At 30.6% G+C, this 54,380-nt stretch overlaps 5 protein-coding genes and 1 pseudogene across 9 annotated transcripts; 4 read left to right on the plus strand and 2 right to left on the minus strand.

The window, feature by feature from the left end:
* Positions 1-7,645: 7,645 nt before the first annotated feature.
* On the plus strand, positions 7,646-12,249 carry LOC107415806 (isocitrate dehydrogenase [NADP]). Of its 2 annotated transcripts, none has more exons than XM_016024204.4 (16): positions 7,646-7,879; positions 8,609-8,652; positions 8,755-8,864; positions 8,986-9,023; positions 9,172-9,249; positions 9,329-9,382; positions 9,458-9,559; positions 9,771-9,862; positions 9,965-10,068; positions 10,161-10,229; positions 10,315-10,430; positions 10,563-10,597; positions 11,110-11,252; positions 11,349-11,471; positions 11,557-11,670; positions 11,966-12,249. In XM_016024204.4, exons 1-15 carry the CDS (start codon positions 7,831-7,833, stop codon positions 11,636-11,638), a joined length of 1,239 nt encoding a protein of 412 aa, XP_015879690.3. In that variant the 5' UTR covers positions 7,646-7,830; the 3' UTR covers positions 11,639-11,670; positions 11,966-12,249. The 2 variants fall into 2 exon arrangements, with proteins under 2 accessions (XP_015879690.3, XP_015879688.3); XM_016024202.4 differs by having other exon boundaries at positions 7,647-7,879; positions 11,557-11,646.
* Positions 12,250-13,407: 1,158 nt separating this feature from the next.
* LOC107415816 (uncharacterized) lies at positions 13,408-21,181 on the minus strand. Of its 2 annotated transcripts, none has more exons than XR_007240091.2 (17): positions 20,630-21,181; positions 20,452-20,535; positions 19,265-19,405; positions 19,069-19,139; positions 18,348-18,441; positions 18,050-18,127; positions 17,483-17,549; positions 16,496-16,581; positions 16,305-16,355; positions 15,717-15,764; positions 15,404-15,524; positions 15,099-15,279; positions 14,502-14,639; positions 14,371-14,421; positions 14,082-14,153; positions 13,917-13,998; positions 13,408-13,696 (listed from the first exon to the last, which is right to left on the minus strand). XR_007240091.2 is itself a non-coding variant. In XM_048471268.2 (17 exons), exons 1-17 carry the CDS (start codon positions 20,786-20,788, stop codon positions 13,684-13,686), a joined length of 1,599 nt encoding a protein of 532 aa, XP_048327225.2. In that variant the 5' UTR covers positions 20,789-21,172; the 3' UTR covers positions 13,408-13,683. The 2 variants fall into 2 exon arrangements, 1 of the variants encoding a protein (XP_048327225.2); XM_048471268.2 differs by having other exon boundaries at positions 14,309-14,421; positions 20,630-21,172.
* A 3,102-nt stretch (positions 21,182-24,283) lies between these two features.
* LOC107415793 (glutamate decarboxylase) lies at positions 24,284-31,631 on the plus strand. Its single transcript, XM_016024186.4, has 7 exons — positions 24,284-24,531; positions 24,653-24,857; positions 29,012-29,212; positions 30,084-30,298; positions 30,419-30,672; positions 30,774-30,826; positions 30,925-31,631. Exons 1-7 carry the CDS (start codon positions 24,446-24,448, stop codon positions 31,417-31,419), a joined length of 1,509 nt encoding a protein of 502 aa, XP_015879672.3. The 5' UTR covers positions 24,284-24,445; the 3' UTR covers positions 31,420-31,631.
* A 5,263-nt stretch (positions 31,632-36,894) lies between these two features.
* LOC107415779 (universal stress protein PHOS32) lies at positions 36,895-38,539 on the minus strand. Its single transcript, XM_016024171.4, has 4 exons — positions 38,167-38,539; positions 37,872-37,981; positions 37,650-37,768; positions 36,895-37,219 (listed from the first exon to the last, which is right to left on the minus strand). The coding sequence occupies exons 1-4, from the start codon at positions 38,339-38,341 to the stop codon at positions 37,111-37,113; spliced, it is 513 nt and encodes a 170-aa protein (XP_015879657.1). The 5' UTR covers positions 38,342-38,539; the 3' UTR covers positions 36,895-37,110.
* Positions 38,540-43,447: 4,908 nt separating this feature from the next.
* Positions 43,448-45,190, plus strand: LOC107415743 (protein LEAD-SENSITIVE 1-like; annotated as a pseudogene).
* A 2,799-nt stretch (positions 45,191-47,989) lies between these two features.
* Positions 47,990-52,325, plus strand: LOC107415788 (protein LEAD-SENSITIVE 1-like). 3 transcript variants are annotated; one of them, XM_016024178.4, is made up of 4 exons: positions 47,993-48,443; positions 49,000-49,050; positions 49,736-49,927; positions 51,312-52,325. In XM_016024178.4, the coding sequence occupies exons 1-4, from the start codon at positions 48,329-48,331 to the stop codon at positions 52,199-52,201; spliced, it is 1,248 nt and encodes a 415-aa protein (XP_015879664.3). In that variant the 5' UTR covers positions 47,993-48,328; the 3' UTR covers positions 52,202-52,325. The 3 variants fall into 3 exon arrangements, with proteins under 3 accessions (XP_060672119.1, XP_015879664.3, XP_048327109.2); XM_048471152.2 differs by having other exon boundaries at positions 47,999-48,443; positions 48,983-49,050; XM_060816136.1 differs by lacking the exon at positions 49,000-49,050 and having other exon boundaries at positions 47,990-48,443.
* Positions 52,326-54,380: the final 2,055 nt, after the last annotated feature.

Here is a 54,380-nt window from a genome sequence, read left to right on the forward strand (position 1 = left end):
GTAATTTCCTTCAAAAATTTTATTATTTATATTATAATTTTATACATGTATATATTTCCATGTGAATTCGTTCGCATTTGGTCAAATTTTTCATAACATCGATTAATATTTTCAAAATTTTTATAAAATTTTAAAAATATCCAAATTTAACTTTCATTAAAGTTTAAAAATATTATTAAATAAATATAAAAATCCAAATTAAGCCTAAATAAGTTGGATCTATATGAAGGAATATCATGGTCGTTTTATGGCATAAAAAAGTTATATTGCGCTTGCAAAATTAATAAAGAATGAATAAAGTGCAAGTAATAATCATTTGGTAATTTAAATCTGAACGTATCTGAACATCACATATGGATGGAGTAGACATATCAGTATTCATATGGAGTAGCATTCTTTTTTTTTAATTCCATATGATATCCTATGAAAATATATATTTTATACAAATAAAAAATTTATAGAATATATATTTGACAATTCTCAACAGGACACCCCGTATGTAATTTTAAAGATATACGACTCATTCATTCATATTTTTTTAAAAATTAATAACTATTTGAAAATATATACATATTTTTAATAGGATATATATAAGTTTACGTTAAAATTTTATTAGAATGTTCTAATGAAAACGGGATTGATTATATGTTACATTTAATGAAAAATGGATTTTGGGTACATGACTGACACCAACTTGATACTTATGTCCACTAATTTTACAAATAAAAATGGAAAAATAAGGTTTAGATTCACTTATTTTATGGGTTATATGATTTCAGTTTCAAGATTGTTTTTTAAGATTATTGAAGCTAAATTCAAATTAGCTGGAACTAATAATAAGTTCCTATGCTCATTTTTTGTGGGTAAGTATTGGTGTCTCATTTGTATTAAGTTGTGTGATTTTATAATGTTTATTGTAATATTCGTGAAATTTACCATAATACTATAATAACACTTCCTTTTATGACAATGTTATGGGCATATTCATTAATTTATTTTTAAATTTTTATAGCTAAATTAATAAAGAATTAATTAAATAAAAATATCCTTAACTATATTATTCAAATTAAACTTCTTCTTTTTTATATAAATTTCCATAATCTTTTATAAGATTATATTGATATTCAATAATTGCCATTGATATTTCTATATTTAGTATGTCCAGCATTTTTATTGATTTTGAAACTTGTATGTTATTTAAAATATCTTCTATAAATAAAGGGTGAAAAATGGGAGCCATTTTCTTTAATTTAGTGTTTTTCTTTTTAATCTTACTAATTTTTTCATAAATATGAATGATGATTAAATAAAGGATAATTGAGTAGAAAGGCCACAATTAATCCTCATTATATCAGTCCATGGCTTGATACATAATTGGAAAGTTATTAATTAATTGACAAGGTACAATGAAGGTTACTTTTATGGGAAGCTTTTTAAAAAAATAAAGAAATAACAAAAAAAGGTGAAAATCTCATCCTTGAATTTATAAAGAATTTGAAAGTCACAAATGATCTGTCATGTTAATAAATTTAGTAGTACAAGTGGAATACGACATTTAAGGACGTATCAAATTTGTTTATTAACTTCATCGATGGTCATCTTTACAGTAATTTAACTTCCTTTTTTAGCAAAATGATAAGCATATTAGTGGCATTGGGACATTGATGTGATCGGGTTGTGTTGGTGAATCGGAGTCAAGCTAGTAGATTTATTTCAGCCAAATTTTCTGCTAAATGTTTTTTTTTTTTTTTTTTACCTGTTTTTTTGCACCGCAATCTTGTGCTTGTGCGAGAGTCCTCCAATTTAAGCACCCCTATGCACAGGATGGAAAAACCAAAATGCTATAATTTTGCTCTACTAAAATATTAGGGATTTTTTTTTTTTTTTGGTTAAAATCTATAATACTAGGGATGTTAATCATTAACGATAGATAGAATGAAAATTTTGTAAAGCCGACCAAATTCTTTTAATGGTTCCAAAGTGGAAAAATAGTAAATATATATTTACACAAATTCTTTTTATTTTTTTTAATGAAAATTATGTTATAAAAAATTGTTTTTCATTATTTTTAAGGTTTTTCCAAAGTCAAAGCCGGTTGGTTATGGTGTTAAATTAAGCCACGTCAATTACTTTTTTTTTCTTTTTTTTTTTTTCAGACGTATGTTATATTATACAGATCGCATCCTTGATCACTCTATATATTGGCTTTAACAGTTTATTATATCTATGATATTTGAATAATATCAAAAAGAAAAAGGCACTTATCAAACTAATTATGCGTACATTAGTGATCGAGAAATAACTTATGTAACAAGTTAACAACGTTCAAGTATGTTTACCCCCCCCCAAAAAAAAAAAAAAAAAAAAGCTCATCATAGTAAGGGCATGCAGTGAATCAACTATAGAAGCATTCCTATAATATTAAAGAGATTATAGATAAAGACATTTAATTTGCAGTAAATTTTTCATTTTATCAAATTCAATGTAGTTAAAATTCAACTTTAGTTTAATTTATTTTTCAGATAAATACTTTTCCAAAGTGCACATGCGATAGATCTAACGTGTGACTTGATATTAAATTTATTACACCATCTCTACTAAGTTGTCACCTATAAACCAACCTTTTTGTCTCTACTTCTTCTTTATAAGACTTTGTCGTCTCTGCTTGTTGTATAAAATAAATTAGTCAAGGAAACAAAAACTTGGAGAAAAATATATACAGCATTATCAATTATTATTTTTTAAATAAATAAATATATACATCAATAATTAATTGAGATTTAAACATAGTTATCGAAGATTATTTACTTATTTATTTTTGAATATCTATTCAATGAACATTTATGCCATAAACTGCAACAAAATTTTGGTGTACTCTCAAATTTTCATACTCTCAATATACAGTTTGTAGGGACCACCTCATGTGGAATTCAAAGGTTTGTTTAATGCAAATACCCATACTCCAAGAATACCTAGTGTACATAAATAACAATTTTAAAAATTATTGAAAATGCTCTTACATTTTATTGATTTAATATACGTATAATGTCTTTTTAAAAAAAAAAAACAAAAAATGCATAATGTCTCTTCAAATTTCAAAAGGCTTTTTTTGGCTTAATTTAATTAAATTTGTGTAACATTATGGGAGCTAAACTAAAGTTTTGTTTACTAATATTTTGATATTTTGAGCATATTCGTTACGATTTACTGAAAAAATGACAAATGATCGTGACGATCATGTCAACCAAGCAATATTGGATTGTATTCGTCAAAATGTGAGAAGTCCAAATTAACATCATGATTCATGATCACCATTATACAACAAGTATATAATCTTACTCCACGGATTAAAGGTTTTGTGATATTCAAGTTTTTTGAATTATACATTTTTGTATTAGACCACAAATTAATCCAAGAGGGTATATTTTTCGTAAAAAAACACATGGGTAACACTTTCAGCTGCATTAAATTGCCTGACTATTAAATGCAATAGTCGCTTTTTGGGTAAGATTCATTAGGTGGCTAAAGCCAAAGAGAAAACAAACTTTAATGCGCTCTTCCAATGTGAACTAATTTAATTTACAGCCCACGGATTTGACCAATGGATTCATCCTCGAATCCCTGCCAATTCAAAACCCACTAATCGGTTTTTCTTTTTTACGATGAAAAATATTTTATTCCTCTTCATGTAGTCAGAAAATTTAAAACAATATAAACACCTGTAAATCAACCAAAGTTACAAATAAAAATATTTGCATGTTCTCTCTTTACATACATGGGTTTGGCTTTAGGTTTTTTAACCATATGCTCTATATCCTCAGACCCGGTTCAATACTCCATTATGTAAAGTATCTTTAAAAAACTTTTTAAATGAGTTATACTTTTTATTTTAAAAAAATAATATTTAAAAAAAATTATAGATTTTTTATTTTAATTTTTTTATATAAAGAATTGATTTGATTTTTCAAATGTAGAAAGGTAAAATTATTTTTTTTTGAATATTACATAAAATTTAATTGAATATAGTACATATTCATATATCACTATTATAATATTTAAAAAATAAATAACTTATATAAAAATGAAGGATTATAAGTAAAATAAAAAATAGAAATATTACAAGGTAAAATAATAAATATTTATAGAGAAAATAAAAACAAAAAAGCATAAATAAAAAATATTATTGAAAAAAATTTAAGATCCAACTCTTTATCTTTAAAAATGTTCTATATTATATAAAAAATATTTTTATTTTTTGAAAAATCCTTTAGAAACGCTTTAATACTTCAATCGAGAATAATCTACAAGTATATAATATATTTTATTATAGTGAGCCTCCGTCTCCCATGATATTGTGGACAATTAATATCGGATAAAATATTACTAAGTGCACATATCTTATATTATATTGTTTGATATTAATGCCTCATATTATTTTAGGGATAAACGTCTACTATAAAATATTGTTAAAAAAAGGCTACTGGATGTGGACGATAAAACAATTCACAAGTTAATTTTTTAAAGGATAGATTTGTAAATTTCTTTTGACTTTGATGGTTCATTGTCACTCACAGTATAGTTATATGTATGCTTCAAATCTATAGCTTTTGAAGGAAAATTTGGTGTTCAATTTTATGTCTACTTTTTTTTTTTTTTTTCCAAAGAAAAAACAATACAAAACAAATTAATTAAGTCTAGTTTGAATAGTAGTGTAGTTCGATGAGAGTTAAACTCTATCATTCAGAAGTTGGTCTGTCTAAAAGAGTTGTTGGGCCAATATGCTTACCTATCTTTCCGAATACATGTCTTCTCATAAACCCGAAGAGAGAGTTCCCTTTTGCACTTGTTTCTCCCACAATCATAATAATAAATCATCCAATTATATTAATATTAGATATTATTTGACATAAATCCACCTTTATTGATTGAGTAAAATGGATCACTATATAGATAGGACGTATTTTATTTTTTATATTTTTTTGGCTTTTTGAATTAAAAAGTTTAGAAAGTGTTTCCTCATTGACCTTAGTGCAGTAGAAAGGGATAAGAATAAAACTTTAGTGATTTTTTGCTTCTGAATTTTTTCAGTTTGAAGAAAATCCTTTTGAGTCTTTAACTTTGAGAAATGAGAAAGTTGTATTTTCTAGATTAAAAACAATGTAAAGAAGAGAATTTTTGTTAGAAAAAGAAATTGTCCCTTCGACATCATCAAAACATATTAATATTTTTTAAAGTTTCTAATTTTTTCATATTGTTTTCACAAGTTTAATTGGCTTGAGGCTTTGACAGAATGAAATCCTCTACATGGATCCGCAGACATCAATCATTAAAAATTTAATATTTTTGGTGAAAGAAAGATATTTAATTATGCAGTTTGATTTTGATGATGATAGTTATTATTCCTTTTTTTTTTTTTTTTTTTTTGGTGAATAATGATGTTGGTATTTATGATTATTGGAGATGTTGCAGAAAAGGGAAGGACTTGGTGGGGATATCTTTCTTTTTCCTCAATTGATTCGGTACTTTCGGCATTGTAACATGGATAGAGTTAGGTGAAGATGTTAGGTGAACCATGATATCACTGATGACAAACATAAGAACTTCTGCAAACTTCATGCACGCTTACAACTTTTGTCCACAATTACCCTTCTATTCACCAAAATACCATTTAATTTGCTTAAACTTTTATTTCTCTTCTGGATTTATTACACACATAACCTCCATATATACGCATATTTTTAGCTTAAACAGATAATTTCCATATATATACATGTGTATATATGTATTTAACCGTGTATATATGTATATATATATATATGCATGTCTATGTATACATATTTATTGAACTTTATCGGACACTTTATACTAGGCTTTGCTTATTATCAATGATACAATGTTGAACATTCATATAAGCTGCGGTTAGATAAAATCCAATATGATTTCTATCTACGTATATATAAAAATTATAATCATATTGATTTTATATTATAATGTGTCTTAGTTTTTTTTTTTTTTTTTTTTTTTTCGTTTCTTTTTGTGTAATAAGTCTAGAAGCTTTTAAGTGCATTTGTGTACAACAGAAGAGAGACATATGAATGTACGAACCTATTGAATATGCCTCTGAGGATTAGTTGTCTTGCATTCCGAAAGAGAAATAGAGAAATCGAATCCAAATCCTTTCAAGTTTTTTTTTTATCAAGTTGAGCATCTAGATCATGCCAATTGTAAAAGACGAAAAAGTAAAATAAAATAAAATTATTGAGCCTTGCATGCATATTAATAATATTTTAGGTCCTATATAAAAAGTTTTTCCTTTTTTGGGTGAACAGGCCCTCATAAAAAGTTATATTGCATGTGGACATGCAGGGATATTGTCAAGAAGAACCTAACATGTACTTGATATTCCGTATATTCTCTCCTAGAGGGACAAATATAGCAGCCCACGAATTGTCTAATCCTTTGGAGAGACCCTTTAGAAATAGCAGATATATTTTTTTAAATATTTATTTCATCCCAATAAAATAATGATGTGAAATTTTTAATAAATTTATTATTTATAAAGTTTAATAAACATTAGAGTCTTCCATTAATTGTTTTACTTGCAGCCTTTTAATTAATCTAACCAGCTTTAATCCATTTTTTTTATGAGTTTTTGTCCCTCATATTCAATGCTTTTTACTTCTAAGACTACCAATTTTTAAAAAATGTTAATTTTAGTCTTGTACATTCATATATGAGTTTATTCTACTCTTTTATATTTATTTAAATAATAATGATAGAGTTATTAAAATATTTAACAAACAATATGGTGTGATAATATTTAATTAAATTATTTATTTATTTATTTATATTTAAATTATATAAATATTCAATTAATAAATAATTTTAACGAATATTTCAATAAAAACGGAAAAAGGGTTAACCAATTAAAAAAAAAAAAAGTCAAATAAAGAAGTCAAACAAATTCTTAGCCAGAGAGAAAAAAAAAAAAAAAAAAAAAACTAATCTAATGGCATTGCATTGATGGTGGGCAGAGGAACACACAGTAACAAAGAACAAAAGATGTTTATCTTGGATGGATTTAGAAACAGGATATAACAAATTCAGCCTTCTATTTCTATAAATGCACTTAAGGTGCTTATCTCAAGTATATTATTTATACCATATAGAGTTTGTGTTGTTATTAAAAATATTATTATTGATCCACAAATGGAATAAATAATAAGATTATTTTTTCTAACATATAATTCGTACTTTTAAAAAATTAAATAACATTTTGTCCCTCAAACTATCACAATTTTGCTGTTTGACTCCTACATTTGTCTCTAATTTAAATGACTCCTACATTTGTCTCTAATATATCATTTCCTTAACACATACTGTAAAGGAATTAACATATTATCTTATCCATCTCAATGTTTAAATGAGTCTAAATTGACAATTTCTACATTAATAGGGATAAAAAGTAAAAACCAAGTCCAAAACTATATAGAAATAGAATTTTAATATATTCAGTTATTTTTTATTAAATTGAAAAATATAATTGGCAAATTGGTAAATTGAAGGGCAAAGGTGGGCAAAAGGGAAATGAGGGGTCGACCGGCTGCAACCTGCCACTATAAAGCCAAAGCCAATATAAGAGGAGTCAATACCGAATAGTCAAGAGAAGGAAGAGGCTGTGAGCAACTCAAACTCTTTCTCTATTCGCCCTGGTTTTGTTGTTTTCTTTTTTCGTTGAGGGTTGTAAATCCTCTCAAAAATTCCCAGAACACCCGCTCTTTCAGAAACCAAAAAGAAAAAAAGAAAAAAAAAAAAAACTAACAAACCAAAATGGCGTTCGAGAAGATCAAGGTGGCCAATCCCATCGTCGAGATGGACGGTGAGATTGATTTTCCTTTTTCTCTTCTATCCTCTTTGATCTGAATCTGATCGTCTGCATGTCCTCTCTCTCTTTTTAGTTTCCCATCTTTTACTGATTTTTATTCCAGTTTAATCCATTTGAATCTTTCATGTTCCCTTTAGATAATATTGGAAATGGTTGCAAATGGTCCAGGATTCAGGGTAGTGAAAATATAGAAAAACCCAGTTTTTTATTTTTTTATTTTTTTAAAACATGACTGGAAGTTGTTTCTTTTGCCAAGTGGCTTCTGTTAAAGATCCAGTTTTTTGGCCGAGTTAGATCCAGATTTTAGTATCCAATTGGCCAAATACAAAGAAAACATTTTTCTTTCTTTGCTGAAGATTATTTCTCACTATTGTATGGTAAAAAGGTTATTTTGATATCTCAAGTCTGTTTTTTTACGCACTGCAATTAGCGAACCGAATAAAATATGCATATGGGCTTGTGGTTCGAATGGCGTCTTGCCGAGTTTGCGTTGATTTTTTGTATTAAATTGATGATCGAGCTTCGTAATCTAGATCGATTGACAGGATGGTGTAAACAAAAAGTTTTTGTTTGTGATGGGTAATTGGTACTTGATCCCATTTTGTTATTATCTTATAAGGATGTTGTAGAAGAATTTCAAATGCAGTATAAGGATTTAAAACAATGTTTTGTCCCTGGAATGCAATGTTTCTGGCCTTAATGTTTCTCTTTCTGATAATACAGGAGATGAAATGACTCGGGTTTTCTGGCAATCAATAAAGGATAAGGTACTTCAATATTTTTACTTCCGATGTATGTGACGGGTAGCATGGGTTTTTCTGGTCAAGATTTTGATTAAGAGCTTAAATTTGTGGGTTATGCTTCTGCAGCTTATATTCCCCTTTTTGGATTTGGACATCAAGTACTTTGATCTTGGCCTTCTTAATCGTGATGCCACTGATGACAAAGTTACAGTCGAAAGTGCAGAGGCTACTCTAAAGTATGCTTGTTATATCTCTAATTGAATTCCCAAGTTATTTAGTACTTAGTGACGATTTTACTGGAATTTTTAGCATACCCTTATGTTTATTGCACTCTGACATCTTTGCTTCCTATTTTAGGTACAATGTAGCAATTAAATGTGCTACAATCACCCCAGGTACACATGATTCAATTACAATTGGGGAAGGGAGCATCTGCATTACTAGCTGAACTCCTGAACCATCTGTTCCTTTAGAGGTATTGTAATATTTCAACAAAGACTATGTATTTGACAGAATATGTAATCTGGTTATGTCAATTGACAGATGAGGCTCGTATGAAGGAGTTTAAATTGAAGAGCATGTGGAAGAGTCCAAACGGGACAATTAGGAATATTTTGAATGGTCGGTGGATTTGCACGTGTAATCTGCATTTATTCTACAATTTTAGTTTTCATTACTTATGATGGTACAATTTCTGCAGGTACTGTCTTCAGGGAACCTATCATCTGCAAAAATATCCCCCGTCTCGTCCCAGGTATTGTTTTTAACATTGTTCGTATGTGTCCACAGTTTCAATGGATGGACCTTTTCTGATTCTTGTGGATGTCAGGTTGGACAAAGCCGATATGCATTGGAAGACATGCTTTTGGTGATCAATATCGAGCAACTGACACAGTCCTTAAAGGACCTGGAAAACTGAAGTTGGTGTTTGGTAAACTTCTTCTTTTTTTCTTCTCTCTCTCTCTCTCTCTCTCTCTCTCTCCTCTTTACTCATCTCCTAAGATATTATGACAATTATGCTTGGTTGTGAGTAAAAATGTATAGTAGAACCTAATAGACAATAGTTTTTTTCTTCGTATTATGATCGGTTTTTTATATTGTTAACATTGTTTTGTACAATAAACAATTAAAAACACTTGCAGTGCCAGAAGGAGAAGGTGAGAAGCTAGAGCTAGAGGTATACAACTTTACCGGAGCTGGGGGAGTTGCATTATCCATGTACAACACAGATGAGGTTTGGTTCTGTGAATTCCTATCCAGTTAAGTCAAAGTCATATCATGATTCCAATGAGTCGCTGATGCCTTTTCTTTTCTTTTATTTGTTATGTGTTTGTAGTCCATCCGTGCGTTTGCTGAGGCTTCTATGAACACTGCCTATCAGAAAAAATGGCCTCTTTATCTTAGCACTAAAAATACTATTCTTAAGAAGTATGATGGGAGGTGAGCAGATTAGTTTCAGTAACTGATTAAAATCATTCATTTTTTGTCATTATTCTTAACGTGTGTGAATTCATGTTTTTAACTTAATTTAGATTCAAGGACATTTTCCAAGAAGTTTACGAGGCCAACTGGAAATCAAAGTATGAGGCTGCAGGCATTTGGTGAGGGTCTATGTAACTTTGATATAGCATGGTCTCTATGACGTTAATTGCATTTGTCATTAACTTTCTGCTGTTGAATTGGAAGGTATGAACACCGTCTGATTGATGATATGGTGGCTTATGCGCTCAAAAGTGAAGGAGGTTATGTTTGGGCCTGCAAGAATTATGATGGAGATGTTCAGAGCGACTTCTTGGCTCAAGGTTCTAATAACAACTGTTTAACAGATAGAGATTAAAATTGCAGTTTGTGCTATTATGAATTATTTGGACCTCAAGTAGAAATTTGGTTGCTGACTTAGTTTTGGTCTTTAATTTCTGGTTATGTGATTATAGGGTTTGGATCTCTTGGATTGATGACATCTGTCCTGGTATGTTCTGCATCAATGTTTCACTCTAATCCATCTTCTATCTATTTTTTGACATATCTAAAGGACAATTTTAGAGTGTCTTGCCTTATGGATTTGAATTTCTTCCAAAGTTCTCCTGTTTTCTCTTTGCTCACCATTTAAAATCCGTAAAATGTAATATGTTACTGAAATAAATGTAATCTTGTTATTAATTTACAGTAAAAAGATGCATTTACATGTATTTTAGCTTAGGAAAATAGTTGAATGAATTTAACTTGCATGGTAACTTTAGCCTTTAAACTATTATACTTGTTTTAAAGACAAAAAACATACACAACCAAGGTAAAGGCTGTTCAGTATTTTCCAGTAAAAGCAGCTAGCTGCTATAATGGTTAGAAGAAACAGATCAATGTTGAGAGGGACTGCTGGATGGCATTTTTCGCATCTCTCCCTTCCATCTCTGTTTATCTATTTATTTAGTTTTCTTTAAGTACATCTTCTTTCTCACCGATGGAGTATGGATTGTGATGCAGGTATGCCCTGATGGAAAGACTATAGAAGCTGAAGCTGCCCATGGTACCGTTACCCGCCATTACAGGGTTCACCAAAAGGGAGGTGAAACTAGCACAAACAGCATAGCTTCTATATTTGCTTGGTCACGAGGCCTTGCTCACAGGTGTATATTTAGTTTTTTAGTTGGTTTCTCGTTAAAAACTTGATGATGTTTCAAGTTATGTGGTAAAGTGAGAATTTAATACTTTTTCCATGATAGGGCAAAGTTGGATGACAATGCAAGACTTCTGGATTTCACTCAGAAATTGGAAGCTGCTTGTGTTGGAGCCGTGGAATCTGGGAAGATGACCAAGGATCTTGCTCTACTTATCCACGGATCTAAGTAAGTATCTATATGCCTATACCTGTTTCTAAGAGGGAGCGAAACTTTTCATGATTAATGATTTGTATCCTCTGTTGCACTGTAGGGTTAGCAGGGACCAGTATCTGAATACTGAGGAGTTCATTGACGCTGTGGCAGCAGAACTCAGAGCAAAACTTTCTAGCTGAGCATTATGGTACGTGCACAATTATTTTACATGGTATGGTAACTTGGCTTAGAAATTAGAATGCTATTGTCGTTACAATCAGTTTTATGCACCATTTATATATGTTTATAATATATATATCTCACAAAGTGGAAATATATGAAATTTCATAGTTAAGCATCATAGGCAATCTACTTGCAGCATAGACACACACATAGTTTGATTCTAACATTATTCACTTAAGGGTTCTGTTATGGGCGTTATTTACAAGTTTCTGATTCTTATTAAAAAAAATATTTCATATTTATAAAGAAACTGATGTTTTTTTTTCTTCTGGATTTTGTTGCAGAGCCAGGTGGGCAAAGTGAAGTCTGAGGGGCCATTTTCGAATTTGAGATTACTGAAAAATAAAGAAAAAGAAGCTTGGGGAGAGGTAAAAGAGGTTCCCTGGGGATTGTTATTGTCTTGAGGGGGGACTTTGTGGCCTTTTTCGATTCATGTTATAGACAGCTAAATATTATGATTTAATCTCCTAAATTGTATGGGTTTCTTTATAGTACTATATATTTCCTGGAAATGTATTTTATTACGTTTCTGGTTTGATTAATCTTCTACATATTTCCATTTTATGCTTCTCCTTGGCTAATTTTTGTTGCAGTCTTATGCTGAAAATAATTTTTTGAAATATTTATGAATGTTCCAAATTGAAAAAAAATAAAAAATAAAAATGAAATTGAATGCATGTCTGAAAAATAATTAAAATGTAATAATGGGGTTTATGTAATTTACCTCTCATAATAAAAATTGAATTAGCTTTATAAAGTTGCTTTGATTTTTCATTATTAATTCTTATGTCAAGGGCAATTAACTAGTTTTTATTTTGTTCGTTTTTCTGGAGTAAGAACAAATATTTTCAATTTTTTTTTAAAGTTATATTAACTTGAGAAAATTAGAGGAGACGACACATTCGAGTATTATCAAAACTAAATTAGGAATTTGTTCTGGATAGGAGAATAGTTTAAGATATCTTCTTCAAAGTATGTCAGTTTTGTCAGAGTCGACACTTTGTAACAAGTAAAGCTCCTTACAAAATTTTAATTAATTAATAATAATTGAAAAGGTTTCGTTTGCTTGCCGATGAACCTTTTCAAACGAAACCTTTTCAATTGATGTGCTCACTAAGAAAGGTTACTTTAACCTCAAATATGCAATCTAAAACGAACTATGATCTTGATCCTCTTAGCAAGGACAAATTAATTGACCAATTAACAGCCATAAATCTTTTCTCCTGTTTATTCTATATTTTACCTTACATTTCTGACCATTATAAAATTTCATGTACAGACATCGTGGAATGTTAGACAACTACAGACTAAGGTTATCCAATAGTGTTTGATGATGCAAAAATTATCTGGATAAAAATTCAAGATTCATAAAAATAGTTCTTTTTTTTTATTATTATTATTTTTTGGATCAACAAATAGTAAGATAGTTAAAAATTTCAAGGACAGACTTGAAATCTTAACTTTTTGTGTTAAAGTCTGTTATTTGCTGATTGCTGTAATGAGGAGCTAAGCTGTAAAAACTACGATTATAAGAAATACAATTAAGCAAGTTTATATTAAAAATACCCAAAAACAAAACAAATCAAAAAGGCCATTGTTAATTCACGATTGATGAGGTAAAAAGAATGAATTCCATGTCATATCCTTCTCGTAGAAACATGTAGCGAAATATATTTTAAGTTTTTTCTAAATAATAATTTCATGATGTTACGCATTTCATGCTATAGGTTGGGACCATACTTGTATTAATAAGCATGATTAAATAATTCAACTTTGACAAAATAGAGTACTATTTTTTTCCCTTCTACTTCTGTAATTACATTTGACTATTACATCATGAAGACCAATTCTTCGATCAAAAGTAAAACAATTTTTTCTTCTATGTAATAAGGGCTTTCAATTTCAATTTCAATTCCTACCTCCTGTCCTTGTCTATTGTGTAACAATGCCAACTCTCGTAGTAGCTCTATGTCAAATTGCAAGAATTTAGTTCCCATCAACATCAGCAACCAACCCTACAACAATTTGCAAGGGAACCAATAATCTTTTCTGATATCCTCACAAGAATCAGGAACAACACAAAGAAAACAGGTACAAGTAACAAATTAGATTATTAAGGCTTGTTATCAAACGAAAGTTTTAGGTTTTTGTTTTCCTTCTTTGTTTGAGAGATTAAACATATATTGCAGGGCTTGAACAAAAAAAAATAAAAATAAAATAAAAATGTAGCAATACCTTAAAGCGCCTATTACTCTTCCACACAAGACATACAGAAAATCCCTAACCTTGGTCATCCAAGGAAATAGCTCTGCCAACCCTAAAATTATACAAAGTTGATGAAATTACCATATTATTGACTAAATGATGAAATAATAGACAAGTTTAATAATGCATTCTCACCTAGAATAAGCCTCAATCGTAGGTACCTCACATTTGTCTTCAATTTAGAGAACATGGCTGGTATAGAAAAGTCTGAAAGAACAACCAGGGTCAAGAAAGATTTTAAATGTCTTAAAGAAAAGATGAAATGGTTGAAAATTTTGTTTTTCAGCAAAGTAGATATAATTTGAAAACTTATGTTCTAGGTCCTTAGTACTAATAATTCAGACTTGGTTTTATAGTCCTACCAGACTCAGAATTCAAATGCGGAGAAAGACCATGAAACGCATATTTGGCATAAGCAAGCAACCTGACACGCTGTGAAGCACCCAACTTCCTCATGATAGACCTCAGTAGCCCACTGGACATGGAGAAAATATTAAGGGAGGAGACTGTAAAAATTTATAAGACTATCTTGCAAAATTTAGCTAATTTCCTCACTCTGTGCGTAATATTATGAAAAATTCAGGAGGCAGGGATTCCATGAATGAAGATATGTCCTCCATCTTCAGAGACTTCAGCTCCTGATTTAGGTTCCTTTTCTCTTCGACTGACATGTCACTCCCAAGAGCTGATTTACTGCAAGCACATAGGAAAAGTAAAGGAAATATTCATTTGTACACTAGGATTAGAATGCAAAAGAAGACATAGAAGCTGTACGCTGTAAAAGTACCTGCATGAGAATCAAACAAGTATCTTTATCTCTCTTAAAATGAAAATTAAAACATAAGAAGAAAAGCAAAACATTCTTAATAATAAATAACTGAGTTGATTAAATTAATTCCCATCAAAAACTAAGTGAGATCAATTACATGAAAATATTTAGCTGTCATATAATCAATCAAGTTTGCCTAAAAGCCATGTCTTCGTCAGCCCATGAAATATTGTATCCTAAGTCATTAGTCTTATGAATTCTAGCATGTAGTCAAATCAAGAAGTATCATGCATGTCTACAGATGCATGAAATTTATCTTCTTAAGACTGTAATTGGCTTCCAATGTGGCATGCTAAGAACCAATTACAAGGAAAAACAATTACCTGTCAATAGTTCTTCCAACAAAAATGACCGGAAAGTACCTAGAGTACTTAGCAACTCCAAATTGTTCACCTAAATGCTGTATTTTTTTGGAGTTCAGAAGAATCAAAGCTTCCCAAAGCTGGCAATAATTCAGTCTAAATCCTTCATCCAATTCTTTGTAAATTCCATGATCAAGAAGAACTGCGAGGTAATCCATAACAAGGAAAATGGTACATAATTTCGCAAGCCGAGATATAAATACATGCAATTTTTTAAGGCATATAAAAGATAAGATATGAATCTTATATAATCGATCAGAACATACCCAATGAAAAGCCATGCTGACCTTCGGAAGAAACTAATATATTACCAGGGTGTGGATCACCATGCAGAAAACCATGGACAAAGATCATTTCAGCAAACATTTCCACTAACACTTTTGCCACCTAAAATAACATTGATGTTGACAGAAAGACACCCATAAGCCAAAAAATTCATCCTTATGGGGTCAGGGTCAGGCTCAGACATAAAATGTCACAGCATGCTCAGCTCTTTTTCAACCTGAGAACACATGTAACTTAAATTGCATATTCTCTGTTGTACAATATAACACATATGTATTGAGCTCTGAAAATAACCTTGACTGGATCAATTCCACTTTTCTTCAGAGATACCACATCATCAACCTGAAACCTTAAGAATTCCATATCAGTATGATAAGAACAATCAAAAGCCAAGAACTAAATACATAATGTGATATATAACATAAAATGCCATAAAGAAACCTGAGAAAAAAGGTGATTAGGAAAATGAAATAAACAAAATTAACAGAAATACAGTTACCAAGATTTGAACATCACAAAGATAACAAGGTTATGACACCATGTCTAGTTTTCACTAAACAAAACAACTTAAAGTTTTTCAATTTCAGATATTTATACCTCTTGACATATTATGTTTTCCAACCACAACTTTGTGGTATACAATTCCCGAATAAGTTCTAGAGACATGTTTTATGGGTGCTTTACGAGGCTTTGAAGTTATTAGGTTCCCTTGGAGGATTAAGTGATACACCATGATAATAATTGGGATTACCATTTCCTTGTAGAAATTTCGGGGTCTAGAGAGAGAAATAGACCAGTCCACTGAATTAGAAGAAGTATTCTGAAAACTGATAAGAGTGACATATGCAGTATACCATATGAGCAGGTGGAACAAGCTAATACCTTACATCCCTTGCAAAATTCCATAGTCAGAACCTGATTTGTTGTCAAATCCTGGATACAAATATTGTGATCAGCCTTAATTGTTCTGACATATACCACTTTCAATTATAAAATAAAAGAAGAACAAAGTACAGAACACTTACAGTTTTAGAAACAATAAATATTAAAGAGGAAATTCCTAATGGTCATACCCAATATATATGAGGAACTTTCACCATCTTGTTGTTTCTGAAGTTGTTAAAAGTTCTCTCAGAATTTCTTGCCTCCTGAACAAAGTCTGTGAAGAACCATTAGAGGAGGAAAAAATTCCATTATGCTCTTAATAAGCTTAAAGAATGACTATGGGCCGAACTCTCAGAACATGTTATTCCATTCAGCGGAAAAAAATAACTTGAGCAATGAAATACTGAAATGTGTAAAATGCATAATAATGATTTTGGAAAGAGATTTATAATTGGTCAAACGGACTCTATACAGGACACTATAAAAATGTACGATATGGAATTTCATGACCCATAATTTTAGATCAGAACCCATATAACCAATAGCAGGGTGAAATATGGGGATATTTTTATTGTTACAATTTATCACCAGAAGATTTAATTGTAATAACATTTTAGCCAGCAATACTCTTTTGGTAACCATCACCAACACAGGTCCTATGACTCCTGTCATGACAGGAACGAGAGATCTAAACACAGATAAAGGCAGTAGGATTAAGTGGCAGAGAAAAAGAATTCACTTTCAGATCTCCAAGGAAGCCAAAAAAAATAATAATAATAACAATAAAATAAAATAATTCAGGACTTCAACAAAACCATATACACAACCCAATTTAGCATTTATATTAGCTGGCCTCAATTGAGTTGTGTTGACCTCATATTTAAATCTTCAACATTTGTGACGGATCCTTTTTGGTCCATTCCACCCAAATATCATGATATTTTAAATAAAACAGAGACTTTTTGCACATATACCAAGCATGGGATATAAATTTGAAGACTATCGTTGATTCCTAAATTTGAAGACTATCTTTGATTCCTTACTCTTATTGTATACCCACCATCTAACATAAATAATCAGATAAGAACGTAGTTACTGCAAAACAAGAGGACTATTGAGAATACAAGTGCCTATCCAAACAAGACTTATATAACTACCAATGACGTCTAACTCACCAAGTTCCAGAGATATAGCCTCCACAAAACCTGTCACTAACCATTTAAACCTGTATTCTGGGAAAAACTAGAGGAACAAGAAATTCATATGTTAAAAAAGAATAAATTAAGCACACAAAATCAAGAAACTATAAAATGAGAAAACAAACAAACCTAGAGAAGAAAACATAACAGCCAAGGGCCAATTGTAGGGGGAAAACCAACAAGCAAATTTAATTATAACAACTTAAGAAGCAACAGAACTTTTACACTTATAACATGCTATTTCATATAGAAACCATTCCACACCTATGTAAATATACCGTGTAAAATTCCAAATAACAAAAATAAATCATTTAATGAACACTCAAGTTCACATTGGCAAGGGTAAAAAAGTTTAAATTTGTATAGCTTGGATACTTGAGGGAAAGAACTTTGAGATCACATCAAAGAATAGAAATAACATCAATATTACACACATTTTTAAAATTGTAGAATATGTTTAATTATTTATTACGCCCATAACATGCAACATTAAAAATGAGCATCAAACCTAACCCACTAAATGTTATGAGATTCAGTGCGAACCCATTCAAGGGACCTCGAAAGAAAATACATGGTTGTTGTATCTATCTTCATCTGTTGCTCCAACCAAGGGTATTGCACCTACAATCATAATAAAAATAAATAAATAAATAATTAGTTACTCACATATATCCTTTCTTATTTAGTGGTGAAGAAATATTTCAACAAATATCACATCCATTTTTAGAAATTATTACCTTACTGGACCAAAAATTTTGAGGAAAATTTACAAGATGGTCAATAATTATAATATGACTTAAATATAAAAGGATTAGTTACCACCATTACTTCACTAACAAACCTTGACTGCCACTTCTTGACAATCCTTCAAAACTGCTCGGTGTACTTGTGCAATAGATGCAGCAGCTATTGGATGTTCATCAAGTGACACAAATCTGACATCAGGAAAAAAAGAGTCATGGCCTTTCAAGTCAAGATTTCATATGTGAAGAACGGACAACTAGAGTTAACATGGTATCTCAAGGCACATTTTACCAACAACAGAAGCGGCTACTGAGCTGCATGCTCAAAGAAGTAGGAGAAAAAGGACAAGAAGGAAACAAATTGTATTACACCCTGGTTTCGATTGTCTGTACAAATTGAAGAACAATATGTATTCTTCCCCAAAGCCTTCAAACTCAGTGAACCACAAGGTCATGGCAAGAGCATTCAACACTCTTATAAAGACAAGAATAAAAAAGAAAAAAAAAGAAACAGCAAAAGATTTTTGAAGCATCTCAAAGTAATTGCATGCGAGCTCACTAATTAATTAGTTATTTTAATTGCTATCTCTTTTGGAGGGCCTCTCTCACAAAATTGCTTAACTTGATTTGCTTACCTCTGTTATGCATGGTGAGATCAATGAAGCATACCATGGACAAGCAGTTGGTCAACATTATATGTTGCATTCACTCAACAACAAAACAAAATTTCTAGTTAATTTATATAAATTATAGTTCAAATAAAAATTTTCCTAACAGATATTAATACAGGACATCCAGAAAATAGAATGGATAACTTACATCTCTGGCAAATCATGTCCCAGATTGCGAATTAGCACTTCTTTAATAGCTTTAAAATGACAGGGAATCACCTAAAGCATTAAGAAGGGGGAAAAAAAAAAAATACAAATGACCTATTAGATCTATTTTTGCCTATAGAAAAGTGTAACAGTAGAAATCAGAATTGCTTCTAAATGAAAATAAAATTTGTGCAAACCTGATCCTGTAATGAACAAAGAACTGATGAATATTCTTTTGGAACCTGCCGCAGTGAAGCTACAAACTGACCAGCTTTAACATAAAAGCCTTTATTGACCTCGCATAATTTCAGCATTCTCTTCGCTGAGCGTGAATGAACCTAAATGCCATCACCAATTCACTTTACAAGGCCTTTTGATAGTGTATATATATATATATATATTTTTTTTTTTTTTTCTTTTCTAATAAACATGCCATCTATGCCCAATTTTCTATTGCTCTCCCAACAGGGTTCCAATTTCAAAGAAACAGAACTGATATCATCTCAATATAAATTAAGCATGATCGTTTTAAGTGTTCTAAAACACCTCAAAAAGGTGAATTTCATATGCAACTCAAAAAATTCCTGCCGTACACCCTGTTTAATTTCAAAAACAGTCTCCAACTCTCCAAAAACTTTATTCGGACACTACAACCACTTCTATCGGTCTACTCTTCTTCTCTTCACCTTGATTTCTTATGTGGTGCAATTTTTTTATTTTTTATTTTTATTTCTTTTATTTTTTGGGCCGTGATGCAAGATGCTTGCTTTTCCTAGTTAGGATATTAGTGTTAGCATGTATTAATTTTAAATCTATTTCCTAGCTATTTATGGTGTTTTGGAAGGTTAGAAATGTGGCAAGAGAAAAGATTTGAGAGGCTAATAAAAACTGGAGATTGGTAAATTGTTCAAATACCTGCCCATTGTTTTCTTCTATTATTATCATTATTATTATTATAAGAATACAATAATATTAGAAATATACAATAGATATTTAGCTAATTCGTAAAAGTACACAACATCATCATTATTTTACATGTATTAACTGATTGACAATTACATTTCTTAAAATGGATGGAAAACAAAACATGTTCATTGCTTTCAGAAAGATGCACAACCCATCTAAACAGAAATAGCATACCGAAACTTGAACAACAACAAGTTTCAAAAACATTCTCATTTAACCCTCATATGATTTACCCTTTTTATAAGCTTCTGATTGCTTTAAAGATTCACATTTAACAAAACAATAAGATTTACATTTGCAACATAAAGGGTTTTCCTAAAACCATACATATCATGAAGTTCCGATTGACATTCATTGATCCCGAGACGCTCAAAAAATTGAAACATTTTCTCAGAAACCAAACGGATTACAGACTAACCTCGGAAACTTTCTCACGATAATTGTTGGAGTCAACTGGCAGTCCATGTAAAGAATACTTGTAGTCCACAGCAACAACAGCGATCTGTAACAACAATAATATACAGACAAATTACACACAACAAGCTACAGAAGAGAATTACCTAAAAAATTAGACAAGAAGAAGATGAGAAACGGACGGTAGAGATTGCACGAGAGGAGCGAAGAACGCCATGGAATGCCGTACGGATTTTCTCGGGAAAGTTGGAGGAATCGGAGAGCAAATGAGGGTTGTAGAGATGGAGAGTGAGGCCAGTGGCTGTGATCAGATAAAAAGGGGTTTTGAGCTTCTTTGCCATGAAGCTTCAAAAGTACCGCTTTTGTTGACGGAGGAGCTGGCAACCCTGCGCGCCAAAGCCCCTACTGCTTCAGACTTCGGAGTCCAGGCACTTCGTTTCGTACAATTTTACAAAAAGGGTAAATTTCAAATTTAACCCTTATATTATATTCTATTTATAGATTTTCCTATTCATTTTTGAAAATTATAATTTCTCTCTGTATATTGGGATTTTTTTCTTTTTTCAATTTATCCGAATAAGAACATTACAAAAGCTAGCAGTATGAAATTTTTTGATAGATTTAGACTTTTTTGATCAATGAATTTCTCTAATAAACAATATAATTATAGTTCGTAACCTTTTTATTTTAACAAAAGGGATAAAAGTTGAAAGAAAACAGAGACAATATTTTCTTTTAATTTTAAACCAATTTTGTTGAAAAAATATTTCGATTTTAATGCATAATTTTGGCCCATATACATATATATATATATATATATATATACACACACACACTTAGATTTTCCTTTTGGACCTTTTCATAACTTTTTCCATCTCCTTAATTTCCAGTTTCCAGGGAAAGTGAGGAAAACAAGAGAATTTAATCGTGGAAAGGAACTGAGAAGAGCTTAGTTTAATTAACCAATAAACTAATGCTAATGTGGCATTTAAACACCTTGACCATGAACCAAGTCAATTGCTAGCTTTTTTCATTTGACACGTACTATGTCGTGTTTTAAGCGTCACCACGAGAGTTCATATTATTATTTTCATTTGATTACAAAGCTTCCATCAAAAACCCAACAGTCCAACATTATATTGGAATCTCAAATTATTCGGTCAAAGTTACAAAACTGGAGTTAAAAGTGCCTAAAAATAATAAGTTGACATTAAAATTTGAAAAAAAATAAAACAATACATATGGTTATTTATACCTCTGGAGGTTTTATTCTTATTTTTTTATATTATTTGTTGAATAATTATACTTATGGAGGTTTAATGTACATAATACCTAACTATATACGTCATGTACAAGGCTATATCTCATTTTGAAACTGGGTCTTTTTATTTGAGTCCATCATTTATATGAAGTTACTTAGAGACAAGATTTGGCAGGTGTCGATTGGGAAAAATATTTAACAAGTGAACGTGTTGGCGTCTTATAGCAGCACATATAGTTTAATATGAAAATTTTAAAATACTTAAGAGTCAACACATCTATAAGTAATGACCATAAGAAAAAATATATATATGTATATATACATCTGCAAATGATTTCCCATAATTAAATGTTAATAGCCATATACATTGAAAGTTACATACTATATAATTATATATTTAATCGTTTTTAGGATTGCCCAGCTCTATGCATAAACATAGGAGGCTCTTGCATGGAAACCCACAAAAGTAGGATCCATTAATTCAAAATAAAGGTCGTTGTGTTTGGTTATGTGTTTCGAGAACACTTTGTTTGACAAACGTCAAAGTCGCTCTTGATTTTATTCAACATCATAAAAGCACAAATTTAAGCACCTTTCCATATGAATCAATTCTTTTTTTTTAAAAAAAAACGCGGTTTTGACTTCTTCTCATCTTTTTATATAAAAATTGAGAGTTAAGTATATATTAAAGTAGGCCATATCTATTATCAGTGGAATCTGTATTTTAATATTTTAAAACAATGGCCTTGCATTTAAAATTTGGTTTTGATGTAGAACACCAAAAAAAAAAAAAAAAAAAAAAAAAAAAGAAGAAGGACAGAAATTGGAATATGTATAAACAAATTAGAGAGGAAGGGCCATATTTCATAAAAGTTGAGATAAAAATAAAGTGTTGTCATATTTATCAACATTGGTGTTTATGGTTAATATAATCCATACTGATATGGTAAGTATTAATTTGTTGTGGTTAATTTTTTTGGACTTTTTAAACAAATAATATAGTAAAAAAAAGTAAACTTTTTAAATAGTCAATTAAAATAGACATATGAATTTTATTGATGATGATTATCATAGGTGATATATAACATTTTTTCTGAAACAAAAGATCTAAATATTTAATGGTTTGTTCGATATTGTTTTCTAAAACAATTTTTATAAATAAAAAATTGTATATTGCATTTCAATTTTTTAAAATTCAAAAAATCCATTAATATATTTAAAATTATTTTATATAAGTGAAAATGATAAAATTATGTTGGGTAAATGTTAAATATGAAAATGATAAAATTATGTTTGGTAAATGTTAAATATGATTTGAATATATGTATATATATATATATGTATGTGAAAAAATTATTGTTATTGAAAATAATAAGTATTATCCATATTTATATATAATATATGTTAAATATGGTATATATCTTTATAAAATAAATACTTTTATGGTATTTATCTAGATAAAATAAATATATTTTTTTTAATTTTATGTGATAAATATTATCTATTTATTTTAATATTTTTGTTTTTAAAATTTTCCAAATAAATGTAAAATGTCTATTGGACATATTCTAAAATTATTTATATTTTCTAAGAGTTTTTATTTTAAATTTTACATTTCACAAATAGCTGTCAAACGTATTTTTGATATATTTTTTTAAATTTTAAAATGAAAAATCTTTTTTTGCAAAATAGCATTGAATATGCCCTAATTAATCCAAAAGTAAAATAAACGCTCGATTACCTTCATTATAGTTTGTTCCAGAAAACAAACAAAATTATGTTTATTATAGTCTCCATCAAATATTGTCCTTTTTGACGAAAATCCATTGAATATTGTCCCAGTCCAAAAAGAAGAAAAAAAATTTCTAGATTGAAGACTTCAAATTGAATCCACTTTAAAATTAAAGGCACAACAAAATATTAAAAAAATTACAACTAATAAAAAAAATAATGAGGAGAGAGAAAAAGAAAAAGAAAGTAATAATGGGAATAAATTGGAGCCAATAGAAATGGCCAAATGGATGAAAGCAGAAACAAGCAAATGCAAAAGCGCGAACGGCACGCGGGACGCGGCACATGGCTCGCCGCGTTGTGTTAGCTGTTCTGTCCTGTCCTTCTAACATTCAAAATGTTATTGAAACCCCATTGTTTCTTTCTTTTTGTTCCACTTTCCGCCCATGAGTCCTGACTGACAAATGCCACGTCGGCTAAAACTATTTTAGTCATGTATTTAATTTTATGCCGGGGGGTGAGTTACCAGAGTTTTGAGGCGAGCCTCATGTTTTTGGTATTTTACTATGGGCAAAGTATGCATTAGTATTCCATATTGTAGGTGTGAAGTCAGTAATTGTAAAATATGGGTTATACACACACACACATATACATATATAATAAAGAAAATTCATATTGTAGAATCTTCTAGTAGCGGCCCAAACAAGTTTACCATTACCATATCTTAATAGTCAACAGTAAGGAAAAAAAAAAAAGGCTATCCGAGTCAAACTAATAATGCAAATTGAAAAAGCCAACGAATTAGGAAGGCACCATCCGATTTCATGAAACCTGACATAGTCATTTAATATTTTTCTTAACATAAAAAGAATAATATTATTAAAAATATATGTATTTCCTCCATTTATAAATAAGCTTATAGCTCTCTTCCTCCTTCTCACACAGTACAAAACCCAAAACCCAGAAACAAAAGAGTGAGTTTCTGTAATTTCCAAAAGCCAACACCATGGTTCTCTCCAAGACTTTCTCAGAGTCCGATGTATCCATCCACTCCACGTTCGCTTCTCGATATGTTAGAACCTCTCTTCCCAGGTATATATATAACTTTTCAATATTTCAACCTTACAATTAATATATATACGTATATATATTTTCATTTCGTAATTATTAATTAATCGCCGTTTGATATTTTGAAATAATAATGAATGAAAAGGTTCAAGATACCGGAGAATTCGATACCAAAGGAGGCAGCGTACCAGATCATAAACGATGAGCTGATGCTCGATGGCAACCCTAGACTGAACTTGGCGTCGTTCGTGACGACGTGGATGGAGCCTGAGTGTGATAAGCTCATCATGGACTCCATTAACAAGAACTACGTCGACATGGATGAGTACCCTGTTACCACTGAGCTCCAGGCAAATCTCTCCCTACCTTTTTTTTGTTTTTGTTTTTTAATTCATTATTAACCATATAAATATACATATACATGTAGGAGAATTGTCATATCAATACATTTTGAAGATTTTCCATGGTAACAATTTTTAAATCACTTCAAAGGGGGTTAAATATTAAATGAGCATATGATAAGGTTAATTTTGCTTTTTTAGAATTTTAGTACATCATTATTTAAAATATCAAAAATTTTTGAATCTTAATTTTGGAACAAATTCAAAGATTAATGAGAAACATCTTCAAAACTCCAACACTTACTAGATTCTTTGGCAGTAGAATTTCATTTTTTAAATTAAAAAGAAAAAAATATGTATTTATAGGTTTGATCTAATGTTAAAACTAGAATACACCTCATTTTCAGATCTGAGTTCCACAGATTTGCGAAATTCTCCTCCCCTTATTATGATCCTATCCAAAAATATATATTGTCGATCTCCCTTGAATATTAAGAGAAAGAAAAAAAAAATAAAGAAGAAGCATATAATGTAATTATTAACTGTTAAAGAATGATTACATATACAATTAAGTTTCAGTTTAAACACATATGAAATTTCAATTTCAATTTCTCTTTCTCTTCTATTTTTATTTTTGTTTTTTCTTAGATTATTTTGAATTTTAAAACATAATGTTAATAAAATTTATATTTAAAACTATATATATAATTGTCTATATGTGCATTTAAAAATTTAAAATTATAATTAAATTTGAGACAGATCGATAAAAAAAAAAAGTAAATAAATGAAAATAACCATAGCCACATTTGAGGCCAAGCATGCCACTGTAGTTAGAGTCTTGATTCGTTATTTTTTACTTAAAAAAATACAGATTCGGTAAAATTAATTGAGGGGTGCAGCTGGCTGCTTACGTTTGAGCACCGACGACTCCACTTTTCTCTGTTATATATATAATTCTTGTCCAAACTATTTTCGTTCTCCAAACATTCTTTAGGACTTTAAAAGGTAATTGAAATTGAGACAAAAGAAAATTATGCTCATTTGACTTTAGACTCAGTTTGAACCATTCAAGTCGTGTCCTGCAAAGACTTATGCTAAACAAATTAAAAGACATGCTATTTAGCTTCTTTGATTGGAATCTTATTTAGTAACCCAATCAAATAATTCAATCCAATTAATTTAAATGCCATCACTTCATATTAATGATCAAGAATGACTTGTTCTAGATTGGCTACAAGAGTGCCGTTTTGAATAAGGCATTCATAAAATATTTACATCTAATCTTGTTTGTTTATAGAACTAACTACTTCTTGATTTGAAAAATTATATATATATATTCAAATGTAAACTAAATGTAAATAAATATACAGAAATTTTCTTTTTGAGATGAGGAAAAATATTTTGTCTATATATCTTGAACATATATAATTCTTTAGTTTTCATAAAATATATATATATATACTAATTGAAATCAAAATGTCATTATTAAAAGTTTTAAACTTATTCAGCTTGGAAAAGAAGCAAAAGGGACTTAAATAAATATTTGAAGACCCCCGGATGTGAAAGCCAAATAAAAATTAGCATAGGTATGATCATGTCTTTTTTCATCAATGGAGGAATGTTAATCCTTTTGTTGACTTTGACCAAGGAAATATGCCTTGTAATTATTGCGGGAATTGAGGCCGTGATAGATCAAGGAAATATGACTTGTAATTAGTGCCGGGATTGAGGCCGTGATAGTTTCCAATTAACAAACTAGATATTAACTTGAATAAGTAGGTCGGGACTGGGGAAAGCTTCATCCGTTGCTTGTGTTAGAATTCTAAATTGTTGATCATTATTGACCTTGACTCTTCTCCATCTACTTTTATAATATTTCAACGGTGGTCAATTACACAGTTTGCTTGCCTACAACCTACCATCTTGTTAGCTGTCTACTTTTTTTTTTTTTGGTGAATATTATTAACTGTCTACTCGTTCTTTTTCATTTCGTCGAACTATATATATATATATATTTCCTTGGATTCTTCCCCACTCGTAGTTGTATTTCTCTATTCTATTATTATTATTATTATTTTTTAACTTGGAACATATTATATAGGCTTAAAATTTGACGGTTCTAATTTACTATATATAAAAAATAGTATACAGGAATTTACTATGAAATACAGGAATGATCATCGATCATTGTCATTCCAACGGTAGATAAAAATTTTCCTAGCTTATTAAGAAAAAGGTCGTTTTCATTATACATACAGCACATATTTGCCATTAAGTGTGCCGGATAAGAAAGGGATTGCACTAAATAATGCAAGATCAGTATTTGCCAAAATGATGCACGAATTTCAATATAGATAAAAAAATTGCTGGGCTTACCATTTATTTGCTATATGAATCTCAACCCCTGATTTTGGTTGTATTAGCCATTATCATTATCATTATCATTATTATTTTAAAGAAATCATTGCTTTTCTCCATCCCTCTTTTAAAAAATGCTGAGCCCACCATGTCTTCTACATATATTTCGACTGTATTAGCCTTTTTTTTTTCTTTTTTTTTTTTACTATTATAATTATTTTATAAAACAATGTTTTCCACTTGGCTTTTTTTTTTTTTTTGAATATAGTATTTGGTTAAATATTATTTATCTTTTCATATAAATTGATTTTATGATTATTTATTACAGTAATAGAAAAAACATACATATATACTCCAAACTTATAAATTAATATAATACAAATTAATACAATTCTACATATGCATATAGCAGGAAATTCATGAGCAAAACCAATAGGAAGGTGTCCGTAACTAGGCAAAATTTTGGGACCACTAGTGAATTAACCTATCCCTTTCTCTTACTTAAATCCAATAATTCCATTCAATGTGCATGCTGGTTAGGGCTGTTACCTGTTTATAGTTGTATTGAATGGTCACAAAGCAATGCATTTTCAATCCAGTCAATTATAACACTGATTCTGACAACGCCTCTAGTTTTGGAAAGAAATAGTCCGTGGAGGGCCCCTATAGAACCGTCCCACTGAAGATTTTTTCCTTTAATTTTGATAAGATGATAAAGATATACTCCATGCTACAATTATATTAATGCACTCAGTCTATTTGCATTTCTTTTTCCTTTCTTTTATTGCTTTGCTGTCTCTATACGTTGTGCATAATTTAGGGTCTATTTTTTTATTTTTTTTTTGAAGGACATAATTCAGGGTATTTGAGAGTTAATCATGTTTGAGTAAATCTTATAAGTTTTTACTGATATGTTACCTCTAGATTTACCCAAAGAAAAAGAAGAAGAAGAAAAAGGGCTGATATGTTACCCGTAGAGCATGTAGATTCTTATACAAAATTGAAAAAATACATATATAATAATAAAAAGAAACTAAAAAGTTATAATAGTACGCAGTATATGTCAAGTCCTATTGAAGAGATCTAAATGGGGATTCTAGGAGGTACTGAGGTAGCAATGATTAAAAAAAGACAAAAGCAAAAGATCATATTTGAGTGTACGTGTACAATAATGTGTCCCCTTAATATTCCTTCTCCTGTCTCAGTCTCACTAGATAGAATATAATAAGTTGAGTTTCATCATCATTGTTTGAAAATTGTCACTAACTAGACATCTAATAAGTTAAATCTCGCAGGTCTGCCCTTCATTCTTACTTTGCTACAGAATATTTCATGTCTCGAATCAAGGCTTACAACCTTTCCACCAATTTTCTTCAATTATTAAATTTAACTATGTTGGCAAAATTTGGTGTCGAATATGATACTCATATAATTCTTCACACTTATTTTTTTTTTTAAATATCCTTTTTCCCCAAACAAAAGAGAAAAAAGGATGGAAAGTTCTCAGATCTAATCGAAGGTAAATAAAGTTTGGTTTTACTGTTGTTTAAAAGAAAGTAAGTACACATGGTTTGAAGGATTAGATTCTTAAAGCCTGTCCACTCATTTTAACAGAATATATACTTTGCTTAATGATTAAATAAACTGTAAAAATTGTACTTTGTTCGAGGGCATAATATATAATAATAGTTAGTGCGAAAATAACAATAACTTTTTTTTTTTTTTGTTTGTTTTGTTTTTTTAATGCTATGCTTAAAGTGGAAATTAAGTTGATGGAATATAATTGAATATTAAATGGGGTACAGAACCGGTGTGTGAACATGATAGCACACCTATTCAATGCACCGCTGGGCGAATCAGAAACAGCGGTGGGAGTGGGAACGGTGGGGTCCTCCGAGGCCATCATGTTGGCAGGTTTGGCGTTCAAGAGGAAGTGGCAGAACAAAATGAAAGCCCAAGGCAAACCCTTTGACAAGCCCAACATTGTTACCGGAGCCAATGTCCAGGTACACAACTACCCGCTCAGTACTCACTTTTTCTTTTATTCTTCTTCAGGCCCCACCCCCCTATTAATTGTATCATTTGGTTCGTCTATGCAATCATGGTAGGAGAGGATAATTAAAAATGATTGTTTAGGTGGGTGGGAATAGAAGATTAATGCTTTTAATTAATATATATATATATATATATATATATATTTTAAATAAAAATTTATTAGAATTTAAGTATCGATATAATTTATACTTTTTTTTTTTGGAATACTTGTTTGGTGGTGTAGTGCTGGCCACAAGTATGCATACGATTGTATTATTGAGCATACTGTATCATGAAGCATGGCTTAAGATTATGGGACCGCTGAATTTATTGTTTTTTTCTTTTTTTGGTGAATACGGTTGAAGTTATTGTCATTGTTTGACCCAACAACCTTTTTTTATATTGGGCCAGATTCAAAGCATATAGCTAATCAAAATAGGAAAGCAAAGAACAAAATGTGCTCATGTGGGGCGGGGTGCACAAAAATAAATAAATGAAAGAAAATGGTAATGGAATCTGTCATTTCCTATAAGATCACTAAGGGTCAAAATAATTTAGTTGCACGAAAAGGTAAAATCAAATCTGTATAAAAATTAATTTAATCATTTTAGGAACAGTAATCGATAAGGTCACTATTTATCATGTTGTCCTTCTTCCTGTCTAAATGGATAATACCCTTGCAGTGTCAACCACTAATTGTATAGAGTTTTTAGAAACGAATTTAATAATACCCTTTTGAGTTTTCAGAAATTGAATAGAAATTGAAACTTCTTCATGTAATTCTTTAGTTATCTGACATTTATCAATTAATCAACCATATCTAATAATTTGGTAATATTGAAGGTGTGCTGGGAGAAATTTGCAAGGTACTTTGAGGTGGACTTGAAGGAGGTGAAGCTAAGGGATGGTTATTATGTGATGGACCCCGAGAAAGCTGTGGAGATGGTTGATGAGAACACCATCTGTGTTGCTGCAATTCTCGGTTCAACTCTCAATGGAGAATTCGAGGATGTAAAGCTCCTAAATGATCTCTTGGAAAAGAAGAATAAGGAAACAGGGTATGTTCATTTATATATTTTTAACTTTTTTATGATGGACCATGTCAACCAACTTTATCGTCTGATTACATGTTTATATGTAACGTGTGTGTATATAAATATGTGCGTATGTATGTGTAGGTGGGATACTCCAATCCATGTGGACGCAGCAAGTGGAGGGTTTATAGCACCATTTATATACCCAGAGCTTGAATGGGATTTCAGGCTTCCATTGGTGAAGAGCATCAATGTGAGTGGGCACAAGTATGGGCTTGTGTACGCTGGAATTGGGTGGGTCATCTGGAGGACCAAAGACGACTTGCCTGACGAACTCATTTTCCATATTAACTATCTTGGAGCTGACCAACCCACTTTCACCCTCAACTTCTCCAAAGGCATGCATACATCCCCATATACATATATACAACTTCTATATAAAGTATGAATTTAATTTGCATATGCCTTGATCTTATAACATTAATATTAATTAATGCAGGTTCCAGCCAAGTTATTGCTCAGTATTATCAGCTCATTCGTTTAGGTCATGAGGTGTGTGCAACTTAAAATAATATCACATATGAAATTCTCTATAGTCTATATACATATATTAATGCCAAAAAGATTTTTTTGTTTTTCTTCAATTGCAGGGTTATAGGAACGTGATGGAAAACTGCAGGGAAAACATGATAGTGCTTAAAGAAGGATTGGAGAGGACAGGAAGGTTCAACATTGTCTCAAAGGACAATGGAGTACCATTGGTGGCTTTCTCATTGAAAGACAACCAGCGCCACGACGAGTTCGAGGTCTCTGACTTCCTTCGTCGCTTTGGATGGATTGTTCCGGCCTACACCATGCCGCCGGATGCTCAGCACGTGACGGTGCTTCGTGTTGTGATCAGAGAAGATTTCTCTCGTACTTTGGCTGAGCGCCTTGTGATTGATATTCAGAAAGTTCTGCATGAACTCGACACCCTGCCTGCCAAGATCAATGCCAAGTATTCGGATTCTGGTAATGAGGAGGTTGTGAAAGTTAATAATGGTAACTTGGTTACCAAGAAAAGTGATATTGAGACTCAAAGGGAGATCACTACCATTTGGAAGAAGTTTGTGTTGGAAAGGAAGAAGATGAACGGTGTGTGTTAATCCTTACGACCGACGGTTATTGTAATTATCTAAATCGATTGAGTGTGTTATTAATCCTCATGCATTCAGTAACTGAGGTGCTATTTTTTGTCTCCTTTATTTATTTTGGAGGGATCGGATACTAAATCATATTGTGTTATTGTTTTGTATGACGATTTGTACTCTTATAAAAGCTATTTCTCTATAATATTATATATTTTTGTATTGTCAAATCCTGTTATTCTTTTTGTTTTCTCTTTTTCTTTCACAGTAAAACTTGATAGAATAAGATTTATTTTGCAAACTAATGATAATTTGGTCTATGTTGGGATAGGGGCATTAATTCTTGGCTTAACATCAATGCTCTTGTAAGAAACTGTCAAGATAACAACCAAGTCTCAAAGCTCCTAAACGGATGAACAATATATGATATGCATGGGCATTATCTGGTGGATATTATCTAGTGTTTTTAAGGAACTTATCTATTGGATAATAGCTTGTACTGTTAGGATAAATATCATGTATGTTAACTAATAAGTAACCTACTAAAGCATCTAGGTGTAATCTCTATCTCTAGTTTACATAGCTGTGTATATTCACTGCCAAGCTAATGAAATTACAACTCAGCTTTTCTCTGCACAAGTCATATTACATGTTTCCCTTCTTTTCCTTTATGGTATCAGAGCCATATACGACTACAGTCATGGCCATCATTCCTTCACCCTTTGCTATTCCACAGCCCAATCAGGTCAGCCTACCCAGTTACATCTTTCCCTACAAACTTGAGTCTGATAATTATACTATTTGGGTTACCCAAATTCAACCTGTCATTATTGGAGAAAATCTAGAAGGCTTTATTAATGGGGATATTGAACCACCACCAAAACAGATTCAAAAAGATGTAGAATTTGTGACAGCAGGCTCTAGTGCTCCTCAATGGATTCTAAATCCAGAATATCAAGACATTTGGACTAAGCCTTGCTGGGATGGTTGATGTCTGCAATTTCTCTAAATGTACACACAGCAATCTCCAAACCACAGAATTTGTATCAATTGTGGATCTCCTTCGCAAAGTTGTTTGGCAACCAATCAAGAGCCAAAATAATGCAGCTAAAACTTCAACTCCAATCAACTAAGAAGGATGCTTTGTCAATGACGGAATATTTTTCAAAAATGAAAGAAATAGCCAACAATTTTTTTCTAGTCGGTTGTCCAATCTCCAGTGAAGATTTCATCATGCACCTTCTTCAAGATATTCCTCTTGAATACGATGCAGTTATTGCTAACATAAATTCTCAATCTATTCCTTTAAATATAGAAGAACTGGAGGCCCTTTTACTTAATGAAGAAATGAGGATACAAACAGCAACCTCCTTTGTCATGCCATCTCCTCATGTTATGGAAAAAACTGATAAGCCAGCAAAGAAATATAAAAACCAGCATCTGGATGGCTATAGGAGAGGTGCAACACATGGAGGTAGAGGCCGAGGACGTGGTAGAGGAATTTCAAGACCTATTTACTGTCAACTCTGTAAGATGCAAGGACATGTTGTCGCGCAGTGCTACCATAGGTTTGATCAAAATTATACAGGATCTCCAAATCGTAACAGCCATTCTACTGCCTATTATGCATATCCAGAGCTAGTTGCCAATCCAGAATGGCTCATGGACAGTGGAACCACAAATCACATGACAAGTGATCAATCTAACATTCACAACAAATCTTGTTATAATAGAGAAGAGAAATTAATGATTGGTAATGGTCAAGGTTTGTCTATTAAAACCATTGGTTCTTCCTGTATACATTCACCTAATGGAAATATTATACTCAAAGAAATGCTGCAAATACCATCTATTAAAAAGAATCTTTTGAGTATTGCTAGAATACCATCGGATAATTATGCTATAGTAGAATTTGACAAACATTTTGTGTATGTGAAGGACAAGGATACCCAAAAGCTGCTGTTCAAAGGGAGACTTGAATATGGACTGTACAAAGTTCACTTGCCTACCATTCAACCCATTGCCCGTTTTTCTTCCCATGCTGTTTGCATTAAAGAAACCAATTCTAGTTTTGATTATTATATTTTTCATTCTGGTTTATCTTCAAATAAATTATGGCACTTTAGAATAGGCCACCCTTCTTTGCCTATTATGAAATCTGTTGCCACTCAGTGTAATAAAGTTTCTTTGACAAATGGATGTGATAATAATTTTTGTGATGCTTGTCAATTGGGTAAAGTGCATAGAAAATTTGCCTCTCCTTCAATGTCCAAAAGTAAATCACCTTTAGAATTAATTCATTCTGATGTCTGGGGTCTTGCTCCTGTTTTGTCTAATGAAGGGTATAGATATTACTTAATCTTTGAAGATGACTATTCAATATTCACTTGGATATATCTAATGAAACTTAAATCTAAGGTTACTCAAATTTTTGTCTGTTTTAAAAAAAATGGTTGAAAACCAACTTTAAACAAAAATCAAACGATTTCAATCTGATTGGGGAGGAGAATTTAGGCCACTTTTAAATATTTTTAATCAGATGGGTATTATTTTTCAACATCCATGTCCTCACATTCATCATTAAAATGGTAAAATTGAGAGAAAACACCGGCACATAACAGAAACAACTTTGTCCTTGTTAGCTCATAGTTCCTTACCATTAAAATCTTGGTGGAATGCTTCCACCACAGCAGTTTTTTTTAATAAATAGACTACCCACAAAGATTCTGAAATTAAAATCTCCTCTCCAAAAACTTTTCAAAAGGAATTTTGATTTCTCTTTATTAAAAAGTTTTGGGTGTGAATGTTATCCATACCTCAGACCTTATCAAAATAAAAAAATTTCTTTTCATTCAGAGAAATGTGTATTTATTGGATATAGTTCTAAACATAAGGGATATCTATGCCTTAGTTTTATAACTGGAAGGACCTATGTTAGCTCAGAAGTTGTTTTTAATGAATTATATCTTACCTATTTATCAATTTTTGGTCAAAAACTTCTTCTAATACTTATACAAGCATGTTTAATTTAAGTGAACAGGTAGCAAGTGAACCAAGTACAAGAACTTCCAGTCTCCCTATGGCAGAAGAATTTTGGATCAACTCCAACACCTCACAAAATATTCCAAGTATTTCTTCCTCGCCTATTCTCTCATCCTCTCCTCCTACAGATAAAAACCCCTCAGATTTGACTCCTACCCATTCAAAATCATTTTTATCCTTACCTAGTTCTCAATCTCTCACCAAATAAATCAACCTGCTCCAAGCAATCAAACTGTCCAACCACGTCCACTTGACACACATGTTAAATAGCCTTTGGCTCGGCCTAAATCATCTTACCTGAAGGTAACAAGATCACAACGTGGAATTTTCAAGAAAAAAATATTTACATGAATTGTTGATCCGTTACTTCATCGTGAGCCTCTCACTGTCACGTAAGCTCTCTCTTCTCCACATTGGGTCCGTGCCATGCAAGAAGAGTTTCATGCTTTACTCAAGAACAAAACTTGGGTTCTCACCCCATCCGGTCCAACAAAAAATGTTGTGGGAAATAAATGGGTCTTCAAAGATTAAACACAACTCAGATGGAAGCTTTCAATGGTACAAGGCCAGATTGGTTGCTAAGGGGTTTTTATCAAAATCCTGGAATAGATTACAATGAAACCTTCAGCCCGATTATAAAACCATCCACGGTACGGGTCATACTATCTTTTGCCATCTCTCTTAATTGGCCAATTCGACAAGTTGATGTCAATAATGCTTTTCTGAATGAAATTCTTCGAGAAGAAGTTTATATGGTTCAACCTCCCGGTTTTGAAGACTCCAATAAACCTCATTATCTGTGCAAACTCCAAAAATCCTTATATGGTCTCAAACAGGCACCACGAGCATGGTATGACAGACTCTGCTCGACCCTTCACCGTTGGGGTTTCAACAAATTGAAAATGGACTCTTCTTTGTTTTTCATTCACACAGGTAAAGGTGTCTTATGGGTCTTAATATATGTTAATGATATTATCATCATAGGAAACACTACTGAGATAGTAACTATCTTTATCAAACAACTGGACAAGCATTTTTCATTGAAGGATCTTGGTTCTCTGTCATATTTTTTTGGCATTGAAGCAGTTCGAACTCCTGCCGTTTTGTACCTTACTCAAACCAAGTATATAATTGACTTGCTTCACAAAATCGAGATGCTGACTTCCAAAACCAGTCCAACTCCAGCTAGTACTAGTGTGCAACTTGGAAGGCAAATTGGTCTTCCTTTTAAAAGTAAACTTCTTTAGAAACAAAAGATGTCTATATATATATATATATGTTTTTTTTCTTCTTCGATTAAAGCTACATTTTATTTGGAATGATCGATCATAATAAGAGGAGTTCAGATTAGATATTATGTTCTAGTTGTGCAGTTCGAGACAGGACAGGACCCCACAAGAAGTTGATCTGTAAAGACAGTTGTCTTGTCGTTTACCTAAATAGACAGCTGATTTTTGCATAAGCGTAATAAGGACTTCTACTATATGGGAGACGCAAGTCATATACACGTATGTTTCCCCAATTTAGATCAATCTAGTTTTACAAATGGCATGGTGGGAGTATGAATTCCCATCTAATCTCTAGTACACTGGTGAAAACCGACATATGTGGATTCTACCAGTGTATTAGAAGCCAGAGCATTAAAAATATTTCGCTGTCGGAAAAAAAAAAAAAAAAAAAAAATATATATATATATATATATATATATGTTGTACTCCCTCTATCAGTGGAACCTGTACACAAATCCATCATTATACTTGAAGTAAGAATACTATCAAGAAGAGTACCATAAATATATTCCCATTGGTAAAAATATTATTGCTATGCTTCTAATCCCTCCAGTGGGATTATTTCTTGGCCTTTGGATTAAGTACACCTGGTTGGTGTTGTCACATGACACTTTTAGGGTTGTCAAAATTCTGAACCTCATACAATTGATCTTACATTATTATCATGCTAGTTATTTTTGCAAATTAATCCAGATAATTGTTTTCGAAGATAGATGATATACCGAGGGAGCAAATTTAACTAACTCTTTATTTATTTATTTATTTTTTTATGTGAAAGCAAATATAACTAGCTATTCATATAACAAAATATTAAATTGTGTCTTTAGTCTCCTAATGGTAAAATAGATACAATCAATCTGCATAAATTGCTTTAGTTTATTTAGTTTCTATGCTAATAATAATTTTGTGTCTTACATGTAAGAATTAAGTTGGAATTGAAGTTCAAATTTCACCAAACTAATACAAAATAAAATTTTGAGAATTAGGAATGAAAGCACTTGATTATACAAAGACTACATATTATTTTAATATAGCTTTTCTTATATATTGTTTGACAAAAGTGTATATTATATAGTTTGTTTATCTTCAATAAAGTGTTGTTGCATTGCATTAATTGATTTTCTTTTTTAATATATATATATATATATATACACATAGGACAAGACGCAAAATTGGAACTTATAAGAACCACATTTCAATTTGGAAAATGATATACATACAAACGTAATACCAACTAGACAAATTAGATAGATAATGCATAAAACATACGAGCAATCAATGACAAACACATCAAGCACTATATCCCAATCCAATATTGAACCTACCACAATAATATATTGCTGTATTTATGTTTTAAGTCCTTAAAAGTTGAAGATTTTTAATTTGGCTTGCCGGATTGGGATTTTGATATTGACGTTCCTTTCACCACAGTAACTGGACAAGAAGCATTTGTCACCACGTAGTTGCTGACACTACCAAGCAGCACCCTGCCAAATTGAGGCTTGACACGTCATCATCATCATCATCATCGTAAAGCTACATATATATGTGCGTATGGAGGAGCAACAGTTATGTTGGTTTATTAAAAAGGTCCATTGATTGCAAAATGGCATGCTGTGATTGGTCAGTTGGGTTATTGTGTAATATACCAATTTCTTTTTTTGAAGGAGATTTGTTGTTAGAAGCCATTTTTGATTTCATTATTAGGAAATGGTTTGTGTTGGCATAAATGCAAAAGTTGTAGCAACGGCAAATTTCAGTTATAATATCAACATTGGTTGATGGTAAAGAAAAGAAAAGATCAAAAATTAAAATGAACACACACACACACACACACCACACACACACACACACACACACACACACAAAAATATATATATATATATATATATTTGCATAGTTGAAATGATAGTTTACCTTTTGATGGGTCCCAAGCCTCTACTTCCAACAACAAGAGAATCAAGTTGAAGATCATCCACAGCATCACTCAACTTTTCCCTTGGATCTCCCCAGTAAACCTTGGCCAACACCTTCGCCTGATTTATTCAATACCATATATATACATATTATGCAATATTGAAAATTATGACCATATATATCAAAGAGATAGGAAATTAACTATAAAAATATAAGTTGTACCCCTTTGGTCCTTGAAACTTTATCAAGAATATCAAGCACCTCTGGATCATTACTCAGTCCATACTGCTTTGAGAAATTAATCTCTCTAAACTCCTCCAGAGGAACCAACGCTGCAAACCCACCAATTAATTAAAATTAAACATTTGATGAGATTCATTTCTAATATTTGCATATATATATATATATATATATAGGATTATATATGTACAGTACTCTTTCTATCATCTGATTCTTAAACTTTATCCATATCATATTTTAAGATAAAATTCCACAACAAGGTATCAGTGGTACATACGTGATCCAGTATCTTCAAAGAGCTGCTTCCTGGAATGATCAGCCTTCGGAGGCTCAACGTGGATTAAGATGATGCAATCTCCATCATCGATGAGATTATCAGCTGCCCATCGGAGGGCTGATTTGCTGGTTGCAGAGTAATCCATGCCGATGCCAATAGTGCGTGGCTTTCCCATTATGTTGATGATGATGATGTTCTATGTGTTTGTTTGAGGTAGCTATATATATACTGGTTTTTCTGTTTGGGATATATATGAGAATTTTTAGTATTTAGGGTTTTTTATTTATTTTTGTTTGGCTGCTGAGGAACTAGAATATTTATATATGCAGTCCAAACTTTGGATTTTCTAGAAGGTGAAACTTCTTGAACGCCTGGAAGTTTTACCTTTCATAAAAAAAAGAAGAATATATATATATATATATTATATAAATATTTGGAAAGCAGCCACCTTATTCTTTGGTGATAAGACTTTTTTTGGTGTAAGATACCAAGAACATGAGCGAAAATAGAGTTGAGAAAAAAAAAGACGAATTTTAGCATAAAGTGTGTCAAGTGCAAGTTGTTGCTTTTATTAATTACAGTAGCCTGGCTTAGCCACAACACATAACAGTTGAGCACTGATCAATAGGCGCATTATTTTTTGGTTCAATTATTCTTTTAAAATATTTTATTCTGAAAAATAAAATTAAAATCATATGTTTTGAGCTGTTGGCAGCTAAAATCGATCACAACTTAGGTAAAAATTATTGCCAAAATATATCAAATCATTAATGGCTCTTTGTGGGGCCAGAGGGACCAAAAATGACAGGGATACCAGTGGCATAAAGAACCGAACCAATTATGGCATTATTATTAGCAATTATTAGCAAATATTACTAGTTGAATTAAGTATATAGAATAAATATAAGAATAGTTATTTTCATATTTGATATATTTTTAATTTGAAAATTATCGATTTTATAAGAGTATATATAATCCTATTTCAAAGAAGCATTCATTCATTTTAAGTATGAATATCTTTATCATAATTACAATATTTTGATATTTAGATTGATTATTTTATATTAAAAATATATAAATAAGTTTAAATTTGATTTTTAATTAATTTTTATCAAATATATAAATAAGTATATCTTTATCATAATTACAATATTTTAAAATTTAGATTGCTTATTTTATATTAAAAATATATAAATAAGTTTAAATTTGATTGTTAATTAATTTTTATCAAATATATAAATAAGTTTAAATTTGATTGTTAATTAATTTTTATCAAATTTGATAATGAAAGAAATAAATATTTATAAAAGTTAAACATTGAATCTAATTCAATATAATTACCAAACATATTAATAAGAATACAATTATTTCTTTTCTCTCTCTTAACTTTATAGGTATATTTCTATTACATCATAAATAACTTTTTTTGCATACCAAACATGTCTTTAAGTAATTATATAGCACGAATATATAGCTTAAAACAGAATATTGGACTTTTGAAATCAAATGCTAATTGGAGTTCTAAATATCGATTTATCTCACTCTCAATCAATGGTTATCATGTTTGCTTTTGATGTTGGGTTTTCTTACATAACAATAGTTATGTATTTAAGGACAAATTTTATTTAGAATTTTTCAATTTATAATTATACTTAAATTTTGGATTATTTATTATTCTTTTTTAATTTTTTATATTCATCAAAATAGATTCATTTTTTTTTTATATTTATCAAATACTTTTGACAATTAAAAGTAAAATAAAAATCAATATTTTATGAATGAATAATATTGTAAAAATATAATTTTAACCTTTAATTATATGATTAACTAGTAAAAATTAACAAATGAAATGTTGTAATAGTTTTTTAAAAATATAGAACTTAAATGTAATTAAATTAAAATTGAAACGGTTCCAATAAAGTTTTTGCCATTTAGTCCTGTGACATTGTTAAGCACGGGAATGCCAATGGGACAGATTTTCCTTTATGTGATTTTATTTACTTAATTTTTTATAGTAGTGCTGATGGCGCAGATAACGCATCCATTTAAGTTTGGATGGTCAAGCCCACAGAAACAAATCCTTATAGTGCTAGAAGTTTTAAGCTTGAGCCCAAATAATATGTATGGGTTAAGTAAAACGGACTTTCGGAATCAAAAAGCCCCACTGGAGTTCCATGTGCATATATTTTCTTGATGTTTGGTACCATACTGCAATGCATATGTATATTTTATATGAAATTAAAAATAATAATATTAGAAATATTATTTAGTTTTTAAGTTATTTATCAAATGTGTATTTATATATATATATATATATATATTTAATTGGTTTATATTTAGTAATATTTGTTATTTATTAATGGTTGATTTATCCATATTTAAATTATATTAATATACTAATTATATATGTGTATACTTGATGAATAATTTGATAAATTAGATGATACTTGTAGTACTGATTAGTTAGAAAATATATAACAGAACATGATTAATTTTGTGCCATTGTTATTAGGTACTCATGGTAGTGGGAAAAAAAAAAAGACCCAAAAAAAAAAAAAGAAGACCCAAAAAAGAGGAATAAAAAATACAACTAAACAATACAAATCAGTATTATAAATAAGTTAAATGGAGTTGATTTAGTTGATTTGTTATTTATATGGAGGATTATAAGTTCGAAATATTAAAGTGGAGGAAATTATTATAAATGATCAAAATATTAATTAAATAAAATCTAATAAAATATACTGATATAATTATATGCCATATAAACAGAGTATATGGACCAAGCTAAAGGTAAATACGAGCAGCAAGTAACTAGCTAATTATGGAGAAACATAATTACCCAAAAGAATTCAACCGTTGCTCTCTGTAAGTGATTAATTACCGATTAATAAGTACAATCCATTTTGGTATCTGTGTAAACAATTCGAGAGAATTCAGCTTATGTGTTAGACAATAAGGTTTTGGCTTCGTATATATGATATGGCTATGCTGATATCCATGCATGCCCTTATTAACTATAATTTGATGGAGATCAAATATAAGTGACATACGAGATTAATTAGCAACTTTTGTCAGGTTATTTTAGGTGTTAGAAAAGGGAATGACTATTCCCTATCTAATGGCTCTAGTTTGTTGTTTGAATTGTTTCGCCCCATGGATCCCCAAGTAACAACTAGTATTGATTTGAGAGATTGGTTGCTGATCTGAGACTGAGACTTGGTGGTAGTCATGGCCATGGCTTCCTACACTTTTTGTTTGTGATGGTACCTAGAGTTTCTTTTATTTTTGCCGGATACTCATATATTGGAATACAGTGATGGAAACTAAGGTGATGTGGATGGAGTACATTACAAGGGAAATGGGTTGTGCTGGCACTAATTTTATGGCATTTTTAAAAATACTTTTTTTTTTTTTTTGAAAAATTTAAAATGATGCTAAAAAAATACTATATCTGCATTCTGCAGCATTTTTTTTTTTAATATTTGTTCATAAATTATATAATTCTTAAATAAATTCTGTTTTTAAATACATCTTTCTTACATTCCTTGATACTCATAATTTGGATTATTGGGATGCCTGGATATTCTCTGCTGGAGTGGATTATAACCATTGTTTCTCTATGGAGAGTTGTGATGTTTGTTTAATTTCATAAATTCAGACATTAAACTTATCAATTAATAATATAAATTTTGTTGTTTTGATATGAATATATATAAATTTTTCTGTTTCTCTATTATTATTTATTTACAAATTAAACAAAATCAAATAATAAACTGCTGATATTATTATCGTTTAATAATTATTTTTATGTACTTACTAAAACTTTATGTATAATCATCCTGGTTAGTAAATTAACAAATTATACACATACTAAATTTTATGTATTTTTTAAAGAAAATTTGTGTTTCATAATGATTTCAAATGGTTTTTTGAATGAAAAAGTTTAAAATATGTATTAAATATATTATGCATTATATAAGTGGGAAAATATATTATGAAAAATAAATATATTTAACTATTTTTTCCTATTTTACGATAACATAAAAAATATGTATAAATATATATATATATATATATGTACTATTATTATTTTTTAAATATATATATATATATAAATATTTTAATATATTAAATAACTTTTTTCTTTTGGTATTCATGTATTAAACTAAGTAGACGTTATATTTTTATCATTTATATTAAAAATAAATGATTTTAATATATATTTAATATCCATATCTTTAACCGTATATTTTTTAATTTATAATGTATTATATTAATAGATATCGAATTTATGAACTTTTTATTTACTGTTTATGCATTTTTTAATCGAATTTTATTCATATTTTTAAATAAATGAAGGAATTTATGCACTTGCATTCTTATTATTGTATTTTTGTCATATGCTATTTAACTAATTACGATAATCACTACTTTAATTAACCTGTTCATTCTCATATAATAATTCCATTAAAAAAAATGACTATAACATATTAATAACGATTATGGAATAAATAAAAAGAAAAAAAATTATTTTAATTGTTGCAGTTGCTGATGGTTGTCAAAAAAAGAAAGGTACAATGAACTACGAAAGGAAAGGAGTTTTCGTAAAGGAGAAGAAAAAGACAACGGTTACTTTTTTACTCTACTCTCACTCTTCAGCGGGCGACAAAGCGCTCGGTGGACATAACCCGTGGATCCGATCGAAGGGAGCGATGTCAGTCCCAAGATAGTGTTAGAATGGGGAAGAAGCTGCGGATCCGGAAGGCTCAGTTGATGAAGATCAACATTAAGCAACTGAATCCCCCCCATCGCAGATAACACCAGGCGCAGCTTTACCCATTCAAAACTCACGTACCGAATTGATCACTGTATTGAAGTTCTTTGTCGCCCACTCTTGCTTTGGTCTGGTTCAGATGCCGTAAAGTCGAATCTTTGTACTAAGCTTCGTTTTCTCAAATATCATAATTCACATATCGAAGATTCTGATCTTTATGCTGAACTCCTTTTTCTCCAATTCAATTGTTCAATGATGAATTTATTGGAGGCGAAGAACATCATCATCATGATCATCCTTGAGAAGTTGGAGTCAATCTACTTTCCATGGGAGCAGCTGAAGGACATCAACTCATGGAGGAGCACATACAAATCATCCAATGGCCGCTGTCTTTGTCTTTGTCTTCGTCTTCTTATTCTTAGTTACCCTTGTCTAAAATTTCTCCTTAGTTTCTTTTATCTTTTATTTTGGTTAGCTTTCGGATTATGTGGTTTCATGTGTATGATGGGAGAGTGTAAGGACATGATCCCAAAGGTGTTGTCAAACAAGATCCAGAGGAATGAACTCAAACCTGGTGATCACATCTACACATGGAGATGTGCCTATAGTTATGCCCATCATGGTGAACTTCTTCTTCTTCTTCTAACTTACTGCTTTTGATTTTTTATTTGTGCTAAACAATATGGCTTTTGCTTCTAAAGCTTCACTAACGTGATTTGTTTTTCCTTTTTGGTAATTTGTTGATTAACTTGATGTTATTACTGGATTAGATTTATTGTTACATCCTATTCCTACTTTGGCTAAGATTTACTTTATTGTTTCTTTGGTTGTTATTTTTTGGTTTTCTTATTTTGTTAATCTAGTGTATTATTGTCTTTTTCTTTCACGAGAATGAAATAAGACAAAGCAGAGACTTTAAGAGGAGCTCCTAGCCTCTTGTAGTGTTTGTCTCTTATCATGAGAAACAAGGCATTGATATATATCCTACCCTTATTTACTAGTTTGGTGGGGATAAATCACATACAGTAGTTGCATATTTGCTTGGGCTGTTTGAGACATGAGAAAGTGAGTTGTTGGTCGCCTATCAGCCTACTCTTTCTGCATTATAAATTTGAAATTTTACCCCAAGATGATAAAAATTTGGGGAGTACTACAAAAGATTAATGGTCTAGAACATAGATGATAGAAAAGACAACCACGTGTATATATATATATATATTGTTTAGCTTTTTGTTTATGTTGGGACAATCTATGAGAACAAATGGAAATGGTTGATGAGGAATCTGACTGTGTTTTGAAGTGGAGTTGGAACAAAGCGATGCTTCTTCAGAATTAGAATTAAGAAGTTTAGTAATTCACTCTCTTGTAAATGTAGGACTTATAGACGTCTAAGTAAACACAAATGCTTTTTTATTTGAACTTAATCTGATTTTAATATGTGGTAAGTTGTTTAGAAACTCTATTAGTTTGGGAAGATTTTTCTTTAGATTTAGGTTGAATATCCAGCAGTAAGTTTTTCCACTATTGATTTGTAATTGAACACACATTTGATAAGGTTTGCACTTTTATTGCTCGATTTCTTTCACTTGCACTATAATTGATTCTTCGCAGTCCTGTTTTACATATTATGAGAATCCATCTGTTTCTTATGGTAACATAATTAATGTCAATTTACTTATAATGTGACCCTAGGGATACTTGTGGGTGAAGGAAAGGCGATCCACCTGACTCGAGGAGCAGGCCATATTCTATTAAGCTCATCTCGCTCTCATCCGTCGGACAATCCCTGTGGTCGAATAAATGGTGATCAATTAACATACGATCATGTGGTCTCGTCCAGCTTAGAGAGTTTTCTTTCTGGTGGGGATTTCTATCGCTTTGAATATGGTGTTGATCTATTTTTCTTTCTTGCCAAAACCTCGAGGAGGTACATGTACCCTTGTGTCTAGCGACCCACCTAAAGTCGTCGTGCACCGTGGGACTACCCTCCTTAAGAAAGGCTTTGGTGTCTACAACCTTTCATAAAACAACTGTGAAGACTTTGCAATATATTGCAAAACTGGCTGCGTAGTTGATGATGGCAATTGCGTCCGCAGAAGCATTGGCAGGAGTGGACAAGCAACATCATGGTTGGGTGGCATTGTTGTATGTATTTCTTCTCTGTTTCGTTTGTTGACTGCCAGTTCTACTTGGCTGGCATTCGTGGGATTCTTCATATGCTGTATATTTAGAGCGATTCGGATATAGGAGTTCATTGCAATGTTCGTAAAGTTGAAATAGAGGAATTGGGCGCTGCACTTGAGGGATTTGTTCGTAGTTCCAGACGTACTTTATTGGACGATTTTAAGCCATATTTAGTACCAATGATATATATCTTTTTGGGTATTTTGTTATGCGAAATTTCATTTTGTTTATTATATATAAACTTAGACAATTTGTATACTATAGTTACAGAGACATTGGTCAAAATATGCTCTCACAAATCCCCTGTTGGCATTAACATGAGATCTTCAATGGCAAATGCTAATGCCAATTCAAATTTTTAGCATTGATTTTCTAACAGTACATACTAAAAAATAATATTGTCAAATTATAGAATTTATTAAATTGTAATTAACCCTAAATTTAGTTTACTTTTTACCAATTGGAAACAAAAATATTAATTAATTAATCTAGTAAATGAGAAGCCCACAAACTTTATGGGTGATGGGATCCAATGCCGAATTTTACCAATAATAAATTTGGTACCAAATTTGGCAAAAAAATAATATTGCCCAAAATTGCAATGTTTCATTAGAGGAGGGGAATTAAAAAAAAAAAAAAAGTAGTTAGTATACACTTTGATAAAACTAAGTTTAGTTAATATTCACTTTGATACAACTAAGTTTCTATTTTGATCTCTTTAAATACATGAGTTTTTAATTTATTTGTGTTAGAAGAGTCAGGCTTTGGCTTTGCAAGGTGACTGCCCTGAATTATTGATCTTATTAAATATATGTACACATAGGATTGACAATGTATCCTACTTTGGCAAAGATTTTCTACATTCTATGTTTGAATCTTTTATTTTCTTTTTCAGATTTGGCCTCATAACCCTAGTGCTTATCATTCATCTCTTTGCAAGGTTATGTGTTGTGATTGATGTTGGGATTAAACCCAAAATATATATATATATTTATATATATATTGCTAGGAGTGGCACGTTAAACCACCATTGTTTTATCCTGAAGATTATAGACCTTTCTGTATTTGGTTACATTCCTTTGATAGTTCATTCTTTGAAACATCTCTACATAACGATTATATTTCGTGTGTCTATATGGTCTGAGTTGTCAAAGATCATCTCTCTCTTGAGGTTTGAATTCTTTCTTTCACTGACTGGAACCAATTGAGACATTAGAGACATAAGCAACTTCCCTTGTAGTGGTTGTGGTACCATAAACAAATTAGAAAGGTTTGATGAGGAAACTTCCTCTTCTTCGATGTGGATTTGGAAAGAGCTAAGCTTCCAGAGAATATGAATATTTGTTTCTTCTTTTCCTTGTCCCCTCCCAACTTAAGTTTGGACTTAGAAACCTCAATGTTATTAAGTAAATTCTATTATTTGAACTAATTGTGATGGTAATATGCGAGAAGCTTTTTCAAAATTCTATCTGTTTGGGAAAAATTATTATTAGATTTAGGCTGAATAACCGGTAGTAGGTTCATTATTGGTTTGAAAGTAGTGTTAAAACCAGTAGTAAGTAGAAATGTAATTTTTGTAACAAAGCACGCTTTTGACAAGGTGTTCACTTATACATTATTTGGTTCTTCACAATTTTTTTTATAGATTATGAGAATCTGCCTGTTTAGTCTGTTTATTGTGTTATATAAAGTATGTTATAAATATGTAACCATATGATTTGCTTGTTTCTTTGTGTAACTTTTTTAGGAAGCACTTTTAGAAAAGTAGAAGTAGAAGCAAAAATTATGCTAAATAAGACCTATATTTTGCTTGTTAATATAACTTTGAAGCAATTTGCATGCTATAATTACATATACAATGGATAAAATATGTGGTTGTGTAATACTAATTCATAAAAGAAAAGCAATTTGTTCAATCCTCAATGTTAAATGATATGCAAAGTCACCCGAAAACAACTAATTTACCAATTACTCATTTTTATTTATAAAGAAATATATGGTGGAAGTACTAAATGCTCAACAAGTAAGACACTATGCACTGGAGTTGAGCCAGCCAAGAACTACCTAACAAGGAGGTAATGCTATATTTATCAAATATTTTTATCAAAATTTTTGTAAATAATGATGTTAATATATATGAGTGGTTGATAGATTAATAATGCTTTATAATCATGGGAGAAAAAAATTAATTTTATAATGTTAATTCATTATTTATCAAAATTTTGGTAAAGAAATTTTGATAAAAGTGAACTTTATCAATTACCAAGAAAAAAAAAAAAAAAAAAAGATGTTGGGCTTTTAGTTGTGCCTAATTAGTTGGGCTTGCGCTTGCGGACTGGATTGGATTATGGAGAATAGTGTTTCTTGAATTTTATTATTATTATTTTTTTGGTTGAAAGAATGGAGGTCTTCCACCTTACTGTATTATAGAAATTATTTTTCTTTTTTATTTAGCAAAAAATAGAAATTATTTTTCTGTTTGCGATGTGCATGTGACCGAATGAAACTATGATTTTTTTGTTTTTTAAAGTCTTGTTTATTAATATAAAATAAAATTTCCTGTTTCTTTAAAAATTAAAAAAAATAAAAATTGAACTATTATATTCTTTAAAAACAAAATAAAAATTGAACTGTTATATATTATAGGTATCAAAATATATATATATATATATATATATAAAACAAATACTAAAATAAAAATTTCGTATATCAATTCTCAACTGACATGCACGATTAGACAGCGTAACACGAACACATAAAATTCCACAAAATATGTAAATATGTATGCTTTGCTACAGTTGATTTGCTCTTTTCTCCTACCAACCTCCACAAAGGAAAAAAAGTTTGTAAAAGAATGGTGTCCAATTAGATAGAAATTAGAATCTACCCAGTTTTTCAGACCATGTACGGGCACACGTTCAGGCTCGTATGGAATGGGGGTCAAAAAATTATTATTATCTTCTTATGACTGGTCAGAGGCTTTCTTTTCTTTAGTCAAACTTCCAAAACTCCCCCAACACCGCCGAATCTTTAAAGAACATTCCATTTCTATTTCTGTCTCTTAGAACACTCTCCACCTTCTATCTTCGCTTTCACTCGCTCTGTTCTCGCTTATTTCCCATCCTTCACCGGCGGCGGAGAGCTCCCCTCATATCATTGTATATCATTGTGCCGTCCTGTAGGGAGTGACCCGAGCCCGTCATGGATTTGATGAAGAAAGCCCGGAGCCGAACCTTGCTTTCGAGCAGGGAGCGAGACGAGCCCATTATGGATCTCATTTTCACATGGTGGCGCAGCTACATCTGCTTTCATCTTCGTAAATTTTCTTCTTCTTCTTCTTCTTCTTCTTCTCCATTTCTTTCTTATATAGACTATTAAGCGATCTTGGTCGATCATTTTCTATTATCTTAAAAAATGTTCTTATTTGATCTGTCTATGGAATTCGGATCTAGGTATATTCAAATGGGATTCATAGTTTCTTTTAAAATCTGATTGGTTTGGTTGTTTTTTCTTCTAATTTTGATGGGAGTTTCCTTTTGAAAGTTTTTTTTTTTTTTAATTAAATTTTTTATTTTTATTTTTTATAAATAGTTTTTATTTTTATTTTTTTTGGGTAGTTTTTACAATAAAAACAATGTAATATTTCCTCTGTCTTTGATATCTCCCCTCTAGACTATCCTCTTTGAATCAACATGATGCTTTTCTTTGCTCATTGAACATTGCAAGAAATGTAGGGGCAACTAAATTATATAGAATATGAATTAATTTTCTTATGCCTCTTTATGAGGTCAGAGATGGCATGGATAATTGCATGAAACCCCCAGCGATTTATACAACCTCTATAAAAGTTTATAGTTTTTGAACTTTCACAGGTAGTGAAGCTGTGGTGCAATCCTCCAATGATTCATCCATTGATTTATCAGGTTGGTGAAAAAAATTCTAAAATTTTGTAAAGTTCTATAATGTTTGCCTGAAGGAAACTTGAGACATTTTCATTGCAAGGGTTGGAGGTAGATTGAAAGAAGTACAATATAGTTTTTTCTACAATGAGAGAGTGGTATTCACATGCATGTTGAGAAACATGAAGGTTTATATGCGTATGCCTATGCGTTTATGTGCGTGTTGATGTACTACCTATGAATATTTGGCAATGAGAAAGAAAGAAATTAGCAATAGGAGTTGGAAATAGAGTTTTACTAATCGATAATGATGAAATCATAAGCCAAAATTTAGTTTTAAACTTAATTTTAATAAGTTTGTGCGAAATTGAATTGTGACCTAAACTTTAGGAAACCGATATCATAATTAGGATAAGAAATGCTAAATTCTAATAAATGGAAACAAAATAAAATAAGCCAGAGTTAAAACCTTTGTGTCTGGTTTTATATGGCTATAATTGATACAATGACCATCACTCAATGATTGGCTTCTAATATATGTTTCCGTGTGCCTGATTCAAAGCAGTGAAGGTCTTGCATGGACCTCAGTTGAGCATGTGTTAATAACAAACTCATTTAAGGACGTATGGAGCATGCAACCTACCTTTTAGTTGAACTAAAATATTTTCACCTTATGGCTGGTTGATTTGTTTGTGATTCAATGCTTCAGAGGGACCTCTTATGGACATGGGAAGTGGTGCATCTGCATTGAGCGACTTCGATCGGTGGAGCTGTGCGACAGTCTGGAGGATGCTGTTGAACACGACCTGGAGTGTGCTGTCAAACAAGATCCAGAGGGAGGAACTGAAGCCTGGGGATCACATCTACACATGGAGGCATAGCTATAGCTATGCCCATCACGGTAATTAATCTTCATCTCGTTCTCCATTTCTTCCTTGGAAACTGTTGTTTGTCATATGCCATGTGAAATTTTAATTGGCTACCCAAAAGGGTTCACTTTTCCATATTAGGTTTTTAGTTTGAAAAGTCAAAACAAAATTAAATTCAGCCAAGTAGTGCTGGCGATATCAGCTATGGGTCTTATTTGTGATGATAACCTATGGTGACAAATAGCGCAACTCTTCTTTTGAAGAGCATTTTTTTATTTTTTTATTTTTTTATTTTTTCCTTAGAAGGGTATATCTGCTCATTACTATATTGGTTATGGAAATTAGGAGGGATCTGACTTGTGGCTATTGTTTATTTAATTGTTTACGTTGTGTTGACACCTAAAAATCAATGCTGGAATTCACAACTTCATCGTCTTCCTTTTATCTAATTAGTGAGATCCACTTTGATACAACAATGTTTCCATTTTGATCTCTTCGTACACTTAAGGATTTAATTGCTTGTATTAGATGTTAAAAGCTTTGGCTTTTGTAAGAGACTTAAAAGGATTAGCATTCCATCCTACATTGGCAAAATTTTACTATATTTTCCTGTTGAATTCATTTTTTTTATTTGTTAGCACCATTAGTCAAGTGCTTACCATTCATGTCCATGTTACCAAATATTATTGTATGGTGAGTGAAAGAGTTGAAAACTTTATGCTGCCCTTATTCGCCAGTTTGATGAGGATAATTGACATACAAGAGTAGCATTTTTGCATAGGCATAGGTTAGCTGAGACATGGGAAAGGGAGTTATTCTTCTGTCAGCCATTCGTTTCTGCAATACAAGTTTGAATCGTATTCTTCAAGATGGGGATTAGATGATACAAGTTTGAGGAAGACAAAATATTGATGTCAATTGCGTACACAACCTATATTTGTTTTGTTTTTCATTTGTTTTAGGTGAGAACAAATGGTTAAAGAGGAAACTCATCCTAACTCTTTAGATGCATTCCTCTGCTCCAATTCCACTTAGAATGATGGTACCTGTTTGGGAAATTTTTATTAGATTTATACTCAATAATCAATAGTAAGTTTTCATAAAAAAAAGAAATAAAACACCAGAAGTAAGTTGATGGCTGTGTTTGATAGTTTGTGTTAAACACAACAGCAGGTAGAAAAGTAAATTTAGGACGTTTGAGTAGTCATAAGCTTCTTCAATTTTTACTTGTAATTGAGCACACATTTGAAAAGGTTTTCACCTACACAGATCAATCTCTTTCACTTGATACGGTTTTTGGTGCTTCTGAAACCAGTATTACCATATGATGAGAATCCCCATCCGTTTCTTATTGGATGCAAACTTTATGAATTTGATACCCTTAGATTTGCTTATTTGCCTGCAATGTCACTCCAGGGATATTTATCGGTGACGAAAATGTTATACACTTCACACGAGGAGGAGGAAAAGATCGTATTATATCAAGCTCATCTCAATCCCATCCTTCAAAAAGTACCTGTGCGATGAACACTGACCAGTCAAGGCTTGATCGTGTGGTTACTACCAACTTAGATAATTTTCTTTTAGGTGGAAAACTTTATCGATTTGAATATGGTGTTAATTTAGCTCTCTTTATTGCCAAAACTCGAGGGGGTACATGTACCCGTGCCCCTAGTGATCCTCTTGAAGTTGTCAAGCACCGTTTGTCTTACCACCTCAAGAACGGCTTTGGTGACTACCACCTTTTCAAAAACAACTGTGAAGACTTTGCAATTTATTGCAAAACAGGCTTTAAAGTGGCAGACTACAATTTTAGTATTGGCAGGAGTGGACAGGCAGCGTCATTGGTTGTTGCAATTTTTGCTTTCATTTGTTCTAAAATGCGATCCCCGGCTGTTAGAATTACTGTTCCTCATTTTGTTGTTGGTTATGGCATTTACTCTGCCTGTAGATTGGCTTTGGATATCAGAGTTGGTCATAATGGTGGGGAAGCTGCAGATGAGAGATTGGCTGAAGAAGAGAGCGATGGTAATTTTAGGCATCCCGGTAGTGTTAAATTTAACTCCGTATTTCTGATTCTGAAAGGTGTTGCATATCATCTTCTGCTGCTTGCTGTTTGGTGGATTTGTTGTGTACTGCAGTGGGCTACAGAGCGTATACGTTTTCAACTCGGCTGGTATATATTGACTGCTACATTGTGCCGGCTGCTCTTTGTTCCCTTTGATCCTGAAAACAAGAAAAACAGTCAACTTTTATCTCTCTTAAATAATTTGAGAGCAGTGTTTGTATCGGCCTTGAGACGATAAGGCTTAGGGTTCGCATGATAATGAGTTACAAAGCACGTACAGCTAGTGTTGGATATCATTAGTACCTTTTTCTGAACTATCGTACTGAAATATATGGCGTAAATCGGCATTCAAATTGTGTTTACTGCGGGTGGACTTTCTTTTACTTTTTATTCATTAGTTATCGATCTAATAGTTTACCTTTTATTTTTTTTAATTTAATTAATTAATTAATTTTTATTTTTTTAACGAAAGTTCAAAATACACAAAAATAGCTAAAGAATTTTATTCCGTAAAAGAGGGAGAATAAAGATGCCAATTAGAAAGGCAAGGCCTAGCCTTGCTTCTCCAGCTCCACCAAAGCATTTAAAAACAGGAAATAAAGCCTAAACAAAGCGCGCGAACAGAAAGATGGTGTACATTGACATTGCAAACCTATCCCTTTTGAAATTTTTAAACATAAGTGGATGCTGACCGAATCACTTGAATATTATTAATAAAAAAAATTAGTATTATTTAAAATTTTTTTGTTTAATATTATTTCAGATTATTCCTTGGTTTATTTAGTTACTAAAACTTTATGACTTTAAAAGTGGAAAATTGTTAGTAATTTCTATATTTATATAATATATAAAAGTAAAAGAATCAACAAAAAATTTTACCATGTATCATCTTCATTTTCATTCTGTTCCCTCCAAAAGCATTAAAAAAATTAAAATTCAAAAATAAAATTACCTTGAAAATCCTACAATTTTAAAATCATTATCATATATTTTTTTATATTCATTTTAATTCCTTCCAAAAGCATTATAAATAATAAAATTGCTTAAAAAATTTCACAATCTTATTCAAATTTTAAAGGAATAATTTGATCTTAATTTTTTGAAAATTTCCATAATGTATGGACATTATCAAGATTTGGCTATAAATTTTTGCAACAATATGTACAAAGATTTTAGCATAATTTATATACATAATATTTTCACAAATAACTTATATAAATAATATTTTCAAAAATAAAAATTATACAATCTTCGTAAAACTTGGAATTAAAAATTTGATCTTAATTTTTGAAAACTTGGCATAACATGCGAGTATGAAGATTTTATTTTTGGGTGATGGAATAAAACTTGGAAAGAGAATTTTTTTTTTCTCTTCTTATTTGGTTACTTTTTGAATATTTTAAAGATTAGGTAAAAAAAAAAAAAGTATATAATAAAAGATATTTTTATTATCAAAGATATTTCGCACAAAAACTTTATACGCTAATATATATTTATGTATGTATATGCAATAAATAATTTCATTATAAAATACTAATATTAATATATGATAATTACTAATGAAATTAATTTTTTTTATCAGAAATTTAAAATGGATAATGCATTTTTTTAAATATTTTTTAAAAAGTGCTCAAAATGTACTTTAATATATATATATATATATGTTACATATGATAATATTTAATTAATATGGAGTAATATAAATTCAATTTGATATAAAAAGTGGATTTCGTATTTAAAAGTATAACTGAGTACTTTCAATATAATAAACATTGTACAAGACTAATGACCATTAACTGTGATTATGACTAAGTTTATTTTTGTGATTTTATTTAATCTCGAATCTTAATTGTTATCCTGATTTTATTTTATTAACAAGAATGATAATAGTATTAAATATTATTTTACTATTTAATTATTCTTTATAATTATATTATTATATTCTTCATTATAAAAAAATAGATAAATTTAATTTGGAATGATAATTATTAAATTTAAATTTAAATTGAATAATTATAATTATAATATTTAATATTCAATATTAAACTATCTGATATCTACTATTTAATATAAAAATAAAATTGATGAGTTTTCAGGAATATGTTAAGGTATGATTTTTATTAATCATAAGCATACATATTTGTACAGGATTCAACTAATATTTATAAGATAAATTATTCTATATATGGTATAAATAATTATAAATAAAAACCATGAGTTATAAAATTTAATAAAAACTAATTATTTTATCAAAAATATTTTAAAATATATAAAAGGAAAGATATCTAAAATGATTATATATATATATATATATAAATTAGATAATGGAAGAAATATAAAGGATGCTATTATTTTATTTAAATCGAATTCTTTATCTAATCAAATTAAATATAAGGATTTAACAAAAGAAAATTAAT

The sequence above is a fragment of the Ziziphus jujuba genome, chromosome 4 (assembly GCF_031755915.1).
Source record: "Ziziphus jujuba cultivar Dongzao chromosome 4, ASM3175591v1".
NCBI lineage: Eukaryota > Viridiplantae > Streptophyta > Magnoliopsida > Rosales > Rhamnaceae > Ziziphus > Ziziphus jujuba.

What these genes read in the sequence shown, in the direction of transcription:
- LOC107415816 (XM_048471268.2), bottom strand. Translation starts at nt 20,788, where the DNA reads ATGGCAAAGAAGCTCAAAACCCCTTTTTATCTGATCACAGCCACTGGC. An exon ending in CCTCTCGTGCAATCTCTACC is followed by an intron (nt 20,536 to 20,629) that starts GTCCGTTTCTCA and finishes TTGTTGTTACAG; the next exon opens with ATCGCTGTTGTTGCTGTGGA. An exon ending in GTGGAATTGATCCAGTCAAG is followed by an intron (nt 15,525 to 15,716) that starts GTTATTTTCAGA and finishes ATGTTATTTTAG; the next exon opens with GTGGCAAAAGTGTTAGTGGA.
- LOC107415793 (XM_016024186.4), top strand. Translation starts at nt 24,446, where the DNA reads ATGGTTCTCTCCAAGACTTTCTCAGAGTCCGATGTATCCATCCACTCC. An exon ending in GTTAGAACCTCTCTTCCCAG is followed by an intron (nt 24,532 to 24,652) that starts GTATATATATAA and finishes ATGAATGAAAAG; the next exon opens with GTTCAAGATACCGGAGAATT. An exon ending in AAGAAGAATAAGGAAACAGG is followed by an intron (nt 30,299 to 30,418) that starts GTATGTTCATTT and finishes ATGTATGTGTAG; the next exon opens with GTGGGATACTCCAATCCATG.
- LOC107415788 (XM_016024178.4), top strand. Translation starts at nt 48,329, where the DNA reads ATGGATTTGATGAAGAAAGCCCGGAGCCGAACCTTGCTTTCGAGCAGG. An exon ending in CTACATCTGCTTTCATCTTC is followed by an intron (nt 48,444 to 48,999) that starts GTAAATTTTCTT and finishes GAACTTTCACAG; the next exon opens with GTAGTGAAGCTGTGGTGCAA. An exon ending in CTATAGCTATGCCCATCACG is followed by an intron (nt 49,928 to 51,311) that starts GTAATTAATCTT and finishes ATGTCACTCCAG; the next exon opens with GGATATTTATCGGTGACGAA.
- LOC107415779 (XM_016024171.4), bottom strand. Translation starts at nt 38,341, where the DNA reads ATGGGAAAGCCACGCACTATTGGCATCGGCATGGATTACTCTGCAACC. An exon ending in CTTTGAAGATACTGGATCAC is followed by an intron (nt 37,982 to 38,166) that starts GTATGTACCACT and finishes GTGGGTTTGCAG; the next exon opens with CGTTGGTTCCTCTGGAGGAG. An exon ending in GGCTTGGGACCCATCAAAAG is followed by an intron (nt 37,220 to 37,649) that starts GTAAACTATCAT and finishes TCAATTTGGCAG; the next exon opens with GGTGCTGCTTGGTAGTGTCA.
- LOC107415806 (XM_016024204.4), top strand. Translation starts at nt 7,831, where the DNA reads ATGGCGTTCGAGAAGATCAAGGTGGCCAATCCCATCGTCGAGATGGAC. An exon ending in AGTGCAGAGGCTACTCTAAA is followed by an intron (nt 8,865 to 8,985) that starts GTATGCTTGTTA and finishes TTCCTATTTTAG; the next exon opens with GTACAATGTAGCAATTAAAT. An exon ending in CCATGTACAACACAGATGAG is followed by an intron (nt 9,863 to 9,964) that starts GTTTGGTTCTGT and finishes ATGTGTTTGTAG; the next exon opens with TCCATCCGTGCGTTTGCTGA.